This window comes from Lithobates pipiens, unplaced genomic scaffold (genome assembly GCF_037356315.1).
Source record: "Lithobates pipiens isolate NorthernLeopardFrog02 unplaced genomic scaffold, aLitPip1_a1.2 Scaffold_18, whole genome shotgun sequence".
Classification (NCBI taxonomy): domain Eukaryota; kingdom Metazoa; phylum Chordata; class Amphibia; order Anura; family Ranidae; genus Lithobates; species Lithobates pipiens.
The window spans coordinates 54,840,730-54,912,818 of record NW_027507758.1 but is presented as its reverse complement, the minus strand read 5'-3'; the positions used below and the strand labels follow the sequence as shown (position 1 = coordinate 54,912,818).

Here is a 72,089-nt window from a genome sequence, read left to right as displayed (position 1 = left end):
CAACAGCTGGAGGTCTGCGAATTGCATATCCCTGGTTTAGATCAAAGCATATTCATGTGTTAGAATGGCGCAGTCAAAGGAAACCTTCATTTTATTAGCAAATATTAAATATTCTCACTACCAGCAAGAATGAGTCCTTACAAATTAAAGAGCACCTGTCATTTAAGATCCATCATGGTAGCGCCTGTTAGCGGGCATCCACTCACCTTGTTGTGTGAGGGCCGCATCACCAGCCATCCCATTAAAGTGAATGGGACTGTCGGTGAGTCAATAGCGGGTCAGAGGAGGAGCCACTGCAGGACAGAGATGACAGTTGCTCTTAAAAAAAAAAAAAAAAAAAGTAGGATTTAAATCAAATTGATTTAAATTAAGCCTGTATACTAGTGATTTATAGAGGAAGTAAACCCCAGACTTTTTTTTTTTTTGATCATCCACCAGTGTATTTATAAGTCTTACATATAAAAAGGTTACTAAAACTAGGTCTGTAAATACCTTTTTAAGCTTTTATAAAATTTATCTTCCGGGAATCGGCACCAGTCTTACTATTGATAGCTGGCTTTTGTGTAGATGTCATTTCTGCCCTTCCTTTCCTGTCTAAATCTCACACATGCGCGATGGTGTGTAAACCAAGCCTCCATCCAGGAAGGTGAGGATGGCAGCACAGTACCGCGAGGTTTCCTTTCTGTGCTGTTCTCAGTGAAAGGAAATAACCCGGCATACTGTGGATAGTGAAACAGCACACATAGCTTCCCGTTAAAGAAGCTACGAACTGGGCATGCGCTGGTGACGACAGATAGTGAAGAAACCGTTCGAGTAAGTGAAATTTCACAGGTAGCGATCAGTTGTCTGTTTTATGTAGATTATAATGCGCTAAAGTGAAAGTGGAGAGTTTACAAACACTTTAAATCATGATTTAAATCAAACCCACCCTGGTTTATTGTTAAAAAAAGGTTAAAAGGAAACCACCATAGATAGCAGGTTAAATAGACATATCTCCACTCCTCAACACCTCTATATGGCTGCTGTAAGGTCCAAGGCAAAAAGCTCTCAATGGGACCTGCTGACAGCTGAAAGCTAAAACACTAGTCCTTGGTGTGCCGATGCCAATGCATGTGGTGCAGCTGGCCCTGCATTCCGTAACTTGGACACTGTGAAGCGGGGAGGGGGGGGGGGATGAGGGGAGAGATGTGAGGAAATGTCACGGTTACCACAAGTTGTCTCCACCCTCCCTCTGCTTCATGGTATCCTAGTCATGGAGTGTGGCTCCGGCTGGACCACAGCAAACTATGGGACATGCATTTATTTTTTTGTATTAGTAATAGCAGAGATCAGTGAGTTATAGCGGGACTGCGATATTGCAGCAAACATTTTGACAATGACACTGTTTGGGGACCAGTACTAAAAATATGCACTGTCACTGTATTAATGACACTGGCTGGGACAGGGGTTAACATCAGGGGCGATCAAAGGGTTAACTGTGTGCCTAGCCAGTGCTTTACTGTAGTGTGGGAGGTGTTTTTACTAGGGGAAGCGATGGATCCTAGTCCCTGCTTTGCAGACACAAATTCCTTCCCTCCTGTCAGAACGCCAATATGCCTTATTTACATAGGTAGACTGCTGTTCCTCTGCTCCCTCTGTGTGTGATCACAGCGGAAGCGAGCTGCCGACAAGAGCCGTAGCACATACACACATTAGAGATAGAGTGAACATTTTAATATATATATATATATATATATATATATATATATATATATATATATATATATATATATATATATATATATATATATATACACACACACACACACACACACACACACACACACACACTTCTGGGCATAGACTCCCACGGGAGTCTATGCCTCTTTCTGTCCCGGTGCGCTGTCTGCTGGGACACACACGAGTCCCAGAGACAGCGCGGACCATTCCTATTGCGCTGCGTGACTCGCTCATGCACAGTAGGGAACCGGAAAGTGAAGCTGAAACTCTTCACTTCCCGATTCCCTCACCTAGAATGGCAGCGGCAGCAGATCGATCGACCTCGGCTGCCGACATCACTGGACCCTGGGACAGGTGAGTGTCCATTTATTAAAAGTCAGCAGCTGTAGTATTTATAGCTGCTGGCTTTTAATATTTATTTTTCCAGTGAAATCCCTCTTTAAGTGGTTAAAGTGGAGCTCCAGTTTTTGTAGTTGTTATTAAAAATCAGCAGCTACTTAAACACACACACTCACCTGTCCCAGGGTCCAGCAACCCAGGCACCTGAACCTTCTGGCTCTCTCCCTCTCCTGTCCCCAGCATTACAAATGTGGGCACTCGGCTGTCAGTTTCCCAGCTGGATATGCGAGTCACACTGCGCTTCCTCAATGGCTGGACAATCTCCTGGGATGATGTTCCATTAGATTGAAGGGAGGGGAGAGGAGAACTTCTGCTTAGATTGCCTAGGTGGTCCGAGTGGAAGTGGGATCGGTACCTGTCAAAACTAGGCAACGTGCCGCCCCCCCCCCCCCAAAAAAAAAAAAAACACAGAACAGTGACCCCACCCAACGCAATCAAATGAACATGGCCGTGCCACAACCACGAGCTGAAGGCTAGGCTCGCGGTAACAAGGCAGTTTCCCCTCTTTAAAAAGACTATTCGCCTGTCAAACACAAAACAACAGACTGTCACAGCAGACAAGACCCCCTCCTGAATGCACGCCAGCTCGGTCTTTACCACTATGTGTGGATTATGTGGTTATACACCCGGTACACCCCGTACAACCACTTTTACCTACAGGTAAGTCTATAGTAAGGCTTACCTGTAGGTGCTGGAAATATCTCCTAAATCACCACAGTTTAGGAGATATTTACAAAAAAGCTGTGTGCCGATGCCTACCGCGCATGCGCACTTTAGAAAGGGCAAATCGTACCGTTTCTAAAGGGGGTCATGCCGTGACTGTCAGCTCACGCTCTCACACACACACACACACATGACTCCAGACAGTCGCAGAGCCCCAGAAGGAAGGGGGTGAAGATGGACACTTTCTGCTAGTAGGGACAACAGGTGACATCTTAGGCTTCGTTTTCAGGTAAGTGACACAATGGGCTAGTATGCAATGCATACTAGCCCATTATGCTTTAGGAAGTAAAACCCACCAGGGCTTACTTCCTCTCTAAGGTATAAATGAGCCATGAATAATCTTGTACCCCGGAGATAACATTGTTCTGCTTTTATAAATCTAAAAAAAAGGGTGCAGCAGTGCATGCTGGGACTTGTAGTTTCTCTCCCCAGCCTGCTCTGACTCCTGAGCAGCCCTGTCAATGTCAGTAACCGGTGAAGGTCAGTCCCCAGGCCGGGATCTCCTCCCAACACACCGCACCCTGGATCCCCTCTCACCTGCGGGCTGTAAGCCTCCACCGGCGCCGCCCCGACCAGCTTCTGAGTGAAGCCGCTCAACTTATAATACATGGTCGTGAGCTCAGGCTCTGTCAGGGCGCCGGGTTACTCCAACAGGAAGGACCTCAGGACCCGCTGCGTCGCCGCTTGATGACGTCGGAGCTGCCCTCACGCAGCCTTAAGGCAAAGCGGAAGAACATTTTTATTTTTCTTTAAACTCACCGCACGGAATAAATGTCAGAACAGATAGGTACGATCAGCTAAATGTAACGGGTCTGCCAGGTTATGGCGTTTGAGAAAGTGTTATAAGAATTTTATCAGGCAGATAGGGCAGACCGGCTGTGTCACCTTGTGTCATGAGGGCCAGGCAGGCGCCCAGGTCACTCTCACAGCCTGTCACGTGACAGGAGAGCTGACACTTCCCAGTGCAACACGTTCCAGGAAACAATAACAACACATTCATGATAATAAATTCATTATTACGAATTATTACGAATACATAAATAATAATTAAATAATTACCATAAAATAAATAGGGGGAGTGCTGAATGAAAATTTCAGGCTGTTCAAATACTACAACAGCGTAGTTGCCAACATTCTCAAATATTTTATAAGGACCACACAGAAGTTCTCAAAAAAGATCACTTATCCGGCGCTTAGGAGAACAAACTAGTAAAGTGGAAGAGCAGCTGCTATGGGGTAAAAAAACATTTCTAAAAGGAAGCAATCAACGGCCTCCCCTGTGCACGCTCCCTGCGCGCGCCCTACAGGTGCGCTGCGATCACAGAGTCAATGAGAATCGGGTGATCACTGATACTAGTAAGGGGCCGGTCCCGGCGCCTTACCATGTGATCAGCTGTTAGCCAATGACAGCTGATCACATGATCAAAACAAAAGCTCGGTGATCGTTTTTTTTTCTCCTCACGCTGACAGCGGAGGAGAAAAAACAAAAGCCGATCACCAGCTTATCTTAAAGGGACATCTGTCCCGAAAAGGAAGAGGCAATTATGCCTCATTTATAGAGTCTAACAGTGCCCACAAGTGCCACCTATCAATGCCCACCAGTGGTGCCAATCAGTGCCACCTAGAAGTGCTGCCTATCAGTGTAACCGATCAGTGCCCATCACTGCCACCTATCAGTGCCGCCTCATCAGTGTACATCAATGACAGACAAAAAATGACCTATTATAAAATTTTAAAACAAAATGAAAAAATTTTTTTTTTCAAAATTCTGTCCTTTTACATTATTTAAAAAATAAAAAATTGCACAGGTGATCAAATACCACCAAAAGAAAGCTTTGGGGGACAAAAATGATAAAAAATGTCATTTGGGTACAGTGTTGTATGACTGAGCAATTGTCATTCAAAGTGCAACAGCGCTGAAAGCTGAAAATTGGTCTGGATAGGAGGGGGGGTTAGGTGCCCAGTAAGCAAGTGGTTAAGCTGTTGTGGAAAATTTTAGATGTATTTATTATATGTATTGTCATAAGAGTCCGCCTGTGTTCATTTTCCCCTAGCTCGCTCTAAAAAGCTGACTGGGGCAGACTGACGCAGGTTGAGATCCGTTAGGTAGTGGATAACTTCTTGGGATTGGAAAAAGGTGTTTGCGGAGTGGGGGTATGTCCGCTAGCAAAAGGGCCCCTGTACATTGTACAGACGATCGTCTGGGGACATATGCTTGCTCTGCGGGGATTGGTTGTAGGCGGATGTGCGCTCATTGTCTCTGCTGTGTCTGATCACCACATGGAGATGGGCAGTGCACATCTGTGGATAGCCTTCCATTCACAAGGAGGTTTAGAATAATCCAAGTATACATTGTTCTTTGGAACAATGTATATTAAGGATTTCTATCAACGGAATTATAGTCATCGTTCATTGGTTTTGTATGGTTTCCATCATTGAAAGCATTTAGTCAGTTTGCGTCACTGACTATTTGAATGTATACATGTCTGTGATTGGTACTTCCGTAGTGTATTGTATTGTCCTTATATGGGCATTCACATCCTGTGTTTCTGCTGTGAGGTCACACCCTTTGTGGGAGGTGTTCAGCTGTTGGAGGCAAACCCTCCAGGGCGTGGCTTCCAGTGGAAAGGTAAATAAATAAAGTTTTGGTTGAGGTCTGCACAGAGATGCTGACCATTTGGAGAATGTAAGACTGCTGGTGATGGCTCTTTACTAGGTAACCAGAGGGGGCTGGCTGAGGAGCAGCCAGGCTGAAATGAGGATGTAGGTTGCATTGGGGATGTTTGGTCATTGGGATGAATGGGTTGGAAGGTAACCTAAAGCATTATATCATTAAGATGGAAATGGGTGCTTATATGAGCACAGCAGCAGATGTGGCTGTGTGCATAGCATACAGATTGCTATTACAAAGCTCCCTCTAGGAATTGCACTGACCAGAACAAAGATCAAGCAAAGCCTTGTAGTATATATGTGAGGTAGCTATGATCGCTGCCAAAGGAACATCCCTCCGATCCTCAGTACATGATCAGCCGATCTGAAGACCGACGCTCACGTCCTCTGATTCACCAGGATCTGATCAGCTGAGAGCTTTTCATAATACTTGGGGAAAATAAGGAGAGCGGAAGCCTCATAGTGTAAAACTGTAAAACTTTTTAACCTCTTCCCACCTGCCCTATAGCCGAATTACAGCTACAGAGCAGGCACTTTCGTCCGGGAGGCCGTCCCTGGATGTCCTGGTGTTTACTTCCGCAATGCGCGCCGCCGAGGGCACGCATCGGGGAAGTTCTGTGTTCGCCGTGTCCCCCGGAGACAGGCAAACACAGATCGCTGTAAACGGCCAATCACAGCGGCCGTTTACAGCGCGATCGGCGTGTCCAATGTGAGATGATCTCATATGTAAACATATGAGATCATCTCTCAGCGCCGCTCTCCCTCCTCACACAGACAGCATGTGAGAGGGGAGAGATGAACGGCTGCAGCGGCCGTAAGTGGGGAAATAAAAATAAAAAAAAGTGCCATCCTGCCCCAGTGCCATCCACCCCAGTGCTACCTGCCCCCAGTGCCACCTGTTAGTGCTATTTGTCCCCAGTGCCACCTGTCAGTGCTATCTGTCCCCAGTGCCACCTGTTGTCAGTGCCATTTGTCCCCAGTGCCATCTGTCATCAGTGCCACGTATAAGTGCCATCTGTCATCAGTGCCACATATTAGTGCCATCTGTCATCAGTGCCACGTGTCATCAGTGCCACGTATAAATGTCATCATTGCCACGTATCAGTGCCATCTGTCATCAGTGTCACGTGTCATTGTCCTGGTGCTCCAGGGCCTTCAAAAGTGTAATAGGTAGTCAACAAGTTAGATGTGTAATTTATGCTCCTAGAACACCTGATGGCGCTCCCTGCACGTTGGGCCTCTCTATGTGGCCAGGCTGTGAAAAAGTCCCACACATGTGGTATTGTAATACTCAGGAGGAGTAGCAGAATTTTTTTTGGGGTGTCATTTGTGGTATACACATGCCACGTGAGAGAAATAACCTATTACAATGACAATTTTGTGGAAAAAAATAAAAAAAAATTAAAAATCTTAATTTTGCAAAGAATTGTGGGAAAAAAATGACAACATCAAAAAGCTCACAATGCCTCTTACTAAATACCTTGGAATGTCTACTTTCCAAAAAGAGGTCATTTGGGGGGGTATTTGTACTTTCCTGGCTTGTTCGGGTCACAAGAAGCGAGATAGGCCACCAGTACATCAGATGTGATCAATTTTGTGCGATTCGCACCACAGCTTGTAGACTCTAACTTTCACAAAGACCAAATAATATCCACTAATTTGGGTTATTTTTACCAAAGATATGTAGCAGTATAAACTGTGGCCAAAATTTATGAAGAAAAATTAATAATTTGCATAATTTTGTCACAAAAACAAAGAAATATGCTTTTTTATTTTCAAAATTTCCAGTCTTTTTTCATTTATAGCACAAAAAATAAAAACCCCAGAGGTGATCAAATACCACCAAAAGAAAGCTCTATTTGTGGGAAAAAAAGGACAAAAAATAAATTTGGGTACAGTGTTGCATGACTGAGTAATTGTCATTCAAAGTGTGAGAGCACCGAAAGCTGAAAATTGGTCTGGGCAGGGAGAGTGTTTAAGTGCCCAGTAAGTAAGTGGTTAATAACCCCTTACATTAAACTTACAAACAAAAGATAAAACAAAGCATCTCACCACCTGTTGGAGAGCTGTAATCAGGGCTTTTTTTCTCAGAGAATAGGTGCAGGAACTCAACCATGCCTGGCACACTCACATATGGCATCAAATAGTAGCTCTTCCCTCTGCATACAACCCCCTCCCTCCACTGCCCTCATTTTCTCTCCCCTCCTTAAAGTGGTGTTGCCATAAAAAAAAAATAGCTCAAAATATATAAAAAAAATAAATAATTGGAATTTTTTTTTTTTTTTACTCACCTCTAAATGCCTGTTTCTAGGGGGTCCCTCGTTGTCTGCCTTCTTCAATGCCCGGGCTGGTGACATCACTTCCCCTCGCGCCGCAAAGTCATCTGGGACCTGTCACGTGTCCCAGGTGACTGTGCGGCTAATCATGGTGCCCAGCGCCGCTCGCGCATGCGCAGTGGGTGCCTGGCTGTGAAGCCACAGCCTGGTGCCCACAGTAAAAATGCCGGCGCTGCGAGCGGAGCGGGGAACGAGGGGGGACTTCGTTCCCCCGCATCACTGGACCCTGGGACAGGTAAGTGTCCGATTATTAAAAGTCAGCAGCTGCAGTTTTTTTGCTGCTGACTTTTTTTTTTTTTTTGTAAGGGGCACCCCACTTTAAAAGCTCCACCATGTGTCATATTATCTTTGTTACAATATTAAGCTGAAACACCTGGCTGTAGTACTTCCCAGCATACTATACTATACTATACTACAGTCACTTGCGAGGGAGATTATCTAGTAGGAGCATCAACAACTGGTCACCAGGGAAAAAATGGAGACCACAGAGGGTGCAGCCTACCATGCACCCTCTCCTGCCCATGACTACACTAAACCGTGGGCACCTGTTCTGTATCTCCCTTGTCCCTGTCCAGCACTCAGTGGGATCTGTGCAGGAGATCTGACCTGTGGTGGGAGCTACTAGGAGATAAGCTATTACTTGTAAATGCAGAAGCTGGACTTCAGTTTTACCAAGTGATAGTGGTGAGCAGGGAGCAGAAGACCTGAGCCAGAGGTGGTGGAATTGAGTTCCCCCTAGTTCCTGCTGAAAAAAAGCCCTGGCTGTAATCATCCGTGGTGGTTCCTGGGGAGAAACCAGAGCCAATGACCTTTATGGCAGGCCGTGTGGTACACCTAACCTTTTTTAGGGACGCTTTTTGTTTGTCTGGAGTCTTATTTAATTGGGAGGGGGAGGGGGTGCATTAGTTTGTAGGCGTGGCCTAATAGGAGAATAAAAATTGCGGCTCGACTAAGAAAATGGGTGTGGTTTCAATTATGCTAAATAATGGGCATGGCTTAAAGGGGAGTGGTTAAATAGAGTCTTAGATGGCTTACACATAGCTCCCAACTGTCCCTGATTTCAAGGGACTGTCCCTGATTTGGAGCAATATCCCTCTGTCCCCCTCATTTGTCCCTAATTTTGGTCTGATCTATATAGATGTATATACAATGTACTTCTTATCTATCAAAAAGTGTTTCCCAGTGCTAAACCTTTCATCCAATTTCTAAATTGCTGCATTTGTAAATTCCAAAAGCCAATATAAAGTAATAGTAGTGGTAAAAAAAAAAAGCACTTGTGGGTTTAACAATCTTTTTTTGCACAATTCTCCTTTAAGGGGACTAACAAGGGCTATGTCCTATACCTGAATACTTTAGGTGCCCCTCATTCCCATTTCAAAAAGTTGGGAGGCGTGGCTTACATAGTGGAGAATGTTGAAAGAAAGAAAGGGACAGAAGGAGAAAAAAAGAGGGATAGAGCGAGGGAGCGAGAAAGAAAGAGGGACGGAGGGAGAGAGAAATAAAAAGGGATAGCGGGAGGCAGAGAGAAAGAAAGAGGGGGAGAGAGAGAGAGAGAAAGTGAGAGGGAAAGGAGAGAGAGAGACACCCCACTCCTGCCTACTACATACAGGTTCCGTCCACTTTGTTCTACATGAATTTAAATACTATTCACTCATAACACACTTCTGTTCTGTTGTTCCTCACCTCAGTAGCGTGGCTTCCCAGCAGCTCCATCAGGGTGGCCAATAATAGACAGATACCTATTGGCTAGGGTGTGGTGCAGCCTGCCCCCTGCTATCTTCTCAGCCAATAGCTGGCTTTTACTTCCCTCCCTATCCCTTTATCACCCACTCCCAACTCCAAGCCCACCCAGATTACTATGTGGGCCGCTCCCAGGGCCGTCTTTAATTTTGATTGGGCCCTGGGAAAACATTTTCTTGGGGCCCCCCCCCCCCTCCATTCTGAGACATACAAAAAATTGCAGGAAGACTCAAAATCAGTTTACTGCGGCAGATCACACAGTGATTGCAATTGTTTGCCAGAGGTTACAGTCTATCCTTACTGCTTGCTGGCCCATTGCTAGAGGTTACAACACATAATTTCTGCTTGCCAATTGGTTGCTAAAGGTTAATGCACATCATTACCATTTACTGATTGGCTGCTAGAGATTAAAGCAGATCACTACTGTTCGCTGATTGGTTGCTACAGGTTAATGCACATCATTACCTCTCACTGAGCAGTGGAGCAATCCTAAATAATTGAGCAAGTAAAGGGGCACATTAATACACATACTACAGGAGAGTGTCAGAGAGTGCAGACATACTACAGGAGAGGTTCAGAGACTGCAGATATACTGCAGGAGACAATCAAAGACTGCGGACATACGGCAGGAGATAATCAGAGACTGGCGACATACTGTATGAGACAATCAGAGACTGGCGACATACTGCAGGAGACAGAGACTGGGGACATACTACAGGAGACAATCAGAGCCTGTGAACATACTGCAGGAGACAATCAGAGGCTGCGGACATACTGCAGGAGACAATCAGAGACTGGGGACATACTGCAGGATACAATAAAAGACTGCGGACATACTGCAGGAGACAATAAGAGACTGGGACATACTGCAGGAGACAATAAGAGACTGGGGACATACTGCAGGAGACAATCAGAGACTGCGGACATACTGCAGGAGACAATCAGAGATTGCGGACATACTGCAGGAGACAATCGGAGACTGCGGACATACTGCAGGAGACAATAAGAGACTGGGGACATACGGCAGGAGACAATAAGAGACTGGGCACATACTGCAGGAGACAATAAGAGACTGCGGACATACTGCAGGAGACAATAAGAGACTGCGGACATACTGCAGGAGACAATAAGAGACTGCGGACATACTGCAGGAGACAATCAGAGACTGCGGACATACTGCAGGAGACAATCAGACTGCGGACATACGGCAGGAAACAATCAAAGACTGCGGACATACTGCAGGAGACAATAAGACTGTGGACATACTGCAGGAGACAATAAGAGACTGTGGACATACTGCAGGAGACAATCAGAGACTGCGGACATACTGCAGGAAACAATCAGAGACTGCGGACATACTGCAGGAGACAATCAGAGACTGCGGACATATGGCAGGAGACAATCAAAGACTGCGGACATACTGCAGGAGACAATGAGAGACTGCGGACATACTGCAGGAGACAATGAGAGACTGCGGACATGCTACAGGTGATGGTCAGAGAACTTTTAGCAACGCACAGCTTGACAGTTGAATAACACAGCTCAGGGTTTAAGCAGTCAGGCATTTTATGCGTGCAAGGACATGCCTGAGCAGCCAAACGCACTACATACATTTAGAGGTATGTGGGCGGGGCTTCCATTCTCTGATCTCACTACAACAGCCGGGAGCTCCACTGATGCTGTGTAGGGGGCCCCGTTACCCGTGAATTGGGGCCCCGATGAAGGTTTTGCAGAGTGCACAGAGGACATGGGAGGCTGTATTCCCACGCTAGCCAGCTGAGAGGGGGCGGGGCCGGGAACTCCACTGACCCCGCCCCCGTGCAGACTGTATGCTCGGAACAGAGCGGCTCTAGTGAGAGCCAGTGATCGGAGTGGGAGCGTTAGTGGAGCTCCCAGCCCCGCCCCCTCTATACTGGCTGGGGAATACAGAGGTCCGGGGGCGGGGCCGGGAGCTCCACTGACGCTCCCACTCCGATCACTGGCTCTCACTACAGCCGCTCTGTTCTGAGCATACAGGCTACATGGGGGTGGGTTCAGAGTGTCAGTGGAGCTCCCGGCCCCGCCCCCTCTCAGCTGGCTAGCACAGGAATACAGCCTCCCATCTCATGTCCTCTGCGCACTCTGCAAAACTTTCATTGGGGCCCCAATTCGCGGGTAGCAGTGCGGGCCCCCCCTACAAACATTGGGCCCAGGGCAGGTGCCCCGTTTGCCCTGCTCTAAAGACGGCCCTGGCCGCTCCGAGTGACAGCAGAGCGGTGCAACATTTTTTAGGGGGGGATCAGACATTCTGGCCTAGTCATCCCGTTGCCCAGGACAAAACATTTTTTCGGGATTCTGGCCGGGACAGCCTCAGCCCCGGGAAATGGGGCTGAAATCCATGGATGTCCCGGGAAAATTGTGGAACAGTGTTTGACAGGAGGGTGAGGGGACACTATGCGTACTACATAACTATTCTCTTTGGATCAGGCAAAGGTGTCCCAGGTCTGTTATCCTATAGTGCAGTGATGGCAAACCTTGGCACCCCAGATGTTTTGGAACTACATTTCTCACAATGCTCTTGCTCACGTGATACTCTGCAGTGTAATTGAGCATCATGGGAAATGTAGTTCCAAAACATCTGGGGTGGCAAGGTATCACTGCTATAGTGTATACTAAAAAAAAATAGAATACACCGCTCCTACAGCACTCCAAAGATGCCGTCTTGCAGAACTTTTTGTACCATCCTCCAAGTGCACCGCTCCAGTGTGAAAGCCCTGGGGCTTTCACACTGGAGACACAGGAGAGGCGCTTTACTGGCGCTATACAGATGCTATTTTTAGCGCTGTAGTACCTGTAAAGCACCTCAGTGTGAAAGTAGCCTAAGATCTAAACAGTGCAAGTGTAGGAGAGATTCACTGTACCTACAGGTAATCTTTATTAAAGGCTCACCTGCAGGTACAGGTGCAAAATGGGACTTTACATGCTAAGTTCATATTTTTGGTCAGAATTTCACTTTTCATAATAAATAGAATAATTTTCTAATGTCTTTTCTTCCCAAGCCATCCCAATGTGCTTATCTCTCACTTACCTTGTCCACGGAAGCTTTGAATTTTCACCTCTCTGTTTGAAAAAAAAAGAAAAAAAAAAGCTTTCTGCTTCCATATTTTCCTGTCGATCATATTCCATCATGCACTTCCTTACTGCATCCCAAAAGAAAAAAAACACCAGCACAGCTCATTACTACACCACCTCTTGTTTTATTTCCACCCACTTTCCTACTTTTTCCTTTAAAGCGTTTGTTTAAAATGCTTCCATATTTTTCTGTTGATCATATTCCATCATGCACTTCCTTCCTGCATCACAGAACAGAGCATGTATTATCACTCTCAAACACACTTCAGGGTGGCCTGTCCACCACCTCCTCCATCCGCACCTATCCCTATATGGTTAATGGATAGGTTCATGCGTAGCATGAACCTATCCATGGCCGCCGCAGCCACCCCCTTTCAAGACGCTGTCTGCATGAATTAGTCCCCTTTCACACGGGCGGCTGTTCTGCCGCAGTTTATCATGTTTATTTTTTTTCTACAAAATTCAAGGCTCCAGGCACAGCGATCAGCTGCGTTTGCACAGTGCGCTTACCTGCGTTTACGTGCATTTTTATGCGGTTGCGTTTAACTGCAGTTTTTATTCCCATAGCAACCCTTTTATTTATTTATGTTTTTGTTCCCTGGAATGTACCCATGATGCATTGCGGTCCTCTGTATTTAAACCTGTTTCTTTGTTCTCTGGCTGAGTGTGTGTTGGAGTTTTGCAGGGAGAGGAGTGCTCAGTTTTGTGCGAGTTTTTTGAAAAAATGAATGCAAATATGGGTAGTTTGCTTGCAATGCTCATTTTGCTGATGAGGATGAAGACAAGAAGAGCGATCCAGAGTAGGCGACGTCCTCGTCGTTACTGGGTCCATCCCTTAACGTCTCAGCGCCTATCGATCGGCTACTTTGCCCTCATGTTCGGTGAGCTGAGGACTCATGGGGACAAGTTCCATAATTACACAAGGATGTCGGTGGCGTGCTTCGATGAGCTGTTGGTACTTGTTAGAGGACACCTGACCAGAGCCACGACCAATATGCGAAGAAGCATTAGTCCAGAAGAACGGCTGTTACTTACTTTAAGGTAGGTTTTCCATATGTTGAACAAATGCTTAAATTCATGTACATGCAGGCTTAGGCAATATTGGCAATAGTGTGTATGTGTGTATGTATGTATGTGTGTGTATATATATATATATATAGATGAATCTATGACCTAATCTATATCACAACAGCGATTTTTCGCACATTACTACCATTACCATTATTTCCTGTCGCATCATGGCAGCATACACTCTGGGTTGTGACTCCACCCCCACAACCTGATAGGACCACATAGCTATAAGATGAAGATACGCCCCCCGCCCCGGTATTCTCTTATTTTTCCTCACCTGTTGGGACCGCACGGATCATCACCCTCTTACCGCTTCGCCCCAGCCAGGTTCTAGCCTCTCCTGGGTGGAAGTCCTTACCGGTACAGCCTCTAAAGGAAGCTAAATGGAAGGAACCCCACTCTGGTGATCTCAGGGGTATGAATACTTTTTCTCTGCAAACAGAGCATTGCCTCTATAGCCGTTGAAAGTAAGCCTTAAACAGGCTGAAGGCATATAATAAAAAGATTGGTCTTTAAGCCTTAAATAGGCTTAGTACCTGCGGTGGTCTCCTGTTTCCTCTTCCTCCCTGGTGTCACTCTGTCTGCAACCTGACAGCATACTCTCTGCCTTCAGTATCTCTTGTCACCTTAGGTTGTCTGGTGCCTTTACCCCAGTGTTGCCTTTCTGCCATATTTTACTTCCTTTTCCTTAGCTCTCTAGTCCCACAGCAACATCACCACTCTTCCTGGTCACTCTGCCGCTTTGCACATGCTCACTGTGCACTTTGGGCAGCCTGTGTATGTCTATCTATGTCTTTTCCCTTTTCCAAGATGGCGCCAGCGGCCGCATGGCACTACTGAGCATGTGCGGGCGGGACATGACCCCAGCTCCAATTTTAAAAGGGGAAGATGCCTTTTTTAACGCAGATGTCTTTTTTTGCCTGTTTTTTGTGCTCAGCTGAATTTCATGACTGCTGCATTTCTGTTTTTTTCTACCCCAGTGTTGCCTCTCTGTTTGGTAAGTATCTCCCCTGTATTTTTCTTCTCTCTATTCCCCTCTTGTTTCTGTTATGGCTTTATCTTCCTTACCCTTTTTGCGTTACCTGTGTCTTCAGGCTTCCTCTGTTTCCCTATCCATGGAGACCACTGCTCCAGCAGATCACCACCAGCATAATAGGTAAGAGGGGAGGAGTTTGGTAAGTAGAGAAGATCGAAAAAGAGAGCAGGACGCACTAGCGCTACCTAAATGGTTAGCCCCATCAGGTCCACAAGATCATCTCGCAGAGATTCCTCGCATAGAAGAAGCCGCTCTGGCCATAGGCGGAGCCATTCGGGTGGAGGAAGTCGCTCAGGGAAAGGGAGTCGCAGAAGGAGTCGCTCCAGGTCTTGTTCAAGGCGCAGCCATTCCCGCCGAAGAAGATCCCCTGACCGGAGGCGCCATTCACCAGCACGTCACTCCCATCCTTATGAAAATACCTGCTGGGTATGCGAGGCCATAGCCCTTCCAGATATTTTGGCATGCCGCCGGTGCTTTGAAGAAGCCACCAGAGAGAAAGGGCAAGAACACAGAGAGCTCACAGAGTCTTCTGCCCCACGTGTCGCTCCTGACACGGAGTTATCTCCACGGGGTGCTTCGCTGGCTCCCCCAAGTACTTCCAGAGAGCATGATTCTCCTTCAGATGAGGAAGAACTAGAGGCTTCACCGGGCTTTGACTTCTCCCTAATAGAGCCTTTTGTGAGGTCAGTGAAGGGGGCCATTAGCTGGGAGGAACCACAGGAGGCCCAACCCAAAAGGAGAAAATATTTCCCGAACCTGATGAGAGAACCCGAAGCCTTCCCCTTCATTGATGAGTTGGAGGAACTTATCAGAGACGAGTGGCAGAGACCCAAGAAGAAAGCAAGTCTTAACAATCGGCTTGCCAAACTATATCCTCTAAAGGAGGCTAAAATTAAATCTCTCGTGTCCCCGCCAGTGGTGGATGCATCCCTCATGCGTGTGGCCAGACACGTTACGCTCCCTATCGAGGACGCTGTGTCATTCAAGGATGTCCTGGATAGGAAGATCGATACTGATCTCAAAAGAGCTTACTTAGCAGCAGGAGGCGTATGCAGGCCAGCAGTGGTTCTTGCAGCTGTGGGTAAGGCTATTGCCAGTTGGTCAGCAAGCACAGAAAAGCTTGTATCCAAGGCGCTGATCAGGACCAGATAGTAAGGGCCCTGCAAGAACTAAGCCTTGCAGGGGATTTTGTGGCAGAGGCATCTGTGGATGCTATTAAGTCCGCATCCAGGGCTATATTGTCCTTGGTAATGGCCAGACGGGCTCTCTGGCTCAAACCCTGGGCGGCAGATCCTGCTTCCAAGTCCAATTGGTGTTGCATCCCGTATGATGGTGAGAACCTTTTTGGCGCAAAATTGGACTCTGCTATTTCTAAGGTCACTGCCGGAAAATCAGGGCTTATCCCCTCGGATAGAAAGCCAAAGCTTCAGAGGCCTCCTCCCTTTAAGCGTAACCTCCCGGACAGGTACAGGGATGCCAAGTCCTACAGGCCTGGTAGGGAGTACAGAAGGAACTGGAAGGCCCCTCAAACGTCCTTCCTGACGTCCCAGAAGCCCAGGACCCCAGCATCTACTGACCAGAAGTCCTGTTGAAGGTGCGTCCGCCCAGCCAGCAGTGGTGGGGGCCAGACTCTCAAAGTTCACGCTGGTCTGGGGGGAAACAATAAGCGTTTAACCACCGTTCGCGTCGGGCACAGATGGTCATTCAGGTGACTTCCCCCGGGGGACCATTTTTGCCCAACAAACCTCCCGTCATCCCGGCAAAAGAGGTTAGCCTTGACCCGATACGTTCAGGATCTGCTCCAAAAGGAAGCAATTACCGAGGTGCCCCTATCCCAAAGAGGTCGGGGGTTCTATTCCCCTCTATTTCTAGTAAAAAATAAATCAGGGGACCTACGTCCGGTCCTGGATCTAAACGTAAACCGCTCTATCCAGGTAGAAGCATTCAAAATGGAGAGTCTACAGTCTATCCTCCAGGCCATAAATCTGGGGGACTGGATGCTCTCCATAGATCTACAGGGCGCCTACCTCCATATCCCTATCCATTCAGAACTCCAAAAGTTCCTCAGTTTTTCACTAAACCACAGACACTTTCAGTTCTGAAGTATTCTGTTTGGAATTTCTGCGGCTCCCAGGACCTTTACAAAGGTCCTTCTTCCCGTTATCGCGCATCTGAGGGAGAGGGGGCTGCGAGTCCACCATTATCTGGACGATATTCTCCTCCTCTCAGACAGCCGGGAGTCGCTGTTACAGCATCGAAAGATCCTCGTCTCCACTCTGCAGAATCTGGGATGGCTCATAAACTGGGGGAAGAGCCAGACTCGGCCCACCCAGAGAATGATCTTCTTAGGAGCCCAGTTGAATACAGTGCAGCTGCCTCTGGAGAAGTCTTCCCTGTTGGTCCGGAAGGTGAAGAAGGCCATTCTAGCAAGATCCCTGTCGGCCAGAGTATGCCTCAGCCTTCTAGGCTCCCTATCAGCGACAATTCCTATGGTCCGTTGGGCTCAGTGGCACACCAGACCTCTGCAGAACTCCTTCCTACATCAGTGGGATGGTTCATCCATGACCCAGACGATCCGGATCTCGGAGACAGTCAGGCGCTCATTGCGTTGTGGTCCCCACAACTTAAACAATTGCAAACACATAGTCATCCCTCCTCAGGATGCCAGTCTAGAAGGTTTGGGAGCCCACTACCAGTCCCATGCAGCACAGGGCCGTTGGCCTTTCGAAAGTACGGGACTCGGTATCGAACGTGCTGGAGATGAGGGCGGCCCTCCAGGCTTTCCTGGCCTTCAGCTCCCTTTTAAGGGGGAAGCAGGTCCTCTTAAGGATGGACAACAAGGTTGCTGTTGCCTACATAAACAGACAGGGGGGGACCAGGAGTCCCTCCATGATGCGGGAAGTTCTCCCTGTGATTGAATGGGCACAGTTGAACCTGTCAGACCTGAGGGCGACTTACATCCAGGGGTTCGAGAACATCTTAGCCGACACGCTCAGCAGGGAGTTCGCCTTCAACAAAGAGTGGTCCCTGAGCCCTCAGGCCTTCTCCCTCATCTGCCAGACCTGGGGTCAACCAGACATAGACCTTGCTGCGACTCCGGCAAACTCCAAATGCCGAAGGTTCCTGTCGAGGTTTCCCTTTCACTTAGCGGAGGGGACAGATTGCCTCCAGCATCCCTGGAACTTCCATCTCGGGTATATCTGCCCTCTGACTCCCCTGATGTGAGATTTCTCTTAAGGCTCAAGAGATCAACGGCATTGGTGATAGCGGTGATTCCTTTTTTTGGCCCAGGAGGCCATGGTTCACCACCCTCCTACAACTGAGCACGGCAGACCCTCTTGCTCTTCCCTGTCAGCCGACTTGCTCTCCCAGGGCCAGCTACTACATCCAGATTCGGGGAAGCTGTACTTGATGGCTTGGGGGCTGAGAGGGCTAGGTATCTATGTCAGGGCTGCTCCCAGAAGGTAGCTGATACCCTGCTCCAGGCCAGAAAACCTACCACCAACTGCACCTACCGCAGGGTCTGGGAGAAGTTTGTTGCCTTCTCTCAGGACCTTGGCCGGGATCTGTCCTCCCTTTCGGCTCCTCTGATCCTAGAGTTCCTGCAATCAGGCTTAGACAAAGGTCTTAGCTCTGGTACTCTGAAAGTTCAGGTGTCAGCTCTATCCGCCCTGACAGGGGTTAAATGGGCTCACGATCCCCTTGTTATGCAATTTCAGAAGGCCTGTCTTAAACTAAGACCACCTAGGAAGCCTTCCTTTCCAACATGGGACCCATCAGTCATCTTAGAGGTACTATCCAAAGAACCCTGTTTTCCGCTGGAAAACATCTCCCTCTGGCACCTGACACTAAAAGTCACCTTTCCTGGTCGCAACCACATCAGCGAAGAGAGTTTCAGAGATGCAAGCATTACTGATTAAGGAGCCGTATCTGATCATTCATCCGGACAGGGTAGTTCTAAGACCCTTGGATCACTTTATCCCAAAGGTGGCATCCTCTTTTCACTTCAACCAGGAAATCAACTTGCCAGCTCTTAACACAGACCAGGGTGACCCTCATCCTCTGGATGTAAGGGGCAAAATCATAAAATATCTTTCCCTGTCCAAATCCTTTAAAAGATCGGAGAACCTCTTCATCATTCCCCATGACCTTAGGAGAGGTCAAGCAGCTTCGGCCCGAACCATTGCCTCCTGGTTGGTGAAGGCCTACTTGCTGAGTGAGTCGCAAATTCCTGAAGACCTTAGGGCTCATTCCACCAGAGCAGTGGCCACCTCCTGGGCACCGTATTGTAGGGTCTCAGTGGAAACCATCTGCAGAGCGGCCACTTGGTCCTCCAGGAACACCTTTATCTCTCACTACAAGGTGGACTCAGCTCAGCTATCAACAGTAGAATTGGGAAAGTCCATTATTCAAGCCAACTCTTCTATTCCTTGCTAATAAACGTTTACCTTTGCATCTCCCACCCAGTCTGCGAGTTAATCCCCAGAGTGTATGCTGCCATGATGCGACAGGAAAATGGAAAATTGTATACTTACCTTTCCGTAATTTTCCTTTCCTGTCGCATCTTCATGGCAGCATACAATATCCCACCCACAAAGGTGATTCATATATACAGAGAATACCGGGGCGGGGGGCGTATCTTCATCTTATAGCTATGTGGTCCTATCAGGTTGTGGGGGTGGAGTCACAACCCAGAGTGTATGCTGCCATGAAGATGCGACAGGAAAGGAAAATTACGGAAAGGTAAGTATACAATTTTCCATTTTTTTATCCTTGAAAACTATCTATCGTGCCTTGCACAGTCAGTTTTATTTTTGCAAATAGGAAACGTCATCAAATTTCAGTAGTTTCTCATTATGTAGGTGAGCTCTGAACACAAAGGCAGAATTTTGCATTAACAAGCAAGGTACCACCAAATAATATTTTGTACTAGACCAACCCACCACCAGGCTTCCTGTTTGGATGCCAGCACCTACTACCAGAGCCGAGGGATGTTTTATCTTTGGGCTGCAATGTGTTAAAAGTCATCAGCTTACAGTGGTGTGAAAAAGTGTTTGCCCCCTTCCTCATTTCCTGTTCCTTTGCATGTTTGTCACACTTAAGTGTTTCGGAACATTAAACCAATTTAAACAATAGTCAAGGACAACACAAGCAAACACAAAATGCAATTTGTAAATGAAGGTGTTTATTATTAAAGGTGAAAAAAAAATCCAAACCATCATGGCCCTGTGTGAAAAAGTGATTGCCCCCTAAACCTAATAACTGGTTGGGCCACCCTTAGCAGCAACAACTGCAACCAAGCGTTTGCGATAACGTGCAATGAGGCTTTTACAGCGTCCTGGAGGAATTTTGGCCCACTCATCTTTGCAGAATTGTCCTAATTCAGTTACATTAGAGGGTTTTCGAGCATGAACGGCCTTTTTAAGGTCATACCACAACATCTCAATAGGATTCAGGTCAGGACTTTGGCTAGGCCACTCCAAAGTCTTCATTTTGTTTTTCTTCAGCCATTCGGTGGTGGACTTGCTGGTGTGTTTAGGATCATTGTCCTGCTGCAGAACCCAAGTTCGTTTCAGCTTGAGTACACGAACAGATGGTCGGACATTCTCCTTCAGGATCTCTTGGTAGACAGCAGAATTCATAGTTCCTTTTTATCACGGCAAGTCTTCCAGGTCCTGAAGCAGCAAAACAGCCCCAGACCATCACACTACCACCACCATATTTTACTGTTGGTATAATGTTTTTTTTATGAAATGCAGTGTTCCTTCTACGCCAGATATACTTGGACACACACCTTCCAAAGAGTTCCACTTTTGTCTCATCGGTCCACAGAATGTTGTCCCAAAAGTCTTGGGGATCACCAAGATGTGTTGTGGAGAAATTGAGACGAGCTTTGATGTTCTTTTTGCTCAGCAGTGGTTTTCTCCTTGGAACTCTGCCATGCAGGCCATTTTTGCCCAGTCTTTTCCTGATGGTGGAGGCATGAACGCTGACCTTAACTGAGGCAAGTGAGGCCTGCAGTTCCTTGGACGTTGTTGTGGGGTCTTTTGTGACCTCTTGGATGAGTCGTCGCTGCGCTCTTGGGGTAATTTTGGGCGGCCGGCCACTCCTGGGAAGGTTCACCACTGTTCCATGTCTTCGCCATTTGTGGATAATGGCTCTCACTGTGGTTCGCTGGATTCCCAAAGCTTTGGAAATGACTTTATAACCCTTTCCAGACTGATGGATCTCAATTACTTTCTTTCTCAATTGTTCCTGAATTTCTTTGGGTCTCGGCATGATGTGTAGCTTTTAAGGATCTTCTGGTGGACCTTACTGTGTCAAACAGCTCCTATTTAAGTGATGCCTTGATTGTGAACAGGTGTGGCAATAATCAGGCCTGGGCGTGGCTAGAGAAATTGAACTCAGGTGTGGACAACCACAGTTATAGTATGTTTTAACAAGGGGGGCAATCACTTTTTCACACAGGGCCATGATGGTTTGGATTTTTTTTCACCTTTAATAATAAACACCTTCATTTACAAATTGCATTTTGTGTTTACTTGTGTTGTCCTTGACTATTGTTTAAATTGGTTTGATGTTCCGAAACACTTAAGTGTGACAAACATGCAAAGGAACAGGAAATGAGGAAGGGGGCAAACACTTTTTCACACCACTGTATATAGATGCTGATGTTTATTTGTTACCATGTAGAACTCCATATGTATATTGATTTTTTTTTTTTAATTTTATTTATTTTACTATATTTTATATTTTCTGAATTGTTATCAATTTTGTATTGCAGATACCTTGCCACTGGTGCCAGTTTCACCTCCCTCCATCATCAATTTCTGATGGGAATTTCCACCGTATCCACCATTGTGCACGATACCTGTCATATTATCTGGGAAGAACTGAGAACATCAGTCATGCCGGAGCCAACATCCAGTCTGTGGGAGGAAATAGCGGAGGAATTTTGGGAGAAGACCAACTTCCCAAACTGCATTGGGGCATTAGATGGGAAACACATCCGGCTCATCAAGCCTCCAAAATCCGGTTCCCGCTTTTTCAACTATAAGAAATACTTTTCCATTGTGCTTCTGGGACTCAGCGATGCAAATATGAAGTTCATCGCTGTGGATGTTGGAGCGTATGGGAGTTCTGGAGATTCTAGAATTTTCAGAAATTCCGTAATGGGGCGGCGGTTTCAATATGGCGAATTTCAGGTGCCACAGTCAAGGCCTCTCCCTGGTACTACTGGACCAGATCTTCCATTTGTAGTGCTGGGAGATGAGGCATTTGCCTTATCTACTCACCTGCTAAGGCCCTATACCAGGCATGGTCTCACTGCCAGGAGGCAAATTTTTAACTATCGACTCAGCAGAGCTAGAAGAATGGTTGAGTGCGCATTTGGCATTTGCACTGCCAAATGGCGTGTTTTGATGACAGCCATGCATCTAGAAGTTGATCATGCCGTCAATGTGGTTCTAGCATGTTGTGTTCTCCACAATTTTTTGAGGGGTAAGGAGATCGTGGCCACCGAAACCCCTGTTTCTGAGGAACCCATAGGTCATGTTACTGGCACTCGTCCAAGTAATCAGGCCCTACAAGTCCGTGAACATTTCACTGATTACTTTTTGAGTGAAGATGGACAGCTGCCATGGCAATTGGACTATGTGTAAATTTTTAACCGGTGTTGCATGGACCTTACATGTCAAAGTTTTTTCATCACAGTTTTCAAGTTTTTGTGTCAGTTTTCACGTTTGCCTTAAATAAAGTAGTCAACAATTTTCAACAATTTAAATAGTTTTTATTTCTATCTTTTGCAATGCACAGGGTGTATAAAAAATAGAAAAACCTTACAAAAACATTGAATGCTTGCAAGTATAGAAAAATGTTTTTTAATTCCTTTGGAATATATATATATATATATATATATATATAAAATCTCCTTTTAGTTTCAAGTATTGAATTTCAAGTGCAACAGATAACGAGTCCACAAAATATCCCCCACTACCCCCCTAAAAAAAAAAAAAAAAAGTTACAGTATTCCTGAAGTGCTGTAAGGCCCCTTTCACACAGGGCAGATCAGTAATGATCCGTCCCGTGATGATCCGCTCGGTCGGCAGGGATTGTTCCATTGTCCATTGTCCCCACTGAGCCGGTGGCAGATAGGGCTGTCCTGGCACACTGTGCAGGGACCGCCCTGTGAGCTCTCTGTTCTCTTCTATGGGGATCGGAAGAGCACGGACCATCTGTCCGTGTTCATCCAATCCGCTCTGCAGACGGCTAGAAAAATTGGATTTCCCTCCGTCTACAGAATCGGACAATTGCGGTGGCACCCTCCGCAACAGTCCGATTCTGCAGATGGAGGAAAATCCTATTCTATCCGTCTGCAGAGCGGATCGGATGGACACGGACAGACGGTCCGTGCTCGTCCGATCACCATAGAGGAGAGCGGAGAGCTGACAGGGCGGTCCCTGCACAGTGTGCGGAGACCGCCCTGTCCGCAGCCGGCTCAGCGGGGACAACGGAGCAATCCCCGCTGAGCGAGCGGATCATCACGGGGCAGATCATTACTGATCCGCCCCGTGTGAAAGGGGCCAAAGATGGGCACTGAGTGCGGTAAACAGTTCTGAAATATTTGGCTAGATTGAGAAAGTGCAAAAGATGTCTCCATGTACACTCCACTGTGTAGATGGGGTAATCTCCCACTGGGCCAAGTCTCTCAACCTAAACAATGCTAGCACCCAATCAGAAAGTTCAGGTATTGTGAGAGCAAGTGGGGCCAAGTAGCAACATGTATAAGCTTGGGACAGTGGGAGATTCTTCTGTGCGGACAGTTCAGTGTACATGGAGGAATCTGGGGTTGGTTGTAAACATTAGTTCGTGTAGGTAAAACATTAAGTAACATTACACAACAAGAAAAATACAACTGTCATATCACTGCCATAGGAATACTATAAGTTTTCATATATTGGATAATTAGGGTTACGCAGGGAAGAATGGCTTGGTTCACTGCCAACATCTACGGGTGATCCTGAATGGGAAGATGAGGGTGAAGACACTGGGCACTGGGTGTGGCTGCACATGCATCCTTTGGTAACCAGGATTAGACGGGTAAGGTGTATACAGTGGTGGGGGTCCTGCATAAGGGTGAATGGCAGATGTTGTGTCATGGCACTGCTGACTGGGCATTGGTCTACTGAAAGAGCCACTAGGTGAATTAAAACCCATAGCCCATGGCTGAAATTTAGGATATGGGCGTTGCTCTTTGCAAGCGGACACAATATACGTTAAATAGGCATGTATATCACCCCTGACCTCAGTGCGCTTATCTGCAGGAATCTCCCTGATTACACAAAGCAACATTCTCAAGAACATAACATCTGGGTCTGAGATGTTGAGGAATTCATCATCTTTGGCCTGGTTTTGTGATTGTTTTCTCATTTCTTCAATGATACAGTTGAAATATTCCTCAAAAGGTGTCTCTTGTTGAGTACGTGTTCGACGGGTGGTGGAAGTAGACCGGACTCTCCTATCTGGATTTGCCTGCAATAGTTATAATATATAGATTATGCATCTGATACTGAGGTCACACTTTAGTGAACAGCATATGATGGCTTGTACAAATATTGCAGCACCTGTTTAGAATAGATCACACACAGGTACTTGTTTTGCTGCAAAAACCTGATCTCACTGAAGACCTCCAAAGCCAGAAGAACAAGTCACACCTTGCCCAAAAATAAGCTGTTGTTGTTTCTCCAACATTTGTGCCAACACCAGCTGCCTTTTCAAAATGTAAGTAATACGTTTTTTTGTGGACAGAAATTGTGACATTTTTAAAATGCATACCGCAGGTTCTTGAGTGGATGGATGATATTCTTGGGATGACACTGTCTCTGTGGTTTCTTGACTGGTGTCAGCGTCTCCTGATGGTGATGGCGACGAACTTTCGCGCCTTTCGCTTGCTCTCACAGGGACACTTGACACAGTTCTAGGTAACAATAAAGATTACACGTTTAAAAAAGAACATGAATATGCCTTTACTGGTCACAAATCGCTAAGTAAAATAAATGGATATACTTACGTGCGCATCTCAGTGGTGCGCCTCAAAAATGACAAAGCCTCTGCATGGGGGTTAGGCCTGCGACGAGTTGAGGGTGCTCCGCTTCTCTCCGCAGCCTTCTCTTCATTGACTTCTTTTTTGTAACGGTCGCGCAGGGACCTCCAACGTGTATAAACCTCCTTTCCTGCAATATATAAAAAACATAGAATGCACTTTTTGGTTAAGTTCTATTGGCAAATAGCATGTCTAATTTTGTGGAATTTGCAGCATTGTCAGTGACAAAGTGCTGTATTGCTATAAAATGGCCTGGTCATTAGGGGGTAAAATCTTTACTAGGATGCATGTGTACCCTGCTGCATAGACACAACAAACCTTGCACTCACCTCGGTTATCCTGTTCAGTTGCAGACATCTCGTCCCAGTTCGGTGTGACATATTTGTAGACTTCCTCCCACTTTGCTCTCTTCAGCACTCGGTCTGCATATCCTGGGCATTCTGAGTCCCATAACTCTGGTCGGGCATGCACCAGTGCGATGATGGCCTCGTGCGAGATCTCTCTTGCCGCCATGCTGTCTTCTCCCCTTTCATCCCTCTCAACTTCCTGTGTCATTTCCCAGGTACTCCTGCTGATTAGGATGTGCTTCCGGGTGTTTTTTTTCTTTTTTCACGCTGCTGGCCGCAATTGACACAAAAGACTGCGATTACCTGCGGTTATGTGCTTATAGCTGCGCTACATCGCACCTGGACGCATACAATTCTATTTTTTCTATTCGCACCGAACCGCACGTAACGAAATCGCAGTTAAACGCTGTGTGTGAACAGGGCCATAGGAAAGCATTGTGTGCCTTTGGCTGCGGTGGAAAACTAGAAAATCCGCAGCTAAAAGCACCATTCTATCCGCCCGTGTGAAAGGGGCCTTACAGTGGTGGGGATGTTTTTTTGAAGCACCTGGTTGGAGCCATAGGCTCTAATAGGCTTCAAAACAGGGTGGACTCGGAGTGCAGAGCATTGCGCTCAGAGCCCACCCAGGTGTGTTAGAAAAAGAAAATTAATATTAGCTTTTCTAAACATGGAATCGTCTCTCCGCCAGTCAGGAAGCATGGGTCTGATACCTGTTTCCCGATTGGCTAAAAGGTTATTCAATCCTATTGGATGCCTAGGAGGAGAAGGAGGGGATGCATGGCGGAAGGCGCCGTGATCCACACCACAGGAGAAGGAAGAAAGCCACCAGATACGTTGCCTGCTTCCTAAATGGGGTAAGTGCGGAGCTTTTATTGTCCCGGCTGTCCTCCCTGGGGGGGATGGGGGGTTGCCGCCGGCGACTAACCGGAGGGGGGGGGTAGTTTGTTTGCTGTCCCCCAAAAGAAAAAAAACACCAGCACAGCGCATTACTACACCACCTCTTCTTTTATTTCCACCCACTTTCCTACTTCTTCCTTTAAAGCGTTTGTTTAAAACCAACCCCCCCCCCAGATTCTGTTCCTTTAAAGCATGTTATTATACAGCACAGTGCTTGTGCTGTGTCATTTGGCCCCCTGTATACCCTAAAAAACCTGGCTAATGCTGCCTGACTATACCCTCCCCTCTCCAAACAGACCACGATAATCATGGCTGCTGAGTCCCTGACACCATGGTCTGTTTGCATGATTCCGTCAGCCGCAGGTCTCCTGTCTGCAGCTCTCCTTGTGTCTGTGTCCTCTGTCCTCCTCCCCTCCCCTCCCTGCTTGTACCAGCATCCCGCTCCTCTCTATCTGCTATAAAATATTTTTATCTCCTCTGTACCTTACTAACATGTGTCCCTGTTAGAGTTGCCACCTCATCCCTTTAAACCCAAACACATATTAATTACACAGGTTCTGTGGCTAATTGAATGCAGGTAAGGCACTAAGTGAGTTTAATTACCACCTTAATCAGCCACAGAACCTGTAGAAGTAATATGTGGCTGACTGATAAAAAAAAATAAAAAAAAATCCATCTATGGCCAGCTTTAAGCTCGATTCACATCTATGCATGTTGCTTTTGAGCATTTCTGCAGTGCTTTTTGCTGTGCTTTCTGTGTTTTTTTTTTTTTTTTTTTGCTTTTTTTTACAGCAATTTTGGCTCAATTTGCGTTTTTTTTATGCTTTTTTTGGGGGGGGGGATTTGTTGTTGGGCTGATTTAGAAACACAAAGCGCAAATTACAGCAAAATTGCAGTAAAATCGCACTACATGCTTTTTTGCAGCATCTCCATTGAACTTTTTTGAAGCAGAAAGCACAATTTTGTGTTTCTAAAAAAAAGTCCCTGACCCTTTTCAAAAATGCAGAGGCACAAAAATGCATCGATGTGAATGTGTTTCATAGGAACCCATGTTAAAAATAATGTCCTGCTTTCTGCAAAAAGTATTAAAAATGCATTGGTGTGAATGGAGCCTAATGCCGTGTACACAGGAGCGGAATTTCCGACAAAGTCAGACGGGACCTTTTCATCGTATATTCCGGTCGTGTGTATGCCCCAACTGAATTTTTACGTAGAAAATTCTGATGGACCTAGAAATAGAACATGTTCTACATTTTTCCGCCTAAAAGAATTCCTATCGGGAAAACCGCTCGTCTGTATGCTGTTCCGACTGACCAAAAACGACGCATGCTCTGAAGCAAGTACGAGACGAAAGCTATTGGCTACTGAGTATTGAACTTCCTTTTTCTAGTCCCGTTGTACATGCTGTATGTCACCACATTCTTGACAGTCAGAATTTGGTGTGATCGTGTGTGTGCGCAAGACAGTTTCAGTGGAATTCCGTCGGAAACACTTTCAGAGTATATTCCGACGGGAAAACTGGTCGTGTGTACAGGGCATAAGATGGACTTGACTGAGGCTACTTTCACACTGGGACGGGGGGGCACTAGCGGTAAAGTACCACTAATTTTAGTGGTGCTTTACAACTGTTATATCGGCGCTTTTCGCCCCCTAGCAGCCAAACAAAGGGTTAAAGGGCTTTTCAGCAGCGGTGCCCATTGATTTCAATGGCAGGGGTAGTGGATGCCCAAAAAATGCTGCTTGCAGGACTTTTTCTAATGTCCTGCATGCGTACCGCCCCAGTATGAAAGCACTCGGGCTCTCACACTGGGGCTGCAGGGTAGGCGTTTTTCAGGCGCTTTACAGGTGCTATTTTTAGCCCAAAAGGGGCCTGAAAAACACCCCAGTGTGAAAGGGGTCTAACGAAACTAAAGCCAACTTCCAAATAACGCTTTTTAAGCTGTTACAGCAAACATTTCCTTTCCTTTCGAAATAAAGATTTTACATAAATAAAAACTGATCATTGTAAGCACCCCTGTCCGTGGTAAATGGTTTGTCTCATCCTCTAACTGCCACTTGTGATGGACAGCTTGGTCTGGTAAAAGAAGTTGAAAAATAACAAACTTAAATAAAGGGGAAAAAGGCTAAAAAAGAAAGTCAATGCAGCCATCACATCTAAGAACTGGTAAGCTGCAATATAATGCATTTGTATTTTTAGGTATAATACCGCTTTAAGGTAAATGAGAAAATGTGAGAGTTTCATTTTGTGTTTATTTACTATAATTAATGTACAGATGAAAACCTCTAAATAACAGAGAGGTATCCGCCAACAAATCCCATTTAATATAAATCACCGTTATTATGTTTTGTCAGGATACAGAATCTGTAATTATCTTTTTCAGTGAAAGGACGATAAAATAAAATTAAAAGGCTTCTGTAACTAAGCTTGTACATAAACCACCCAAATGACTAATGCTGAATCACCTTATAAGAGGAATTAATTTATTCCCCTAGCGCACTACAAAGTAACTCCTTCATGCCCAGGAAGTGGCACAGCTTCTCTATCATGTGACCACTTTGGCTTTCATGACAGTCCCATGATTGGGAGCCCATTGGCAGGGCCGTCTTTAAGGCAGGGCAAAAGGGGCAGCTGCCCTGGGCCCTGTCATTGTTGTGGGGCCCAAAGCAGCTGCCTCATACTTGCCAACTATCCCAGTTTACATTCCCTTGAAGTTTTAGTCCTCTGCTGCTACTAATGCTGCCCAACTCTGCCCTATTGTTGTGTACAGATGACTCAACTGCAGACCTGTGTTTTACATGTAAATACTGGCATTCATATGTAAATAGCAGTAACATGCATATGTAAATAGCTGAGGCCAACTGCACTGATATGTAAATAAAGGCAGCATTCATAGGTATATCATGCCCCCTGCAGTGAGGAGAAGATGTGCTGTAACCTATAGCAACCAGTGAGCAGTATTACTGTACAGCAATCTCTAGCAGCCAATCAACAAGCAGAAATGTGCTGTAACCTCTAGCAACTAATCAGTGAGCCCTAAGGAGTGCTGTAACCTCTAGCAACCAGTCAGTAAGCAGTAATGATATGCTTTAACCTCTGGCAACCAATTACAATCGCTGCCTGATCTGATACAGTAAACTGATTTTAAGTCTAGCTGCTATTTATTGTATGTCTCAGAGAAGGTGTAGAGCGAAATTGCATGGGGGGAGGGGGGCCCTAAGAAAAATTTTGCCCAGGGTCCAATCAATATTAAAGACGGTCCTGCCCATTGGTTGGTGGCAGCTCAGTCACTGTGCTGAACTCTGCCCTTTTCAGTGCTCATTTGTGCTGGCTCAGGCGCTCAAACACTGTAGCTGCTGACTTTTAATAAGCACACTTACCTGTCCAGGGACCCGTCCCTTGGCTCTCAGGTCCCGGCGCCACCATTTGTGCTAAGGGATACAGGGAGGGCAGCGAGGGCACCTGTTAAGGAAGTAAATAGTTTGTTTGGGCTAGCTTGGCCCAAACTATTTAAAACGGTGGGCCAGCTGAATTTTTTTTTTAAGTCAGCAGCTACAAACACTGTAGATGCTGACTTTTAATAAGCACACTTGTCCAGGGAGCCCGCGATGTTGGCACCCGAAGCCGACCCGTCCCTTGGTTCTCAGGTCCCGGCGCCACCATTTGTGCTAAGGGAAACAGGCAGTGCAGCCTTACGGCTTCACTGCCCATTTCCTACTGCGCATGCGTGAGTTGCGCAGCCCTTTGTGAATGGCCGGCTGTGTTCTGGGGCACACACAGTTCCCAGAACACAGCGCGCCCCATTCCCCAGAAGACAACGCGAGGAAGAGAAGACTGAAGATCACCGCGGTGTAGGAAGTGGTAGATTAGGACAATCTGCCTAGCAACAGCCATTTCTGGTAAGTTAAAAAATAAATAAAAAATTTCAGATTTTTTAGGAACATTTTTTTTTTTTTTGAGGGTGGCCCTCCGCTTTAAAAAGAACAAAAAACGGTGGCACCCCACAAGAGCAACTGAAGAGAAAGAGAGCAGCGAAGATTAAGGCACTATCATTGCCACTACATAGCAATGTGAATGTATGATTATCCAAAATATTTCTACTCAAACCTACATGGAAGCATTAAATGGATGGGGTTTAATTGGAAAGTGGTAGGGGGTGTATTATTGACTAGTGATGGACGAACGTTTCGCCCGGCGGTCGTTTCGCGGCGAATTTCCGACTTTCGCCGTCCGCGGGTTCGAACGCCTTTTTCCGTCGTTCGCCCCGGCGGACTTACGTGTTTAATGTATACAAGAACTTTAACCTTTCGTGACACGTTTATCATGTGTTACAGGACAACCAATTGAGACATGACAGCTCATGGACACTTGGACATTCCCCCTAACCTATAAATACACCCGATCCGGTGGCCATTTTACATTCTTTCTTCTGTCACTGTAGGGAAAGGATCCTGTGTGGAGTAGGGACAGAGAAAACGCTAGCTATTTGGTACACAAAAGTTCTTTTCAGGACTGGTATAGGTGTTAGGTCAGCAGCCTGAGTTTCTTTTGTCAGTTTAGATAAAGGGACAGAGCGCTGTATGCTGCTATTTTAGGGACAGCTCAGCCAGATTAGTCTTTCTTCATCATCATCATCATCATCATCATTAGCTGTTACTATCAGGTCCACAAAAGAGCTGTTCCAGCTAATCGTTCCAGCCTACTCTTTTTTGCCAATTTGTATAGGGACAGGCAGGAAGCAGTGTGTCAGGCAGTGAGGATAATTTTAAAGACTTGCTGTTACTATTAGTTCCACAAAGGTTCTTTTCAGGACTGGTATCAGTGGTACGGTAATAGGCTTGTACACGTATAATATTCTTTCTTCCAAATATAGAAAGAATATTATACTTGACTGCTGCCCTTCTGCTGCAGTCTGCTAATCATTCACAACTCACTTGTTCCACAAAGCTCTTTATCAGGACTGGTAACTTGGTCTGTCTAGGGTGCTACGGTACATAGGCTTGGGTGCGGTACAGTCTGCTGTTCTGTAAGGACCGCTATCGGTCCACAATACATAGGGTTGCCGTGCACTACTGCTGACCGCTGCCCTATACTGCAGCAGTCCTTCAGCGGTATAGGGACTGACGCACAGTCTGCTAAACACTAATACACAACCTGCTTGGTCCACAAAAGTTCTTATAAGGACTGGTAACTTGGTATAGGGTGCTACGGTACATAGGCCTGAGTGCGTTACAGTCTGCTGTTCTGTAAGGACCGCTATCGGTCCACAATACATAGGGTTGACGTGCACTACTGCTGACCGCTGCCCTATACTGCAGCAGTCCTTCAGCGGTATAGGGACTGACGCACAGTCTGCTAAACACTAACACACAACCTGCTTGGTCCACAAAAGTTTTTATAAGGACTGGTAACTTGGTATAGGGTGCTACGGTACATAGGCCTGAGTGCAGTACAGTCTGCTGTTCTGTAAGGACTGCTATCGGTCCACAATACATAGGGTTGCCGTGCACTACTGCTGACCGCTGCCCTATACTGCAGCAGTCCTTCAGCGGTATAGGGACTGACGCACAGTCTGCTAAACACTAATACACAACCTGCTTGGTCCACAAAAGTTCTTATAAGGACTGGTAACTTGGTATAGGGTGCTACGGTACATAGGCCTGAGTGCAGTACAGTCTGCTGTTCTGTAAGGACCGCTATCGGTCCACAATACATAGGGTTGCCGTGCACTACTGCTGACCGCTGCCCTATACTGCAGCAGTCCTTCATTGGTATAGGGACTGACGTACAGTCTGCTAATCACTAACACACAACCTGCTTGGTCCACAAAAGTTCTTATAAGGACTGGTAACTTGGTATAGGGTGCTACGGTACATAGGCCTGAGTGCGTTACAGTCTGCTGTTCTGTAAGGACCGCTATCGGTCCACAATACATAGGGTTGCCGTGCACTACTGCTGACCGCTGCCCTATACTGCAGCAGTCCTTCAGCGGTATAGGGACTGACGCACAGTCTGCTAAACACTAACACACAACCTGCTTGGTCCACAAAAGTTTTTATAAGGACTGGTAACTTGGTATAGGGTGCTACGGTACATAGGCCTGAGTGCAGTACAGTCTGCTGTTCTGTAAGGACCGCTATCGGTCCACAATACATAGGGTTGCCGTGCACTACTGCTGACCGCTGCCCTATACTGCAGCAGTCCTTCATTGGTATAGGGACTGACGTACAGTCTGCTAATCACTAACACACAACCTGCTTGGTCCACAAAAGTTCTTATAAGGACTGGTAACTTGGTATAGGGTGCTACGGTACATAGGCCTGAGTGCGTTACAGTCTGCTGTTCTGTAAGGACCGCTATCGGTCCACAATACATAGGGTTGCCGTGCACTACTGCTGACCGCTGCCCTATACTGCAGCAGTCCTTCAGCGGTATAGGGACTGACGCACAGTCTGCTAAACACTAACACACAACCTGCTTGGTCCACAAAAGTTTTTATAAGGACTGGTAACTTGGTATAGGGTGCTACGGTACATAGGCCTGAGTGCAGTACAGTCTGCTGTTCTGTAAGGACCGCTATCGGTCCACAATACATAGGGTTGACGTGCACTACTGCTGACCGCTGCCCTATACTGCAGCAGTCCTTCAGCGGTATAGGGACTAAGAGTTTTGTCACAGGGTGATTTAAAAAATGACAGGCAGAGGAAGAGGCAGGCCCTTCCGCAGGGGTGGTAGGGGTAGGGCAGGAGCAACAGCCTTGAGCCAAAGTGGGAAGTTGCAGAAGGTGCGTTCAATTACTTTAAAGGACGCACCAGACTTGGTTGAGTGGCTCACTCAGCCTTATTCTTCTGCACCCTCCTCATCCTCTCGATCTGCACCCTCTTCTTCACTCTCTGCTATGTGCACCCCCAAAGACACTACCACCAACAACACCACCACCACCACATACCTTCCGCTTGAGTGCAAATGGGGGCCTTCATGCTCCAGTGTTTTAATAGGGACCCCCGTATAAAAAGCATGAGGGTCAAGGACCAGTACTGGGTGGCAACGTACTTAGATCCCCGGTACAAACACAAAATGGCGGAAATGTTACCGCCGTCGCAGAGGGCTGTCAGAATGCAGCACTTCCAGGCCTTGCTTCGAGAAATGCTGCATTCTGCTTTTGCGTGCGCTGGCAGAGGAGCAATTCCCACTCCCAGAGAAGGATTTGCGGGTACCAATCCAACAGCGCCTGCAAGAAGAGGCCGGTTTGAAGATGTGTTGGTGACTTCGGATATGAGGTCATTCTTTCAGCCGACCCATCGACAGGTGTCATCCGGATCCAGCATCAGGGAACGCCTAGACCGTCAGGTGTCCGACTACATTGGGTTAACGGCCGATGTGGACGCTCTGAGGAGTGATGAACCCCTAGACTACTGGGTGGGCAGGCTTGACCTCTGGCCAGAGCTTGCCCAATTTGCAATCGAACTGTTGGCTTGCCCCTCATCCAGTGTCCTGTCCGAAAGGACGTTCAGCGCAGCAGGGGGGATTGTGACCGATAAGCGTACTCGCCTAGCTCACGACAGTGTTAACTACCTCACATTTCTAAAAATGAATGAGGCATGGATCTCGGAGGAATTCAACACATGTGATCAGTAGACCATGTATATGTCTATAAACAATTTTTGGAATCAAGCACACAGACCTTCTTAATTCATTTGGCTCACTTCCCTGACCCAAAAAAGCACACCGTACTATATGCCCCTACCCTCCTCTTTGAAGAGGTTGAGCGGTGTCATATTTCTACTGGGGCTGCTTATTATGAGGGGTTCCCACCATCCCTGTGCTGTGCTGACTTCCTCCTGGGTGTTCTTATTATGAGGGGCTCCCACCATCCCTGTGCTGTGCTGACTTCCTCCTGGGGGTTCTTATTATGAGGGGATCACACCATCCCTGTGCTGTGCTGACTTCCTCCTGGGGCTGCTTACGGTGCTGCTGTCAGCGCTGTATGTCACGGAGCTGCTGTCAGCGCTGTATGTCACGGAGCTGCTGTCAGCGCTGTATGTCACGGAGCTGCTGTCAGCGCTGTATGTCACGGAGCTGCTGTCAGCGCTGTATGTCACGGAGCTGCTGTCAGCGCTGTATGTCACGGAGCTGCTGTCAGCGCTGTATGTCACGGAGCTGCTGTCAGCGCTGTATGTCACGGAGCTGCTGTCAGCGCTGTATGTCACGGTGCTGCTGTCAGCGCTGTATGTCACGGAGCTGCTGTCAGCGCTGTATGTCACGGAGCTGCTGTCAGCGCTGTATGTCACGGAGCTGCTGTCAGCGCTGTATGTCACGGAGCTGCTGTCAGCGCTGTATGTCACGGAGCTGCTGTCAGCGCTGTATGTCACGGAGCTGCTGTCAGCGCTGTATGTCACGGTGCTGCTGTGAGCGCTGTATGTCACGGAGCTGCTGTCAGCGCTGTATGTCACGGAGCTGCTGTCAGCGCTGTATGTCACGGAGCTGCTGTCAGCGCTGTATGTCACGGAGCTGCTGTCAGCGCTGTATGTCACGGAGCTGCTGTCAGCGCTGTATGTCACGGTGCTGCTGTCAGCGCTGTATGTCACGGAGCTGCTGTCAGCGCTGTATGTCACGGAGCTGCTGTCAGCGCTGTATGTCACGGAGCTGCTGTCAGCGCTGTATGTCACGGAGCTGCTGTCAGCGCTGTATGTCACGGTGCTGATGTCAGTGCTCTGTATTACGGTGCTGCTGTCAGTGCTCTGTATCTCCTGCACCCTCTTGTTTGCCTACCCTGGTCCCTGACCTTCCCTCTCCTCCATTGCCTTCATTAGCTCCATAGTCCTGAATTGTCAGAACAATTTCCCAAATAAAAAAAAAATGCTTGTAGTTATCGATCCCAAATTCACCTCATACATGTATTATGCTATTGTCCAGGTGGTGGGACTACGTGCTACCCCCTAATAATTACCCCGTGGCCGCAAATTCGACCTAAAGGTTTGCGAAATTCGCCTCCCATTGAAGTCAATGGAGCCCGCGGCGAACGGTCGTTTTCGCGAACGTTTGTGTCCGTTCGCGTTTCGCGTTCGCGAAACGTCCCGTCGGAAGTTCGTCCATCACTATTATTGACCCATACATTCATCAAGCTAGGTTATTATAAAGGTTGCTGACTCAGCACTGCAACAGTTTTGACTACTTTATTTTATAGAGAGAAAACTTTGGAAATATGGGGCCTTATGGGTGCATTTCAACACAGAAATTACTTGAACGTGTATGTAAAATATATACAAAATTTATTAGAAAATGAACATAATCATAAAACCAGTGCATGCACTACAGTCATAGCCATAGGTGTGCGCAAACATACTATGATTGACAATGATTTACTGTAATCACATTCATGTTTTCATCACGTTCATATTTTCAACATGTTTTCGCCATACGGCTTCCTCAGGAAAGAACGTGAAGATTTGTTTATTAAATATGGAGACTTATAGTCAAACTACTGTATAAATGTGCACAAAAAACAAAACTTAGTACATCCAGAATTGACACATCATATATTATTTATACACATGGCTACAGTTGTACACATGGCAAGTATCACCTAATAAAAATTAGCTCCTACCTCATTGTATGAGTGTGGGAACCTAGAATAAAAATAGGGAGAAAATAAAATAATGCCTGCAAGTTGCTGGGTCTCTCTATTTCTAAAGGGATGTTGGTGCCATACTTCTTGTAGATTTTGATGCTGGCCTCTGTCCATATATTTGACCATACTTTATTTTGTAGTTAGTCTCTCTTATGTAGAACAAAATAATAGAAGAGAACAGGGGATGGTAATAAATAAAAAATTTTTTTGGGGCACTGCAGTTTTGTACAGTGGAATCTTAGTAGGGTCACCCTCTCAGTCTCCACCACATGTCCCAGATATTGGAATCGCTTCCACATCAGGTAGCTGCCATAAACAGGTAAACACCCCAGCCAGATGTTGAATGCCTTCCTCAAAGGGCTTAGAAAAGATAATATCATCTAGGTTAGGAGTGTTTGGAAGATGAAGTCCCCCAGGCATTGCTCCATCAATCTTTGGAAGGTGCTAGGAGAATTGGTCAGCCCAAGGGCATGCGATTGAATTTATACAGTCCTAACAGTGATATAAAAAGCAGTATTTTTCTCTTACAGGGACCCACCAACAACCATTGGCTAGGTCTAGGGTGGTGAAATAAGCTTGGCCCAGAGCCATAAAAGACTCCTCCGCCCGGGGCAATTGGTAAGCATCCTGGTGAGTACAGACATTAAAGGGGTTGTAAATCCTCAAGTTTTTTCACCTTAATGCATTCTATGCATTAAGGTGAGAAACCTTCTGTAGTGCAGCTTCCCCCCAGAGTCCCCCTTTTTCTTACCTCAGCCCGATCGTTACAAGCAACGGGGGTGGGCACAGCAGCTCCAGCCGCTGTCTCGGGTCCTCATTGGATAGATTTATAGCAGCAAGAGCCTTTGGGCCCCGCTGCTGTCAATCAAATCCAGTGACAGGGAAGCCAGGGGACGGAACCGAGTCCTGCTGTCTGTGTCAATGGACGCAGCAGCAGGACTCTGGAGCGTGCCCGTACTAATTCCCCCATGAAATGCAGCTCTCCGTGAGGGGCACTCGAGAAGAGGAGGAGCCAGGAGTGCTGCTGAGGGACCCCAGAAGAGGAGGATCTGGGCTGCTCTGTGCAAAACCCTTGCACAGAGGAGGTAAGTATGACATGTTTGTTATTTTAAAAAATTAAATAAAATAAAAAAAACATCCTTTACAACCTCTTTAAGTTTGTGATAGAAACATAGAAAAGCAATGACAGAAAAAGACAGAGTAGTCTCGAGTCTGCCTATTGTTTTTTTTGTTTTGTTTTTTCGTTAACTTTATTGTCTGTGTATAGATCTATGTTTGTCCCAAGCATGATTGAAGCCATTTACTGTTGACTGTCTCCCTACCTCTGCTGGTAGTTTATTCTAAGCATCAACTACCCTTTCAGTAAAATAATACTTTCTAAAGGCCCGTACACACGATCAGACTTTTTGATAACAAACATGCAAATTAGCTGTTTTAAGGCAACATCCGATAGTGTGTATGCTCCATGGGAAAAACTTTTTTGGTTTTCATCTGACTTTTGTTGGCTGTACGAACGGACAAACTTTTTGACAACATAAGTCCGATGGAGCAAAGTCCAATCGTGTGTACACAAAACCATTAGACTTTTGTACAAAGTACAAACACGCATGCTCAGAACCAATGCAAAAGATTAGACAACAATACAGAAGTTGACCAAAGGGTGGCGCCGGAGTAATTGAACGTCCTCTTTTGAAGTGTCGTCAGTACACTGAAACGTCACTACATTCGTGTTTGTTGCCTAAAAAGTCCGATCATGTGTATGCAATACAAATTTACGGCCAACGCCCTTTGTTCAAAAGTCCACTGGAAAGTTTGTACAAAGTCCAATTGTGTGTATGAGGCTTAAGATTAGTTTGAAACTTTCCATCAGTTACAGTAGTTTGAGGTCATGTCCCCATTTTCTTGATTTTGGTTTCATATTGAAAAAAACTGCCCTGCTGAATCCCTTGATATAATTAAAGATTTCAACCAAGTCTCCCCTTTCCCTTCTTTCCTCTAATCCATGCAGAAATGCAAGTTTCTGTACTTCTGAGCCAGGACAATAGGCACAGCCCAGGGGCTATGACTCCCTCACAATCCTGCTTTGCAGCATGCTGCAAATCAAGTCCTTGACTTTTTGGCACAGAGTGGGGAGGAGTACTTCCAAATGGGTGCTGTGTCCCCTATATGGATTGTGTGTAGTATCCGCTGCTGGGACAACAGGAGTTCCTCATCAAAGTCTCTCCAGAAGGGGTTACTTCCCTAGGAGACCTGAGCTAATTCCTACTTAATCATAGTCCTCTCTTGTTGCATGGAGGCCATGGTTTGTGCCAGCTCACATACGGCTTTTTGAATGGGCGAAATAGGGGAAGGGGCTAGGATCTCTTCTCTGAGGAACATCGGCTCCCTTTTCTTGGTCACCTCCACAGTGGCCTCTTCCTACTCCCTTGCCACTGCTTCCATGACTGTCAGCATACACCTGGAGATCCTTCTTTTGCAACTGCTTCCACAATTTCTGTAGAGCTACTGCAAAACAGATGAGACTCTTGCTCTCTGTGTAAGATGAACCAGCACCTCAGCGCGGTCATAGAGACATTCTCCTTAAAGAGGCCTTCCAGCCTAGCAATTATTTGCTCCAAGGTAATACGTTCTTCCACTGGCAATACCATAATGGCCTCATCATCCTCCAAGCAGTTTATGGCTAGCTTTGAATTTAGCTTATTGGTCACCAGATAGAGGTGTACTGCGCTCTCCGGCCTCTTTTCCCACAAAATTTTGAGGCTGGTGCTAGGGCCACTCTTGTGGGTGCCATGGTGGTCACTAGGCACTCATCTGTGCAAGCATATGTGTTAGGCATATCCTGCTGACTACGCCAGATTGTGGGCAGGGCCAGGTGGTTGATACCTGCGTTGGAAGAACAGCACACACAGTCCAGTTGACCAATTATTATTTGGTAGAGTTGCGGGTCAAACAGATAACCAATTTAGCAACAATCAATAGCACTAGTAGAAGGCTATAGCAACTTGAACACTTCACATAATAGTTCCACACACTATTATATTAGCAATGCAGTGACAAGGACAGAACAGGTACAGTAATGCTAGTATTGGTCATCCTAGTAATGCTAGAGGTACATCGGTATTATTTATATAACTTCATTATCAAGGTTATCACATGGCTTGGCCTTAAATACTGGAGCAGTATCAGGGTAGGAGGTGGCTGACAGGCAAAGTGGCAGCAATCGGCACTTAGAAGAGCGTTGCAAGACCTAAGGTAGGCACTGAAGGTTAGAAGAGCAGTGTCCCAAATCTGTCCTTCTTCGAACAGGAACAATGTTCCCCCCCCCCCCAGCCTCCACTTCATCTGTACAGCAGCACAGCAACACAGCGCCACCTACAGAATGGAGGGTAAACTGCATCTGCCTACAAGCTTTTATTCATTTATGTAAAACCTTTATCCTAAAAGCAAAACAAATGACTGCAAATACCTCTAAACCTGCTAGTATATCTAACACTACCCTCTGCCCAGCATGACAAAGGTGTCTCTGTTGCTCTTCCACCCACCGTGTGAAAATAAAGAGGAGAAAAATCCTAAAAAAGCAGACTAATGCAGCCACCACATCTAAAGATTGGTAAGCTGCAATATATTATGTTTTTGTTTTTGAGTTTGAAAGACGTATGGGATTTTTTTTTTTTTTTTGAGAATCATACTTACCTAGGTGGATGCAGCATCGGTCCCCCGCTGGCTCTAACACTGAGAACCAAGCGATTGAACACCATCGATCGCTCGGTTCTCAGGGCTCCGTGAGCAGAGAGCTGGTGACTGTCAGTCAGCGCTCTCTGCTCTGCCCCTCTTCTCCTCTCTTACTGGAGCGCTGAGCTGTGGAGGAGGCAGGAACGTCCGGTCAGGCTCTTAACGGCTCGCTGAGAGCCTGAGCCAGTCCAGGCATGTGAGCAGATCACAACTCCATTGTTGCAATCTTGCTCGAGCCTGAACCGGTTCTGTGATGTCAGCCGACAGCGGACTTCAGCCTGCTATCTGCTGAAAATGGGTCACAGGAGTGCAGAACAAACTGCATTGCTGTGATCTACAGAAGAAGTACAGCCAAACGAGCTTTGGCTGTACTTCTCCTTTTAAAATGGTATTAAACCCAAAAGCAAACATTTATTATATCGCAGCTTACCAATTCTTAGATGTGATGGCTGCATTCGTTTTCTTTTTTAGGCCTTTTTTCTTCTATTTTCACCTGGTGATCTAGTCAATAATTATTTTCTACAGATCAAACTCTCCTGCAGATGTAGCAGTTTAGAGTGTTGAGACAAACCGTTTCCCACTGACAGGGGTGCTTACAATGAGCAACTTTTATTTATTTATGTAAAACCTTTATCCCAAAAGGAGCAAAACTTTTGCTGTAACTGATTCTAAAGTATTAGCTGGAGTTCAGATTCAATTAGTTAGTCTAAATCTATTAGTACATCTAACACTCACATCACCCCAGACTGACAATGCTGCTATCCAAAGGTGTAACATGTGCTCCTTCATCCGGAGTGGGGGCACTCTAATACAGGTGGTGTGTTACTGGCCAGATCACCAGGTGAAGCCCAATGGAAATAGGCCTAAAAAAAGAAAATGAATGCAGCCACCACATCTAATGATTGGCAGGGTGCGATATATAACATTTTTGGGTTTGAGGTTTATTACCACTTTAATATGGTTTTAGGCTGCATTCACACCTGAGCACTTTGTTTTCAGGCAGAAAGTCGCGCGATTTTTGCCGTGTTTTTGTACAGCTGAGAAAAACACCTGTAATCTGCCCAAAAAGAAGCTCATGTACTTTTATGAACTTCAGGCGCTTTGCTTCAGGTGACAAAACGCTCACATGTGAAAAGGTGCTATTGAAATGAATGTGATTTTGCGTGTTGGGCATCTTTCTGGGTGTTTTACAAGCTGAAAATGCTCAGGTGTGAATGTAGCCTGAAAATGTTACTAAACCCAGGACCCTGCATTCACTATATCTGGTCTCCCACAGTACACAGAACATGGAATTGCAATTATTTAAGTAAATATAAACTGTTAAATACCTTTTCTCATCAGCAGTATATATCAGTCTTGTGACTTCTCTCAGTGTCTGGTTAACCACTTACAGATCGGAAGATTTGGCTGCTTAATGACCAGGCCATTTTTTTGTGATATGGCACTGCGTAGTTTTAACTGACAATTACGGGGTCGTGTAACATTGTACCCAAACAAAATTTACATCCTTGTTTCCCCACAAATAGAGCTTTCTTTTGGTGGTATTTGATCACCTCTGCGGTTTTTAGTTTTTGCGCTATGAAACAAAAAATAGAGCGACTATTTTTTTTTTTTTAATATTTTTTACTTTTTGCTATAAGAAATATCCCCAAAAAAAATAAATAAAATTCTTCCTTGGTTTATGCCAATATATGTTCTTCTACATATTTTTGGTAGAAAAAAAAAAAAGAAATGGCAAAAAACTTATATTGATTGGTTTGCACAAAAGTTATAGCGTCTGCAAACTATGGGAAAGATTTATGGCATTTTTATTGTATTTTTTTTTTACTATTAATGGTGGTGATCTGCAATTTTTAGGGGTACTGCGTCATTGTGGTGGACAGATCGGACACTTTTGACACATTTTTGGGACCATTGACATTTATACAGCGATCAATGCTATAAAAATGCACTGATTACTGTGTAAATGTCACTGGTAGGGAAGGGGTTAACACTAGGGGGCGATCAAGGGGTTAAATGTGTGTTCCCCGACTGTGTGTTCTAACTGTATGGGGATAGGACTGACTAGAGGAGGAGACATATCATTGTTTCTAGTTAATATGTCTCTTCTCTCCTGACAGAGCAGGGATTTGTGTGTTTACACACACAAATCCCTGTTACTGCTCTCGTGAACGCGATTGCTCGCAGCTGCTATTGCCCTTTAAAAGGTACAGACGTACTCATACGGCGATTCGCAAGAAACAAACCACTTTGCCACCGTATATCGGCGTGAGCCGGTCGGCAAATGGTTAAAGCTTGTAGGAGGAGTTTCATTAACCCCTCAGGTTCCAAGGGGAGTATAACAAACATGCTTCACTGCAAATACAGACTGATTTTACTGTAGTGGGTTTAGTAACACTTTAATGAGAATACATATACAGTAAAACCTTGGTTTGAGAGTAACTTGGTTTGGGACCGTTTTGCAAGACAAGCAAAATTTTTAAATAAAATTTGACTTGATATACAAGCAATGTCTTGATATACAAGTAGCGTCATGTCACAACTGAGTCTAAAAAAAGAAGAGAGGCACCTCTAAGCCCTTGTACACACGGTCGGACATTTTGACAACCAAATCCGTTGGATTTTGTCCGACGGATTTTGTCCAAAACTGTTGCATACACAGGGTAGGACAAAGTTGTCGGAAAATCCAATTGTACATAACGTGATGACGCTATTTAGTTACGACGGGACTATGTTCAGGCTAGTAGCCAATAGCTTTGGTCTAGGAATTTGATCTGAGCATGCGTGGCACTTTGTCCGTCGGAGTAGGCTACACATGATCGGAGTATGTCCGATCTGAGCATTTTGTCGGAAAATTTTACCGGCAAGTTGGAAAAGTTGGAGACCACACACAGTCGGAATATCCGTCAAAACGGTCCGATAGGACACATTCCGTCTGAGTCTGACCGTGTGTACAAGGGCTAAGTGTAGCAATATTTTAATGAAGTTACAACATTTAGCAGCATATTGCTACACTTAGAGGCGCCTCTCTTCTCTTTTATACTATGTAGCTCCTGCTGGATTTTTCTTTGAATCCCCTTATGGTGGTTTCCATTTGTGGATGAACACATGGCCATCTTTGATATTGATTGGGCCCTGGGCAAACATTTTCTTTGGAACCCCCTCTCCCCCCTCCATTCTGAGACATCCAAAAAATAGCTGGTGGACACAAAATTTGTTTACTGCAGCAGATCGATTGCAATTGGTTGCCAGAGGTTACAGCACAATATTAGCACTCACTTATTGGTTGCTAGGGGTTACAGCACATCATTACCACTCACTGATTGGTTGCTAGAGATTATAGTAGATTACTACTGTTCAGTGATTGGTTGCTACAGGTTAATACACATCATTAACACTCACTGAGCACTGGAGCAGTCCCAAATAATTGACCAAGTAAAGCGGCACATTAATACACATACTACAGGAGCAGGTCAGAGACGGCAAATATACAGCAGGAGAGCATCAGAGACTGTGGACATGCTACAGGTGATAATCAGAAACTGCGGACATACTACAGGTGATAATCATAGACTGCGGACATGCTTCAGGAGACAATCAGAGACTGCAGACATGATACAGGAGACAATCAGAGACTGTGGACATGCTATAGGAGACAGAGACTGCGGACATGCTACAAGAGACAATCAGAGACTGCGGACATGTTACAGGAGACAATCTGAGACTGCAGACATTATACAGGAGATGGTCAGAACTTTCAGCAATGTACAGCTATACAGTTGAGTAACACAGCTCAGGGTTTCAGCAGTCAGGCATTTTATGGGTGTAAAGACATACCTAGCCATCTGAGCAAACTGCATACATTCAGAGGTCCATGGGTGGGGCTTCCACTCTTTTCTCACTACAATTGCTCTCCCCTGAGCATACAGGCTGCATGGGGCGGGGTTAGAGCATCAGTGGAGCTCCCGGGCCCGCCCCCTGTCTGCTGGCTAGCTCGGGAATACAGCCTCCTGTGTCCTCTGTGCACTCTGCAAAGCCGTCATCGGGGGCCCCAATTTTTGGGTAGCCTTGGGCTCAATGCTTTGGGCCCCCCAACAAAGATTGGACCCAGGGCAGGTGCCCCGTTTGCCCTGCGTTAAAGACAGCCCTGGATGGACATTTTATGGTTACATAACCTGGTTACATTGCTATAATCTTTTTATATGGACTATAAACTGAAATACTTATGAATAAATGGTTGTGGAATGAATCATTTGAGTTTCCATTATTTCTTATGTAGAAATTCGCTTTGATATACAAGTGCTCTGGATTACAAGCATATTTCTGGAACAAATTATGCTCCGAATCCAAGGTTTTACTGTATATGAAGCTAGATCCACTTTAAAGGGGTTGTAAAGGTAAATGTTTTTTCACCTTAATGCATTCTATGCATTAAGGTGAAAAAACATCTGACGGTGCCCCCAGCCCCCCCCCCCCCCCGTTTTACTTACCTCTCCCCTCGAAAGTCCTGCGCTCGTCCCCCGACGTCCTTTCCACCATTCAGCCTGGCCGCTGATTGGCTGGAGTGGATGGATGGAAAGCACCGCAGCCATTGGCTCGCGCTGCTGTCAATCACATCCACTGACGCGGAGCGCCGGGGGGCGGGGCCGTGTGATACAGCGAGCGGCTATAGCCGCCAGCTGTATCACGAGAGCACGCCCGCAGATGCTTCTCACCATGCGAGGGATCTCGCATGAATGTGAGAAGTACCTGCGGGAAGAAGCAGAGACAGCCGCTGAGGGACCCCAGAAGACCAGGTTCGGGGGCACTCTGTGCAAAACGAGCTGCACAGTGGAGGTAAGTATAACATGTTTGTTATTTTTTATTTTTTTATTCACTTTACAACCCCTTTAATGTTTTTTTTCACAAACCATAATACATATTTATGAAATCAGAGCCATGTATATCATTTGAAATTGCTCAATTAAAATCACACTTTATCTCTCTAATGATCCACGAAAGCATTATATACAAGACGAGATATGGTAGAAAGGTTAGTTGTGCTTTACCGTAATAGCAAATGCCAACTGAAAAATAAAACTACCCAATCTGGATTTATTAAATTTTGTTTTTCAGTTATTTTAAGTGTCAGAAAATGACATCAAAGACTGCAAGGTTCTCCCGGATTTGTCGCTGATGATTCCATGTTGAACAACAAAAATGTTTGAAGTCTTTGTTGCTGAAGGAGTAGCAAAGATTCTGCAGGAAGATGAAAGCCTGCGTATTCTGCCGCAGTCTGATAAACTGACATGTGGCATTTCACTAAAGGTTAACACTTGTAGCTCATTAAGTGTTGTGTACTGGCACATACAAACCCTTTAGCAATGCTTACACTATGAAAGGGGGTTAGTCACTCAATGTCGGATTCTTTGCCCGTGGTCTTCTCTCTGAGAACCGATATGCTAAATACTACTGATCCTTCCAAATGAAACTTCGCATAGCTCAAGTGAAGAAGCAGGATCAATATTTATTGTATGAGTGCCTGTATTCCATGGATGTACAGATTTTCCTTCCAGGGGAATTCATATAGATTTTCTTTGGGAAATATACAGTATTGCAACTGAAAATATGCTGAAATGTCAACATTCACGAGTTTGAAACACTTGTGTACCAACTTACATCACCCTTGCATTACCTGACTATTTTTGAGTTTACAGTGATGTGATATTTTGACTAACAATTACTCTATCATGCAAGACTGTACCCATATTCATTTTATATATTTTTTTAATAAGCTTTTAATCACTTGCCCTCTGGAAGATTTATCCCCCTTCATGGCCAGGCACTGCGTTAATTTAACTGACAATTGTGCAGTCGTTCGACACTGTACCCAAATAAAATGTATGCACTTTTTTCCTCCCGCTAATAGAGATTTTTTTGGTGGTATTTAATCACCTCTGCGGTTTTTATTTTTTGCGCTATAAACAAAAAAATACAGACAATTTTGAAGAAAAAAATAAAAACGATATTTTTTACTTTCTGCTATAAAACATATCCAATAAAATAAAAAAAAATAAAAAAAATTGAATTCCTTCAACAGTTTAGGCCAATATGTATTCTACATTGTGGTAAAAAAAAAAAATCTCAATAAGCGTATATTGACCTGTTTTTTTTTTTTTTTTTTTGTTTTTCTTTTTTTTTTGTGTTTGTTATAATCTTCAGTCCTCGTTTGTAGACTATAGAACTAGTAGTGCTCTAAGGCACAAACCAAAAGCCCTCACGGATTTGACAAGGGACTGACCAGGTAGGTAAAAAAGTACAAAATATTTTTTTAAGGAAATATGTGACAAACACGACTATCATATAAAAAAGTATATATAAAAAAAAAAAAAAAATAGCCCATCTTTCTTCAAGCGCCTCCTTATTGTGCATCTTGAAACAGCCACACCACATGTTTTCAGAGATTCCTGTATTTCACCTGAAGTTATTTGTGGGTTTTTCTTTGCACCCCGAACAATTTTACTAGCAGGCTGACATTTTAGTTGGTCTACCTGACCGTGGTTTGGTTTCAACAGAACTTTTTGAACCACTTCTTGATTAGAGTTTGAACACTGCTGATTGGCATTCTCAATTCCTTGGATATCTTCATATCCCTTTCCTGTTTTATACAGTTCAACTACCTTTTCCCACAGATCCTTTGACATTTCTATTGCTTTCCCCATGACTCAGAATCCAGAAACGTCAGTGCAGCACTTGATGAAAGATGCAAGGGTCTGTCGGGAGTCAAGAAACTCATTGACCTTTTATACACACACACAAATTACAAACCAACAGATCACAGGTAAGGATGGTTACCTTTAATAGCCATTCAAATCCCTTTATGTCAACTTGTGTGCATGTTATCAGGCTAAAATCACCAGGGTATGTAAACTTTTGTTCGGGGGTCATTTGGGTAGTTTCTGTTGTAATTATGATTTAAAAAGAGTAAACACAGTTGATTGATAATAAATGGCTTCAGCCAAACACTAACCATGAGTGAAAGAAAAGTTTTTGTGTTATTATTTATATTCTCTGAAAAATGGCCAAGAAATCATAAATTCTGCCAGGGTATGTAGACTTATGAGCACAACTGTATACACAGTAGACATGTGCAATTCGTTTAGTTCCAAATTCATTTTTTTATGAATTTTGACAAATTCATTCATTCCGAATTTCAGAATTTTTCAATTTCCAAAATCTCTGAATTTCGGATTTCCGAATTTTGGATTTTCGTAATTCGGAATTTCCAAAATTTCGGAATTCCGAAAATCCGAAATTCGGAAATCGGTAAAAAAAGAAAATCTGTTTAATTGTGTAGCGATGACACTTTGGACAGTGTCATGTGTAAACAGTAATGGGGTTCTGAGGGTTAATTGTTTAGGTTAACTTTGACATCAGTTTGGCTGGGCTGAGTTCTGCCTTGTCATGTGTACAGTTAAGTGCCTCAGAACCAGGCCTGGTTGGACGCTTTGGGTATCGGTGTTCCCCAGAGCCAATCAGTGGGTGTGCCGGGTTCCGCTGAGGAGTCTGGGGAAGGGTACTTAAGATGTTGAAGTCACGTGTTGAGGTTCGTTCGTCGGCCTGTTTTTGATACTGGACCGGGGTAGCCCCGCGAGGGGTCCTGGTCATGGGAGTGTATATCGCTCCGCAACATGCTTCAGTTGCTTCAGTTGGTTAGCCCCAATGGACCCGCCTGGCCTGGGGTGATTATCCGTCTGTTCCCGAGTCTGGGAACCGGCTGGTCCGAGGCGCAGTAACTGAGGGGGATTCAAGGTTTCTGGGTGTGCTCTCGGCTTGTAGGGGCAACACAGCTTGTGTAAGTGACCGGGGGAGGACTCTTCGGAGGAGGGCCGATAAGCTGGCATCCTGAGAAGTGCCTGGTTGCTGAGTTGTGGAGGACATTAACAAATTCACGTTTTTCCAGTACTGCCAAGGAGACAGAGAACGTTCCAGGTACTGAGGAAAAAGGTTCCTGTTCACTTCAGTTACAAGTTACTCAAGGTCCAAGGTTTCATAAGTTCTGGATCAAAGTGCTGAGTGCCATAATCACTGGCTAGAGATTTGTTCAGCTTTGAAGCGCCGAGCTGCGAGTGGCTACTCTCTGGGTGGTACTAGATACTTTCTGATATTAGCAGTTCAAGATGCCCGAGTTCTTTCACCCCTGCCCTCTGTTCCCATATGAGACTGTGTTTATTGGATGTTGCTCCTGCAAATAAAAACCTTTCTAAAGGACTTTTATGGTGTCAGTATCCAAAGTTGTTGGGTATCAAACCTGGGAACCCCTAGATGTGGAAGAACCAGCCAAGCGGAGGTAACCGGTAAGCCCAAAAGTTAAGGCTGCCCTGCTAAGGGTTATGGCCGCTACAATTCTAAATAATAACTAACTATTAAATTATAGGTATTGGAATTCTCTTTCAAATTTGTCTGTTAATGAACATAACAAATACGAAGTTACGAATTCAATTATCTGAAATAACGAATGCCACATCTAACCAAATGGAACGTAACAATCTAATAATAATACTAACACCTTTTTATTATTATTAATTATTTATTATTAATTTGTTCCGTTCCATTTGGTTAGATGCGGCATTCGTTATTTCAGATAATTCGTAACTTTGGATAAATTCGTACTTAATTTAATAGTTGGTTATTAATTAAACTGATTTTCTTTATTTTATTCAGATTTTCAAATTTTTGGACTTTCAAATCTTTGAATTCCAAAATTCGTAAATTCATAAATTAGAAAATTCGTAAATCCGAAATTCGTAAATTCGTAAATTCGGAAATCGAAAATTCGTAAATTCATAAATCCGAAATTCAAAAATCCGAAAATTGGGAAATTTGTAAATTCGTAAATCCGAAATGCGGAAATTCGAAAATTGGGAAATTTGTAAATTCGGAAAATCGAAAATTCGGAAATCTGAAAATCTAAAAATTCCGAAATTGGGAAATCCGAAAATTTGAAGTTCGGAAATTCTGAAATCCAAAAAATCTAAATGTGAAAATTCCCGAATTTCTGAATTTCCGAATTTTCAATTTTCCGAATTTTTGAAAAAATCTAAACTAATAAAACGAAAATTAAAATGAACTAATTTATTGTCAGTGCATATGTCTAATACACAGATCCTACATCATAGTGTTTGCCTGAACACATCATGTGCTATTGAGTTGCTGGAGTTTAACAGCAGGAACATTTGTTTCATGGCTGGGAGATCCTTGTCTGTGCATGTGTGCTCCTTTGCTTCTGTCACTCTTTCTGCTTTTCAACTGGGCATATTGATCTGCCTATACAGTTTTGTAAGTATGCATCTTACATGCCTTTCCAACGTTTTTGAAGCAACTATATATTGAAATGTAATTACTGCAAAGACAATGTGATTTTGATATATTATTAATTGTACACTCTTACCTTATAGAATGTGATACCCAACTGACTTAAATATACATCTGAAGAAGGACCCTTTGAGGTCTGAAACATGTAAGGCATCCATGGCTGGAATTTACAGTGGTTAGCCCCATCAACATGTTCCTTTGGGCAACCACCGTCTTTTATCCATGATGTTCATGTTGGGTACCTTACTGAGTGTGCTTTTATACTTTTTTTTTTTTTCATTTGTATATTTTTTCTATGTGATATTCATGTTTGTTACATATTTCCTAATAAAATATTTTGTACTTTTTACCTACCTGGTCAGTCTTTTGTCAAATCCATGAGGGGTTTTGGTTTGTGCTCTAGGGCACTGCTAGTTCTATTTTTCTGACTATACGGATCGGACAAGACCCGGTATATACACACACACACACCAATCCCCCCCCCCCATATCTATTTTTCCTCTTGTTGACTATGGCTGCCCTTTATGCCCCTGCTCCATTCATAAAAGCTGTAATATCACTTCCCGTAATAAAAAGTGTTCTATAAATTTAGGACTGGTGGATGAATGAAAGGTCTGCCTCCTCCATTCATGATGCAATGCTTTTAAAACTGCACTTATAAGAATTCGTGGACTCTATAATATTTTTTTATTTCTCTCCAATGAATTTTTATAATTCCAGTTTTAAAAGCCTTGCTTTGCATTTTGTTTTTTCCACAGTATCCCAGTGTGATTTGTCATGTCTTGTGTAATTCTGGCCTTTTTGACTGGATTAGTACTAGACATATTAATTTAACGGTTAATTAACTTAAACAGACCGTATGGGATTAGGGATGACCTGTACCTTATCCCACTAAGCATGCATATGCATGCCTGCATCCTTGTTTATGTGCGCACGTGCATATATATATATATATATATCTTTGCATTTTAGCTTCCCTTTAATCCTTCTGTGGATTTTTGTTTCCACATCCTCCCCCCTACCTTCGCCATTACCTTAAATTTTTAACAATTCATAATCACCATATTATTGCTATCCTTCAGTCCTTAATGATTGCTTCTCTAATTCCCTCCCCCCTTTTAATATTTTTCATACAGGGCCCTTCGGCCATTCTTATCGGTGTGAATAGCTATGGTGCCCTTTTTCCTGTGTTTATTTGCTTTTTGTACAGAGTAAATGTAAGTATTGAGGCTATGCTAGTCCACTTGAATGGACTAGGTTTGTCCATCATCATGAATAAATTATTGTCCTCCTTTTTATCTGATAAAAAGGAGAATGTTTGTTTCTAGCCTGTTTCTAGCCATACCCCCTGCAGCCTTCTTTCACTGTACCCTGTGCGTTGCCTTTGGATGGCCCGGGTGCTCACTCCACCTGGCGGGGGGTGCTTGAAGGTAGGTGGGGTTGGGGACCACTGGAGGACGGTTTATGAGCCATGCCGCACGATCAATGTTTCAATGAATGTGGTTTTCCTTTTTTTTTTTTTTTTTTGGTTATTTATATTGTTTTATAACATTGTTGTGGTAATTGTTTCTCTTTTACATTTATTATTACTAAAGCCATTATCGCATACTGGCAATTACATACTCCCCTGAAGAAGCCAATGTTTGGCACAACATGTAGGGACTGCTACCAGTAATTGCCATTTGACACTTGGATACCTTAGCCAGTATTTATTACTTGAATAATATGTATTTCATGCACCTGTGAATTGTTATGTTTAATGTTTTTATGCAATAAAATCAAATTTTATACTACAAACAATATTTTTTGTTATGCTTGTTATCATTTCTTGGGCACCGTTATAATCCCTAGCTCCAACCCCATACTTATACTCTATAAAATCAGGGATGAGGTGCCAGATCTATTGAGAACACTCAACCCACACCCCATCACAAAGATATGTATTGTTAGGAAGAAGGGACATCTTCTGCTGGCAAGGACTGCCATAACTGCAAAGTTTGTATACAGTGCAATAAAGACATTTATAAAAGTTTGGGTAATCGTTTATTTTTATTTTTCTGGGGGTTGCGGGGTTGGGTTGGGGGTGTATGGTGCGATGGCTATCATGGTTAGCCTTTTACCCCTTGTGTGTTTCCTACCGCAGATCTGTCAAAAAGCTGGGTAATTCAAATTAAACCTGGCCATAAACTGATCGAAATTTGGATGGTTCCCCAGGGTCCCGAAGAATTTTGATCAGTGTATGGCCAGCTACATGACTGCGCTGACCAAAGAGCACTTGCTATCGCAAGCATTATGATGGATACTCACTCCAAGGCTGTGTGTTATGGTATACAGTGGTGTATGGTAGTACAAACTGCTACACTGGCACCACGGGACATCACATATTTTGAGTTAGTTCACCTTTTCCTTTTTTTTGTGAAAAGGTGACCTTACCCTTTAAGGAAAAGGGTCTTTCTTTTGAGGTCAATGAGGTGCCCATTTTGAACATAAAGGACAAGTGGTTCACAAGAGGCAAGAAAGAGGCCATCTACATCAAACTGGAACAACCTTCATTGAACATTGGTGGGGGCCCTCAACATCATCTTTCTTTCACATACAATATAATGCCATTGTAATATCTCTACCCTGGCATTTTGACAATTCCCATATTCAGCCTTTTAAATTGAAGAACTAATGCCTACAGTATGAAGCCTTCCTGACATCAAGAGTGGGATTATGTAATTAGAACACCGTGGTTCCACAACTCGCGTCTCCTGTCCTGTTCTTGGAAAATAGCATCTTCCTTCCCATGGTGATTGGATCAAGGTGTTGGTGCTACCTGTGTGGATATAAATGTTGGGGTATTTTCTGGATGCTTATTAGAACTGAAGAAGTGACTTGGATAATCTATGGAAATGTCCTCAACATTACAGAACAAATTCAGTTGACTAACTACAACTAGATATACCTAGAACCTTCACAGATGTCTCATTAAAGTGTATATTAACCCAAGAACAAATATTGTATGCATTCGGAATGATTTACTAAAGGCAAATAGACTGTCCACTTTACAAGTGAAGTTGCAGTTTGTAAGGGAATTTTCCCCAGAGCTTAGTGAATTAGATTTTACTAACCTGTAATTGGGTATTTTCCAAAGCGAAAGTTCATCTCATTCACTAAGTTCGGGGGAAAATTCCCCAAAGTACAACTTACCTTGCAAAGTGAACAGTCTAATTGCCTTTAGTAAATAAGCCCCATTGCATCTGATCAATCCTTAGATGTGGTGTCTACATCAGTGGTTTTTGGGGTATTTTTTGCTTTATTTTCACTTGGTGATCCTGCAGATCTCCTCCTGCCCTAGGTTGACAACGCTCAACTACTATACCATTTCTATAGATAAACGGTGTTGTCACCCTTGCACAGGAAGCATGTTAGGACTACAGAGCACCCTCTCTCTCCTCTCCACAGTAACATAGGTGAGGTGTTCCGTAGCTGGCAGAACTAGGCAGGGTTGATAATACTGCTTGATATACAGTAATGCCCTGTACACACGATCGGATTTTCCAACGGAAAAGGTCCGATCGGATTATGTTGTCGGAAAATCTGATCGTGTGTGGGTTCTATCGGACTTTTTCCGTCAGAAATTCCGAGGGAAAATTTTGAGAGCTGGATCTAAAAATTTCCGACAAAATTGAATTGGACTTTTTCCGATCATTTGTAGAGAATTCCGACGGACAGTGCCACGCATGCTCAGATTAAATTACGAGACCAAAGCTATTGGCTACTAGCCTCTACGTAGTCCGGTCGCATGTAATGAATGTCACCTCGTTACGAAAGACCAGATTTTCCTACAACTTTGTCCGACCGTGTGTATGCAAGACAAGTTTGGCACAAAATCCGTTGGAAAAAATCGGATGGATTTTGTTGTCGGAATGTCCATCCGTGTGTACAAGGCATAATACTGCAGAGTGCACAGGACAACACTGGTAGGAAAAGAGAAGGTAAATAGCCTGTTGGTGAACTGAATTGCAGAAGTGTTTGGTATTTTGTGTTTGACATTTTTTGGTTTACTCTGTATTTCCTTTGACAAACATCAGATTGCTCTATTTCACTAAACATATGCACATCTTTCTCACGTTCCTCAGTTACGGTGATACACAAATGCCTGTGGGTAAAAATTCAATTAGCATAACTAGTCATATTTCAGATCAAAACTCAAATCAAAAAATGCATTCAAAGGATGTGGGGTTATCACAAATGAGTGCCTGATCTCACAAATGTGCTTCTGGAAGAATGGGCAAACATTCACATAGACACACTCCTAAACCTTGTGGACAGCCTTCCCAGAAGAATTAAAGCTATTATAGCTGCAAAGGGTGAGCCAACACAATATTGAACCCTACAGACTAAAGGCCCGTACACACAATATGAAAATCGGAAGAAAAATTTCATCCAATGAACAATCTGCCGATTTTCGGATTGTTAGTATAGTGCTTTTGGCAGCCGATTCTGTTTTTTCGGCAGACAAAAGCTGGATGTGCAGACTATAACATTTTTGTCGTACGCGAACTTAACGTACACAACAAATTTGTAAGTGAAAGACTACGCATGCTCAGAAACGAAAGAATACATACAAAACTAGTCAACACATTACATCACTTCTGAAGATGTATTCCGTCGTACGAGAATTTTCGCATGGCGAGTAATCTCTTCCCTTTTGACATGAGACTAGCATGCAAAAAAAAACAGACGATCAGTCGCCCAAAAATCTGATCATGTGTATGAGGCTTAAGACTGGTATGCCATTGAAGTTCATGTGCGTGTAAAGCCAGGGGTCGCAATACTTTTGATAATATAGTGTATGTCCACAGGCTGTAAAACCTCACTAAAACGCACATGAAAACTGATGTCTCTGCAAGTGAAATATGTGCTTTCCCAATAGTTTTTATGCATGTATGGTGTGAATGGGCCCCAAAAAAAAAACCTGCCACATGACACTAAAAATAAGTATTGGTAATTGGTTTCGGCAGGTACTTAAGAAACAGTATCGGTACTCATACTCTGTCTTAAAAAACTGATATCGGTCCATCCCTAATTTTTAGGGATGGACCGATTTTTTTCCAATCTGCTTTTTCGGTCTGGCCTCTTGGGCCTTATGCCGCGTACACACGAGCGGATTGTATGGCGTACTTAGTCCGTCATAAATCCGACGGACAATCCGTCGTAGTTTCCACTGAACGGACTTGACCACACACGGATACACAAACAGTCCATCGAAAGCTTGCGCAATGACGTGTACAGCACGTACGACAGGACTAGAAATAGGAAGTCCAAGACACAGCAAAGCACCCTTCCGCCGTGTAAATCCTTTCTGGGCATGCGCCATTCTTAGTCCGTCGAACTAGCATACTGACGACCGTATTGTCCGCTGAAACCAAAGTACGACGGACAGATTTTTGGAAAAACCGAAATTCTTAGTACTCCAGACTGCACGCTGAAAAAGTCAGCTGAAGCCCACACACGAGCGGACTGTCCGCTGAAATGTGTTTCAACGGACTAAGTACGTCAAACAGTTCGACCATGTGTACGCGGCATTAGAAGGACCACCCTGGATTTGCGGCATGATCAACTGGTATATTTAATACTTATTGAATAGATATAACTAAACACTTTCAACGGCATTTGCAAGTTCATCGTCAGGGTTTACATATACTTTTGGAAGTTTAATTTCTTACCTTTGTTCTTCTGCCTAATACTTATTCTTACATTTCGGCAGCATTATTGTACATGTGTTGTTAAGGTAAAAGAGAAACCTTATGTGGAACGGACACATATTATAATATAGAGTTGTAGCACAGATGTCTGTATTCAGCCTTCATAAATCCTCGCTTGCAGGTTTGTTCTTATATGATACAGAACAAATGAGTGGGTGGCAGCAGAACTCCAAATTGCTGCATGTCCTCTTCTTTTGTTTATGGAGCAATCATTCTGAAAAGGTTTTAATTTCATGTTTTCCCTTTTTACAAATGAACTTGCGTGTATTGAAGAAGATGGCGACGAAAAACTGATTAAATGGCTTTCCTTCTGATGAAAGTGGGAAAACTGATCACTTGGTAGAGGTTACGGGCAGCCAGATTTTGTTCTCAATACTCCATGTCCTAGGCTAGAGTGTACAGAGCTACTGTACATGCCAATTATACCCCATACAGCTGCCAAGAGCAAGAAAAATTTCTATTATATTTTCATAATCTCCATCCTACACTTTCCAAAATGAGTTTAAAGCAAACCCTCCTTGCTGTCTGCCTGGTACCATAAAGTATTTCAGATTTGGATGGAGTAATGATGGTTTTGAACTTCTGTCAGGTTTTTATTGCTCCACGTTAAGGTGATTCACCCTCTCTGACTGGCTTAATAACCCATGTTATTGGGAACAAAAGTGGGGGGAAATGCCAAAATTTTGAGTTGCAACCAGAATAGGAATGGGGGGGGACATCTTCCAATGGGCCAATCTGTTCACCTGACAATTGTCAGCTGTGGGGTTTTAACAGGTTGAGTCTACACAATCCATGGCCGTGATGATTTGTTTTACGCCTCACAGCAGGAATTATACCCCCTGTCGCTTTTGGCAAGTGTAGTGCTCACTAAGTGAGTCAAATGAATGGGGCAACTCTGCAAGCACCACAAAACCATTTTCAATGCACACAGTTGTGACACACTCATGCTGGATTCAAGGGGTTAAAGCAGGCAGTGAGGAGGCAATACAATTCCTCCTCCCTGCCTGTCAAATGCTCTCCAAAGAGCCACCAGAACGCTGATCGCTCAGAGAGAAAAACACGTGTGAACAAGTGCTAAAAGGTGGTATCATTGCAAAGATATCTTCTTTTCCTGTTGAGTCTACAGGACGGGAAATTAAGGTATATCTCCCTAATGAAACACAGATGGTGAATAAAAAAATGGTTGTAACCCTCCCCTACGCTATCCATAAAGTTTTCCCTATAGATATATTTATTTCAGAAGTTGGGATTAATAAACCTACCTGCCTGCTTACAAACTTCTTTGGAATGTCCAACTCAGCTCAGTTTACATTCTGGCACAGATCCTGTGTACCAGGATGGCTGAACTTCTTTGCAATCACAGGAGTAATGTCAATGCCAGACAATGCAGACAGTCACAGACCAACAGTTAGAAAAAGACAGGTAGAAGATGCTGCCACCAACAAAGGACATCGGACCACTGAAGCAGAGGTAACTATTGTGTATTTTTGTTCTGCTTTCACCCACCATCCCTAGTTCTGTCCACAGCTCTGACCCTCAGCCCTGTTAAAAAATCCAAAACATTCTGTGTATGGAACTCACACGGAAGCCCACCACATCCATCTTCCTTCCAGTGCCTGAGCAACCAGTTGCCAAGCCCATGTTTTGCCAATGGGAAACTTGCCTAGAAGTGTGCAAGTATCAGTCTCTGGATGTAATATTTGCACAGGGTCTATGCAGGGGTCACATCATAGATCAAGGTGGTGAACAGGTGTGATGATCACTAGTTAAAACCCAACTCTAGCCAAAACTTTTAATCCTATCTGACCAGAAATTTAGAAGAAATGTTTCCAATGGGGGAAGAGACAAAAATATATTTTGTGGGAATGGGTTAGAGCTTCTGATAATGTTTGTATTGCTGGCCATGGCTTTCTATCTTAAAGAGGACTACATCGGCCAGTCTTATTTAGTTGTCACAAGAGCAGGAAGTCAGAAATAAACAGGAAGAACTTCTTTAAAATGACCATGAAGGTTCAAACAAAGCATATCACTTGAGTATCATATGCAACCACTTCTTACTCTACATGTTTTGTTCAATGAGCTTCCTCAGGAACTTCTGAAACTGTTGCATGAAGTTTTTTTTTTTTTTAAACTACAAAAGAAACAACAGTCGTAAGAGATTATGTTATCATAATGATTCATAGAATTGCATACCATGACATGACAAATGATATACATATATTTTACACAACATTTTTTAATGAGCTGAGAATGCATGCCTACCAGATGCTTGTATTTGACCAAATAATGAATGGTAGTTCCTATATGAGAACCCAGATTGCAGGGAGGAACTGGTGCACAACCATAGAGAAAGAATACATTCTGGAAATTATTTTCAAATGTAAATTATATTGTAGGATTATATTGTACCAACTGATCCTGATTAAGCAAATTGTTATCAGAGTGGACTACAACTACCACAAATTAAACACAATATCAACCATGGATTTACTTCAAAAATACTTGTGAATATAGAACCAACGTGGTCTTCATATCCATCATTGAGGAGGAGAAAGAAAAAACATTTGTAGATATTTCTGTGGTATCTCACAGAAGGTGCAGAAAGATGTTAATAGCACCTTATGAGGACCTAGGAGAAAACCTGTGGCACCCCTGTCGTTCGGTAAACTTCACTGGGAAAAACAGCCTACAGTGATCCCACAAAAAACAGACAAAGAAACAAACATATTTCTTTTAAATAAATGTATAAGGTAAAATGATGTTTCGGCTTATATTAAATATTGATACCAATATCAACATAAAGGAAAACATTGAGATCGCTGGGAGTAAAAGGAAGAAAAAGCTCAACGGAGAGATCAAAAATCAGTGCCTTTCTTTTCCTACCGAGAGCAGGTAAATAAAGATTTGCGGTGTCACTGCCTATTTTCCCCAGAGAGATTACAAAAATAAGGATTGATGAGACTGACATTAGTAATGGTCACAGAGCAGCTTGCTGGAAAAAGGAGACATCAGCAGAGGAATAGCGCTCCGTCTCCTTCCGACCCGAGTGTCCTGTGTGTGGTGGCTGATAGCCACCATTTAAACTGTCTCCGTCCTACCGGTGTTCTACAAAAAACTGTCCCCCATTGGATAGTGTCCGCCCCGTACTGCGCAGGTGCAGCGCTTGTGCAGTACGGAGGTCAAGGAGACTCCGAATGTCTCCGAAAATTAACGGTGCCTGCGTACTGAGTCCAGGTTCAAGCCCCACCATGCAAGTGGACATATGGTAGCACTTAGTAAGAGGGCCCCTCGCAGGCTTGCTTCGCTCACCATACTTCGCTCGCCACGCTTCGGGCATGGCCTCTCTACGCTCGCCAATTTTTTATTCTAACTCTATGTCCACTTGAATGGTGGGGCTTGAACCTGGACTCAGTGCACAAGCACCATTCATCTTTGGAGACTTTCGACTGCTCCTTGTCCTCCGTACTGCGCAAGTGCAATACAGGGCGGAAACTATTCGACAGGGGGCAGGATTCGACACAACACCAGTATCTGACCAGCAGGGTATGAACATACTGACAGCACCAGTGTGCATGACCGGAGCTCCAACAGTGGAAGTGACCTCACATGGATGACTTGCGAAGTACACCACCGCTATTTTAAAAAGTCCACACTGCTAGGTTAAGCAACAGGGAAGCTTCCCAGCGCCACAGGCAAGAGGCTCTCGCAAATCGGATGGGGAATATAGTGACTGATGCCCCATCATTGGATGGTAAAAGGGGAGTGATCAAACCACAAATCTGCACTATATGTCCCAACAGCAATGTGGGCGATTGGTTGGATGCCCACAGCTATAGGTGCCTGGGGCATACATATTGTGGCTAAGCTTCCTCCACTTATCAATCTGGCCCATCAATAGGGTACAAACTGAATATATAAAATGAAAAACTGCAACTATATAAGAATATTAGTAAATTAGTCAACATCTGAAACATACGGCAATCACCCTCAACTCTCCATGTACATAGACATACAGATATCGCAGCATAGCAGCATAGTGTTCACAGTATTTTTGAGGTAAATCCATGGTTGATATGGTGTTTAATTTGTGGTAGTTGTAGTCCACTCTGATCATGATTTGCATAATCAGGATCAGTTGGTACAATATAATTCTGCAATATAATTTGCATTGGAAAATCTTTTTCAGAATGTATTCTTTCTCTATGGTTGTGCACATGCTCTTCCCTGCAATCCGGGTTCTCATCTAGGAACTATTATTCATTATTTGTTTAAATACAAGCATCTGGCAGGCACGCTTGTTGTTTCTTTTGTAGTATTTAAAAAAAAAACGTCATGCAACACTTTCAGAAGCTCCTGAGGAAGCTCGTTGAGAGAAACATGTAGAGTAAGAAGTGGTTGCATATGATACTCAAGTGATATGCTTTGTTTGAACTTTTATGGTAATTTTAAAGAAAATCTGTTTGTCAATAAAGTTTATATTTTTATATTTAAAAAAAATCTTTGCATACTTTTTTGGTACCTTAAAGGTCCCATCCTTCTTCTAAATAAATCTATTTTCCAAGGAATGTGGTACCGACCAATGAACTTTCCTTACCCAAATTTCTCGATGTGTCATATACAGGAGTAAAGTATTGGCCAAAATATGAAGTCTTCCTTAATGAAAAACAAAATTTTCAACAAGACACCAAAGAAGCTGCTACACCACAGGAAGGGAGGGGAGGGGCTATTTAGTTTTTCATTTTTTAAGAGACCTATGCTGACCATACACTATACGAAAAATCGGCTGAACCCATTTTCGAAAAACAAACATTCGGCCGTGAGAGCAAATGATAGTGCCATCATGTAATAGACAAATCGTTTAGTGGACATAAATGAATACATTTTTTGTTTGTGTTTTTACATATACCTAGTGCAAACACTTCAGACGGGAAGCACACTAACCTTTCAATTTATCGTTCGTTCGGCAGAAAATGTCCAAACTTGTCCTTCGGTTTTTCAGCTCAAAGACGCTCCAATGATTATTGATTTTATTGCCATTAGAGTGGTGTTCCAGCAAAAAAAAAAAAAGAAAAGCCAGCAGCTACACATACTGCAGTTGTTGGCTTTTAACAATAGGACACTTACCTGTCCTGGAGTCCAGCGATGTCTGCACCACAGTTGATGTTTCTATCAGCTGTCGGGTGCTGCCGCTGCAATTCTGGGTAAGGGTACACAGCAGTGTAGCCTTATGGCTTCACCCCGGGAACCCTAGTGCGCATGTGCAAGGCCCCGCTCCTCTCTCTTACTGGCTCCGCCACAGGGAGAGGAGGAGGGTTCCCCGCGGTGATGTTGCAGCTACGGCCCGGACTCCCAGAAGTGGGAACAGGATACCTCTCTAAGACATCCTTTCCCCCCCTCCCCAAAAAGTGGCAATTGTGGCACCGGAGGGGGAGAGGAGACAAATGAGCAGAAGTTCCACTTTTGGGTGGAACTCCACTTTAACTGGCCGAAAAATGAACGAACTTAAGGGGTTAAGTCTGAGGAGATGCATGCCACTTCATGTATTTATCACTTTTCTCTATGATTTACAGTACATTTTTTACTAAGTGTGGAGGGTACAGCTATCGCTATAATCGTGGCACTTCAATAGTGGACCCTTGGGTCTCCAAATATTGCAGAGTCACCTGTATCTGCTTTCCCCCACCCTCCTTTTTCCCAATCAAGGAAGGCATTGTATTATGTGATCCCATTCACAAAATACCTAACCTTCTAAGTACCTTGCATCATTTAACCCCCTTCCTGTGAGTCTAGGTTATCAAGCCTCCTGGGGGCATATCATGAAGCTACTCTGGGTTGTGTAGAGACTAGGATTGGCAAAGTATGTCAGGGATGCTCCCTGCATCATTGAGGATTGCTCAACAAGCAACAAGAAGGTAAGAGGAAGACCCTACACACCATGTGACCAATCAGAAGACAACAGAAATGGGTCTTTTGGAGGGGGGAGGGCTGGAATTAGGCTTTAAGAGAACTGCTAAGAATGGAAATATAAGAGCTGTCATTATGTAGGATCGAAGGTGAGATTTTTCAGATTTCACTGCCAACATTCTTATTCCAGTTCAGGATGACGATCTTAGAGAATACCATTTAAAACCAATTCACATATTTCTATCCTCCCGGGTTCACTCTTTATATGTAATGCCACCCTCTTTCCTTGCAAGGACATATAGTTTATGCTCCAGCAAGGGTATTTGATTAAAACATATTGCCCTAGATGATAAACGATACTTTGAAATCTGGAACACAGACAGAAAAGCAGTAGAGGATCCTGACCGAGACTTTGAATAATTTACATATTCTAATCTCTAATTTTAACACAGCGCACACACTGTAAGAGTGCCAGGAGACGGAATGTTTCCTTGACATAACCATGGGAAGCCCTCCATTTCATTCTAAACGATTTGGCATTGCACAGCAAGCTAATTATTCTTCTAGTCCTTGTGTAGGATTTTATTTTTTTCAAGGAAAACTCGCATGTTTATTTTTAGTTTTCGACCACGATACGCTTCCATCCAGCCTGACAACCTCAACTGGGAATGAACATATACAATTGAATGAATCAGGGGCCTGATTATGACAAGAAGATCAGACGTGTAGGATAGCAATTTGTATTTATTCTTTTACTGGAGTGGCATTTTATTTTCCTGGCCCAACTCACGTCCGCACACAATGGGTTAACACCTCCTCTGGAGACCCACATGACCACCTGCACCTAGCAGAATAGAAAGACAGCCCCTTCCCCAACTAAGATGTTCTTTTTTTGGTCTGCTCCAGGCCACCTGTTGATTGCAGTTGGTAAGTAATTTGTTTGCTGCACCCTTCCTGCCGAACCTACCCCTCCATGTTCAGCCTCTCATGGAGTTGGAAGACCCTGAATACTGAAGGTAAATCCTTCTAAAAACTGGGTGCCTTTTGTGGCAAGGCCGCAGGCAAAATGATGCTTAAACAGCATTGATATTGTACAGGTGTGGTATTATAAAAGCTTTACAATGTCATCATTGCCTCTCCCTTTGGGTTTTTTTCCTGTCTTTTTTTTTTTTACAGTGCACCGCACTGCTCTCCTGGCTTTATTGTCAGTCAGCGCGGCTGTGAATCAGGTCACAGGGTGCAGGGAGATGGGCAGCACAGGATGGGCCAGTCGCCATGCAATGGTGTAAATGATCTTGGAGGTCTGCAGTTGAAAGGGCTTCTCTCCCCCTCTCTCTGCAGTCCTGTCAGGTAAAGGACTTACCTCAGATTCTGACTGAGTCTCCTGTCTGCCTCTAGATGTGTGGTCCTGGCTCCCCTGCTGTGCTGTGGGTTTGACAGTCTGACTGTTTTTTGTCTCAGATTCTAACTGTGTCTGATGTCTGCCTTTGGAAATGCTGTCTAAGCTCGCCTGCAGCTGCTTCTGAAGTGAGTGGATGATTGCAGATGGCTCTTAAAGAGACAAAAGTACCATGTTTTTTGGTAAGAGGTAAAGTACTTTTTTCCATATATTTTGTGCAAATGTGAGCTTGCTGCACCTGTTAGTGGCACAGAAAATGAGCAAAGGGCAACATGGGGCATGGTTTTTAAAAGAATGCTCAAAGAAATTATGCAAATGAAGGTGTTTTGCATTATTTTAGGAGCATAAACCCTAAAACATAAGACCCGCCAACGATCATCTTATCCTGACCAGCATGGCGACACCTAACAGGTTGTCACATTCATTCAAGTATGTGGTCAATACGCTCTAAAGGAGTTGTTTCCACTTACCCTGTGAAGGGACAGGATCCAGGAAATTGGCACATGCGTTTATGCCAGCATGATAGAAGATGCCTTGCCAAGCTTAGGGTTTATTTTGGTCCTACATGCAATCTGCAGTGGCAGAGAAATGAAATTGTACAGGCTGCCGCACAAGGATATGGTTGTGCAAAATTCTCAACCCTATTACGGCAGCAATAGCAGAAAGTATGCTGAAAATATCCGCGCCACAAGCAACACCCATAATGATAGAGTGTAAAGCACTCATTGATGAAGAATGACAGAAACCTCGCCAGAAGACCATTTTACAGTAACAGGTTCTCTAAGCTTTATCCAAATGGGATGGCTGATGTATGATTATGCACTGCCAGGGATGGATGCTGTCCTCTAGTGTCTGGAGCACCAAGTGTCCTTGCATGTTTATAACTTGGTTGCCTTCAGAGATCCTATGGATGAGAAAGTGGACTTGTTCCTATCAGATGCAGTCCAATGCGTTTTTATTATGCACCAAGAACGCATGGACAGTGTCTAACTTTGATTCCAATTACTTAGTTCACACCAGTACAGCGCATTCTAGTGCAGTCAAAAAAAATACAGAATCTATACAGTGACAGATTTTGACAGATTTTGCCTACCAATCAGCAATAGAGTTAATAGAGTTAATAGCAATAGAGTTAACTTTGCTATATAGACTTCAGAAATAGCATTATACTTAACACTGGAAACTACAAGATTTGGGACAGTGTCTGGAAAGAGTGGATCCTGACAAATGACTTTTGGTTGATGCTTTTGATAGACCTAGTACAAGCGCTGGTGCATTCTGCTATGAGAGCATTGTGGTTACGCCACTTGAGGGCAGGCAAAACTTCGACACAAGCCTTGGACATTTCCTATAATGGGAGGTTATTGTTTGGACGAACAATACAATTAAGCGAATGGCAGGAGGAAAAGCCTGGACTGTGGCCACCGACTAGTAAAAGGAAGCCTCCACCCTTCACATAAGCCTAGTGAACTTCAGAAGGTGCGGGAGGCCAAATCTTATAGGACAGGCTGCAGATTTAACAGATCATAGGGGAGGTGTCTCAAAGCTACTTTTGACATAAAATCAAGTCCAGAGCAAGCTGCTAAGAGGGCTGAAAAGTCTTTTTGAAGGTGTATCCAACCAGTCTCTTCCAGTTGGGGCCAGGGGGCCTGAGTAAAGTTGATGATTGTACCCTTCTGGAGGGTTTGGATGAGAATCATCAAAAACCAGTGGGTCCAGAAGACAGGTGGGAGTACAAGGGAGAATTCCAAAATTGACCACTGAATTAATTTAAGTTATGTTTAACAGATCTCAGAAGAGAAGATGTTTGTAAGATTTTTTGACTGCTACAAGGCCATCATGCCAGTGATGCCGGGAACATAGAATCATCCAGGGGCCCTTCTCCCCAGTTTTTCTAGTACTTAAGGCAGGAGCATTCTAGCCTGTTTCGGTTTGAAGGAATCAAATGTGTTCATAGACACCAAGAGGTTCAAGATGGAGTCCATGCAGACAGTCACAGGGACAATTCAGCAGTTGGTATAAATCGACTGGCTGACTCATACTTCCATGTACTGATCAATTCCGAGCACCAGAGGTGTGCGAGATTTGTGGTGGCCTGGAGTCCTTTCCAGTTCAGGTGTCGACCTTTTACAGAATTGGCACAGTCCCGAAATCTTTTTGAAGATCTTATTGGCAGTGGTGGTACATTGGGCCAGGTGGTACATGAGGGAGTTTCAATTTTCCTTCTTTATCCTATGAGCTGAGCTGTCTATGGATAAGAAAATCTTTGTGCCTATACAAATTCAAAAAGACCTGGAATTTTGGACATCACCACTGTGCTTCTTTCGGAGGCATGCCTTTCAGCCCAAGAGATTGGCATCAGAATCATCCTATCTCTGGGCCTGGGAGTTCAGAATCTGAAGAAGCAAGTGCAAGGCCATTGGAGCACAGTGAAGCGCAGACTCTCCAAGTATCTTGAATGGAAGGAAGCCTTTTTCTAGCATTGCAAGCCTTTCAGGATCTTCAAGGAGGCCTGAGTAAGGTTGACAACAAGACAGCAGTAGCTTACATTGCCTGACAAGGGGACACCAAAAGTATTTTCTTGTTACATCATGCAAAGAAACTTTTTGTGGCGCAGAGAACCACTTACAGTCAGTTAAGGTTGGTCTGCATGCCAGGAAGTCATATCCAATTATTGGTTCAGTTAGGCAGAATATTTTTTCAACAAGTGCCTCATACCAATATTGGCCCTATGGAGCGTTCCAGCAGTAGTTCTCAGGGAGACTTCTCTGAACATGCAGCTTATAAAATTTACAACAGGATACCAATGCAAAGACTCCATCATACAAGATAGGTTCACAGTGCCATGGAATTTTCTGTATGATCTTTGTCTCTGGTCGAATGAAATCCCAATCCAATAAGACTACTTTTAATATCCTGGCTATGGAATAGGCTACACTAGAGGTGCAGGAATTCTCATCTGAGGTTGTTCAGGCACATCTAAAGTATCAATTCACCCATCATGTGGAAAAAGGGGGACGGGGGAAGTGGCAGGAGGGGGGGGGGGGTGGGGAAGGATCCAGTGTGTGGGTAGGCCAAACACATGGGCATTCCACAAAAGAAGCATAGCCAACCACCGGATCTGGGATACGCTCATTCCCCGAGGAGCCTATACCAGACTGAGGCAGCCTCGGGGTGAAACACACACAGGATGAGGGAGATACCAAGGATTCCTGAATGGGCTATAGGTAGGGGGCAGTGGAACTACCCCACCGCACTTCTGTTCAAGGGGGTGAGCATTGTCGGGGGGGGCTGTAGGAAGTCCTGGGTTAAGCTGGGAATGGTCCCACAAGTCCCAAACTCGGAAAAACCTAGGCAGTGTGTCGTGAATAATAGCGGTAAGGTGCTCCATTCTACGGATCTGTTCCAGAGTTTGTAATACCTGTGGGAGCGTTGGCGGAGACTGCGATAACCATCTGACTGGTATGGCTCGCTTCGCTGCCAGTAGAATAAAACCTAATAGTTTCTGGGCGTTTGCGAGCAGGTCAGGGAAGGGCAAGCCTAGCAGAAAGTGGATTGGGGTTAGTGGGAGGGTGATGTCGAAAAGGTTTTGCAAATATGCATGGACAGAGGACCAAAAAGGTTGAATGACAGGACATTCCCAGAAAATGTGAAAAAGAGAGCCAGTAGCCTTCTGACGTCTCCAGCAAAGTGGGGAGACCCTGGGATTGTATTTATGTAGGATCTTCGGAGTCCTGTACCAAAACATTAGAATTTTATAAATTGTCTCCTTTAGTTCTACACATCGAGATGATTTAGAGGCTACCTACCAAATTTTCAGCCACTGGGGAGTAGTAATGGTCTGGCCAATAAGCCGGGACCACTTGTGCATATAGAGGTGACCGGGGCCAGAAAGAGAGGGAGAGGCCTGTAAGTATTTGTAAATCTCGGAGATGAGTCGCTTTTGGTATGGGCCTTGGGAACAAAGAAGCTCAAAAGGGGTAGGGTTGTTCAGGGTAAGAGTGGGATTTTTGGAGCTAAAGTAGTGTCTGATTTGAAGATAGGAGTAAAATAGACCTTTGGGGACCTTATAAAAAAAAAAGAAAAAAAAAAGAAGTTTGTTTTGTTTGATCAGCAAAAGCTTTCTCTCCTGCGTTCCCTGCTCTAGCCAATATCCTTGACATTTTACAGTCAGCGCTAGAGGTTGCTCTGGCATACAACTCCATTTAAAGGTACAGATCTCTACTTTATCTTTTCACAGGCTGCAGATGGGTGCAAAAGCCAGTGACCAGATGCTTCTTCCAGATGACAATCTATATATGACCTTGAGGGAAATCCTTGTTCCCTCTGTGGGACTTGGGCTCTGATCTGAGAGCATCCGTTGCTCCAATAGATTTCATTTTCCATTGAAGTACCTCACGGTAAAACTAGTTCTCCTGACAGCAACTACTTCAGACAGAAGGATGTTGAAGATTGCAACACTTTCCTGCAAGGGTCCTTTGGTGTTTTTATTTTTTATTTTTTTGCCAGATATAGATATCATGTCTATCTCCAAAGTTCAATTTTAAAGTGGTATCCAGAAAAACTGGGAAGTAGTCCCTCTGAGTTTTCACATGAAAGTCACTGACTGTACAGCAAGAAGGCTTCAATTTTCTTACACATTGTTACTAACAGTGTACTTGGTCAAAAGAGGAAAGTGTACAATCTTTTAATTTGGCCATCAGGCACTCAAAAGTTATCCACGCTTGGGTTACCAGGGTGATTCGATTGGCATGCAGGAAGTACACCTTTCTGCTCTGAAACAATTGTAAGCCTGTTGGACTAGAGGGGTGGCAGCCTTTGGGGCAGTTATGCCAAAATTGCTTGGAAGACATAGGTAAGGGCGAGCTTGAAGGTCTGGTGCGGTCTTCATTCAACCTTACAAACAAAATATGCGACCAGCAAGTTTGGAACAAGAGAGATCAATTCTTTCTGGCTTTAGCAGCTTTTCTTTGATTGTCAGTATCTCTTTTTATTTGTTCTCTCCTGCCCTATATTAGTTTTAGTATATCCCATTGTGTGCTGACATAAGGTGGGCCAGGAAAAAGGAAAATTGTTATCAAATACTTACTGTAATTTTCCTTTCCTGGCCCATCCTCACGTCAGCACCTTACTCCCTCCCTAGTGGCCTGTCGCAGGCTAAGTTATCGAACATCTTAGTTGGGGGAGGGGCTGTATTTTATTCAGCTAGGTACAGGTGGTCATGTGGGTCTCCAGAGGAGGTGTTAACCTATTGTGTGCTGACTTGAGGATGGGCCAGCAAAAGAAAATTTTGGCAAGTATTTGATAACAATTTTCCTTTATTTCATCTGTTCTATATTACATCTGGTGAGCATCCTATGTTGTTTTGCCTTTTTTGAGATCACAGACCCCAAAAATATTTCATTTTGAGAACTGCTAATGGTTACCCCCTTGGAGTCTGTAATCTAAATATTAGCATTGTCTTGAACGATGCTCTATACAGTCATAATGTTACCTTAAATCTAATTTTAGAATGAGCAGGACTCTCATTTTATGTCTGTACCATAACTGACCAGCAGGTTAAGCAAAAATTGGGGACAAGAGGGAGGGGAAACACTGGGACTTTAAATGAGACCATGGCCTGGTAAGTACCTCCAGTGTGCCTCTTTAATGCTTCCAGAGTGCCCCATTGGGATCAGTGGCAGTAGTGGGAAAAAATGATGGCATCAGGGGCAGAAGGATGGTGGTGGGGGGAATGGAATCGGGGGCAGTAGGATATTGGTGGGGGGGAGGGATGGAATCAGGGGCAGAGGGATGGTGGTGGGGGGGAGGGATGGGATCAGGCAGGGGCAGAGGGATGGTGGTGGAGGGATGGGATCAGGAGCAGAGGGATGGCAGTGGAGGGATGGGATCAGGGGCAGAGGGATGGGGGTGAGAGGGATGGGGGTGGAGGGATGGGATCAGGAGCAGAGGGATGGTAATGGAGGGATGGGATCAGTGGCAGAAGGATGGTGGTGGAGGGATGGGATCAGGAGCAGAGGGATTGTAGTGGAGGGATGGGATCAGGAGCAGAGGGTTGGTAGTGGAGGGATGGGATCAGGAGCAGAGGGATGGTAGTGGAGGGATGGGATCAGGGGCAGAAGGATAGTGGTGGGGGGGGTGGGATCAGGAGCAAAGGGATGCTGTCAGGGCTGGGCTCAGCCCTTCCTTCTCTGAGTTGACCACTCAGCTGTCAGCTAATTGCCAGCTCCTATCTCTCCACAGCTTCTCAGCTGTTGATGATATCCTGCTCGTCAGTCCTGCCTACTTAAGCCATCCAGCCCAGAGGATCTCTGCCTTCGCCTTAGTCAATATCACAAAGACGCTCTCCTGCATTCCTGTTAAAAGACTTGCTTGGCTGACATCCCTTCTGGCTCCAGCTCCTGCTTGCTGTTTTACTACGCTCATCTGCGACTCCCTGACGTTTGGCTTGTCTGACTATCTGTTCCAGTTCCTGAACTCTGGCTATGTTTTGACTACGTTTGTTCTATTTACTGTTATTATTAAACAAGTGTGATTTAACTGTACTTCTGTCTCCGTCTGATTTCATGGTTTCTGACAGTAGGCAAAGGCCATGAATTCAGAAGATACAGTCAATTCACCTGTTGGTAATATTTTTTTCCAGATTGGATGAGCAAGATCACTGCATCTATAAGTTTGCCACGGTATTAAAAATGCTCCTGAGTCGCACGGCTCACCTGGAATCTCCCACTGTGGCTGCTCCGGTACAACTTGTGTTGTAGGCCGTCCCTACTGCTGAGCCAGTCTCTGTGCAGGCACACGCCTCGAGTATTACCTCTATAAGAGGTATGTCTGGTTTCGCTCTGCTTCCCCAGCGATTTGGGGGCGATCCAGTCCAATGCAGAGGGTTTCTCAACCAGGTTGAGATATACTTTGAGATGCTATCCCAGGTGTTTCCCACAGACAGAAGCAAAGAGAGCCTTGGCCTGGGCAAACCCTCTATGGGAGAGACAAAAACCTGTACCCTGAGATTGTGGTCTCCCTTAAAAGGGTAATTGACGTTTCCACACACTCCGCTTCTGCTGCCAAGTGCCTCATGTCCATCAAACAGAGTATGAGAACTGTTGCCGACTACGCCATTGAATTCCGTACTCTGGCAGCAGAGGTTGCTTGGAACAATGAGGCCCTTGTGGCTGCTTTTTTTCACGGTCTCTCGGATTCCATCAAGGATGAGATAGCAGCCCAAGATATACCCACTGAGCTGGAGAAGTTGATTACGTTTGCCATCCTCTTTGACTCCAGACTCTCTTTTAAAGAGCGCTTGCGGAAGCCTCCTGTATGCTTGCCTCCAAACTTTGCCGTCCCATCCGTGCCTCTCTTCCCTCCATGCCTCCTGGTACAGTCAGTCAGTGAAGATTAACCTATGCACTTGGGCATCACATGTGTCTCTGCGGATGAGAGAACCTTTAGGAGGAGGGAGAGATCATGCCTTTATTGTGGCCAGGAAGGTCACTTTTTGAAGTCTTAGCCTACCCGTCCGGGGAACGACCAAACCAACCTTGAGGTCCTGTCATGTACAGACCTTAGGTGGTGTTGTTTCTTCCCCAGTTACCCAGAAGGATAAGCCCCTGGTTTTGGTTACCCTTTCTTGGGCTGAGTCGTCCATCGAGATATAGGCTCTAATTGACTCTGGGGTTACAGGCCCGTTCACTGATGCTGCCTTTGTATCGAAGCACTCGATTCTGCTGCAGTTGCATGACACTCCACTTGCCTTTAAGGCCCTTGTCGGAAGACCCCTACAGCCTGCCCATATGACTCATGAGACAATTCCTTTGTCCATGGCCATAGGGGCTCTTCCCCATGAAATAATTCAATTCCAAGTTATTTCCTCACCTAAATTTCTGGTGGTTATTGGTTATCCTTGGTTACAGAAGCACAACCCCTCTTTTGATTGGCTCCGTGCTGAAGTTCTCTCCTGGTCGCCACAACGCAGTAAGACATGCTTCCAGAAGGTAGCCAAAGTCATGTGCACCTCTTCACGCTCCTCCCTGCCAGAGGAGCACAACGATTTTAGCGATGTCTTCGACAAAGATCAAGCTGGTAGTTTGCCTTCACACCGGCCGTATGATTGCACAATTGACCTTCAAACTGGTGCCATAACCCCTTGTGGCCAGGTTTACACTTTGTCGGTCTTGGAAGATAAGGCCATGGAGGAGTATGTTACAGATGCACTTTCTTGCGGTTCTCATCCGCAAATCCTCGTCCTCGCTGGTGCTGGTTTCTTTTTTGTTAAGAAGAAGAGTGGTAAACTGAAACCTTGTATTGATTATAGGGGTTTCAATTGATTCACAATTAAGAATGCCTATCCGATGCCGTTGATTACGGAGTTATTTGAACGCATCAAGGGAGCAACGGTTTTCACAAAGCTAGATTTGAGAGGAGCATACAATCTTGTGAGGATTAAGGAGGGGGACGAGTGGAAAACTGCATTTAATACCAGAACAGGCCATTGTGAATACCTCGTAATGTCTTTTTGGCCTTTGTAACGCCATGCAGTTTTCCAGAAATGTATTAACAATGTCCTCCGAGATATGTTATGATATCCTCATATTTTCCAAGTCCCTGGAGAGCCACCTCACAGATGTCTGTCATGTGCTTCAGAAACTAAGAGAGAACAATCTCTATTTTAAATTGGAGAAGTGCGAGTTCCATCGTGAACAGGTTAAATTCTTGGGTTATGTCATTTCCACTGCTGATTTTTCAATGGACCCAGAGAAACTTTCAACAGTCCACAGTGGCCCCAACCAGTGGGTTTATGACCTCTGCAGTGTTTCCTGGGCTTTGCCAACTATTATTGGAAGTATATTCGTAACTTCTGATCTCTGGTCAAGCCCCTGACTGATATGACCAGAAAGGGTGGTAACCCACAGAGTTGGTCTCCGGAGTCCGTTAAGGCCTTTAAGAGTATTAAGGCTGCCTTTGTTTCTGCTCCTGTGTTGGCACATCCTGATCCTACATTACCTTTTATCCTTGAGGTTGATGCTTCTGAGACTGGTGTGGGGCCCTTCTATCTCAACGTCCTACCTCTGAGAGCGCCCTGCATCCTTGTGGCTACTTTTCCAAGAAATTGTCACCTGCTGAGTGCAATTACGAGATTGGTGACAGAGAGCTGTTGGCGATCATTTAGGCTCTGAAAGAATGGAGACATCTCCTCAAAGGTACCACTGTGCCGGTTCTCATTCTTACTGACCATAGGAATCTCACATTCTTGTCGGAGGCTAAACGCCTCTCTCCCAGAAGGGCTCTTTTCTTGTAAAGTTTCAGTTACATTTTCTCATTATTACCCGGTACTAAGAATGTAAGGGCTGACACCTTGTCACGACAATTTTCCTCCACTTCCAAGTTGGAGTCGGTTCCGGTTCCTTTAATTCCTCCTGATCGTATTCTGGCTATGGTTCGCACCAGTCTCCTTTGGGTGACAAAATTCTTGCTGCTCAGGTCCATGCTCCTCCTGAGAAATCACTGACCGCTGCTTTGTCCCAGAGAGTCTCCGTACTGCCGTGCTCCAGACTTACTATTCTCCTAAGGCTGCTGGCCACCCTGGGAAGAATCAACTCTTTAGAGCCATTTCCCAACAATTCTGGTTGCCTAGTCTACGTGCTGATATAACCGTCTTCGTAGCTGTCTGTTCCGTGTGTGCTCAGAGTAAGACTCCACGACACCTTCCAGTGGGCCTCCTACAACCCATACCCAATGGAGAGAGGCCCTGGACCCACCTTTCTATGGATTTCATTGTGGAGTTTCCCAACTCCCAGAGCAACACAGTTATGTTTATGGTGGTTGACCAGCTCTCAAAGATGTATGATTGTATTCCACTAAAGAAGTTGCCCACTTCTAAGGAAATGGCTTCCATTTTTGCTCGAGAGATCTTTTGCTTACACGGGCTACCCAAGGTGATTGTCTCGGACAGGGGTAGTCAGTTTGTGTCCCAGTTCTGGCAAGCCTTTTGTTTTTTTTTAATCTTTATTTATTTCATTTAAAAAAAAATATTACAGGCAGGAAGAGAGGAACAACTATATCATAAATATATTAAATAGTCAATGGGAGTGAGAGTATTCATTCTCTCCTCTACCCCATCCACAACACCATAAAACCAACCATTCTATTTCTTTACTTTCCATAGGTCCA

General features: G+C 44.7%; 1 protein-coding gene and 1 long non-coding RNA gene across 2 annotated transcripts in view; one reads left to right on the top strand and one right to left on the bottom strand.

Annotated features, from left to right (window-relative positions):
• The window catches only part of COX7A2L (cytochrome c oxidase subunit 7A2 like), a 22,860-nt gene extending 19,314 nt beyond the window's left edge, over positions 1 to 3,546 (bottom strand). Inside the window, exon 1 of the mRNA XM_077485687.1 lies at positions 3,379 to 3,546. Coding sequence (XP_077341813.1) covers positions 3,379 to 3,450 — 72 coding nt within the window. The 5' untranslated portion in view covers positions 3,451 to 3,546. The remainder of the gene's footprint in view (positions 1 to 3,378) is intronic.
• An 11,096-nt stretch (positions 3,547 to 14,642) lies between these two features.
• LOC143987134 (uncharacterized) lies at positions 14,643 to 22,582 on the top strand. The gene is made up of 2 exons (XR_013276602.1): positions 14,643 to 14,766; positions 21,590 to 22,582. It is a non-coding gene; the product is annotated as an uncharacterized LOC143987134 (long non-coding RNA).
• The last annotated feature ends 49,507 nt before the right edge of the window (positions 22,583 to 72,089 follow it).